This window comes from Gossypium arboreum, chromosome 1, assembly GCF_025698485.1.
Source record: "Gossypium arboreum isolate Shixiya-1 chromosome 1, ASM2569848v2, whole genome shotgun sequence".
NCBI classification, from domain to species: domain Eukaryota; kingdom Viridiplantae; phylum Streptophyta; class Magnoliopsida; order Malvales; family Malvaceae; genus Gossypium; species Gossypium arboreum.
In genome coordinates this window covers 116955349-117027437 of record NC_069070.1, presented here as the reverse complement: position 1 = coordinate 117027437, position 72089 = coordinate 116955349, and the positions used below count along the sequence as shown (strand labels likewise).

The 72089-nt window shown below is 33.2% G+C and overlaps 5 protein-coding genes and 1 pseudogene across 5 annotated transcripts in view; 3 read left to right on the top strand and 3 right to left on the bottom strand.

Annotated features, from left to right (window-relative positions):
* Positions 1–1634: 1634 nt before the first annotated feature.
* Positions 1635–5690, bottom strand: LOC108480870 (uncharacterized). Its single transcript, XM_017783999.2, has 5 exons — positions 5428–5690; positions 3559–4467; positions 3231–3431; positions 2781–2976; positions 1635–2162 (listed from the first exon to the last, which is right to left on the bottom strand). The coding sequence occupies exons 1-5, from the start codon at positions 5494–5496 to the stop codon at positions 1978–1980; spliced, it is 1560 nt and encodes a 519-aa protein (XP_017639488.1). The 5' UTR covers positions 5497–5690; the 3' UTR covers positions 1635–1977.
* A 13821-nt stretch (positions 5691–19511) lies between these two features.
* Positions 19512–20461, bottom strand: LOC108481245 (cytosolic sulfotransferase 5-like; annotated as a pseudogene).
* A 17001-nt stretch (positions 20462–37462) lies between these two features.
* Positions 37463–38576, bottom strand: LOC108481244 (cytosolic sulfotransferase 5-like). Its single transcript, XM_017784404.2, has one exon. The coding sequence runs from the start codon at positions 38535–38537 to the stop codon at positions 37584–37586; it is 954 nt and encodes a 317-aa protein (XP_017639893.1). The 5' UTR covers positions 38538–38576; the 3' UTR covers positions 37463–37583.
* A 6895-nt stretch (positions 38577–45471) lies between these two features.
* LOC128280829 (receptor-like protein 9DC1) lies at positions 45472–47012 on the top strand. Its single transcript, XM_053019373.1, has 2 exons — positions 45472–46904; positions 46946–47012. The coding sequence occupies exons 1-2, from the start codon at positions 45472–45474 to the stop codon at positions 47010–47012; spliced, it is 1500 nt and encodes a 499-aa protein (XP_052875333.1).
* A 7-nt stretch (positions 47013–47019) lies between these two features.
* Positions 47020–48597, top strand: LOC108481243 (receptor-like protein 43). The gene has a single exon (XM_017784403.2). It carries the CDS (start codon positions 47020–47022, stop codon positions 48595–48597), a length of 1578 nt encoding a protein of 525 aa, XP_017639892.2.
* Positions 48598–71986: 23389 nt separating this feature from the next.
* LOC128280827 (uncharacterized) overlaps positions 71987–72089 on the top strand; it is a 6791-nt gene continuing 6688 nt past the window's right edge. The window contains exon 1 of the mRNA XM_053019369.1: positions 71987–72014. Within this exon, the coding sequence (XP_052875329.1) occupies positions 71987–72014 (28 nt within the window). The remainder of the gene's footprint in view (positions 72015–72089) is intronic.

Sequence of the window (72089 nt, the reverse complement as noted above, 5' to 3'; positions counted from 1 at the left end):
TTACATTGTAGTCATTACCATTATCTTTTTCTATTATCAAAATAACTATACGGTCCAATTACAAATGAAAATATTCTTTTCTTCTGGCCAATGTTTCCTTCTTCCTTAATCCCTCATGTTGTGGATTGTCCATTCAACACCACATCCCACACCATACAAAGTAGACATAATTTGCCACCTCTCTTCCACTTAAAGTGAAAATCACTCCATTTGCTATTACCATATATACCAATACACACTTCCTTCCTATGCAATTAATGGGGAATCTATCAAGCCTAGTACTTGACATATAGCTACTTAATTCCCACTCATTTTTATGCATTCACATTTAGTTTTTTGTTATTTAACCTTCATTTTCTATACTTTCTACTTGTGGATAATTTCTATACTAATTTAAATAAAGTTAAGAAAAATCATTTTTAAGATAATTTACTTTATAATTTCAATACAAAATAATTGAATGGAAGTATAATTATTAGGGTTTTAATTATACTCTCTTGCAATTATAAAGAATTGTAATTCTTTAAATGTATTTGGTTGACAGAGTATAATTACATCATAATTTTTATGTCATATTTAGTAGTACAAATTTTAATTATATAATTACATAATTTATATTTTAAAAATTTTAGTATGATAAAACTAATTTCTAAACAAGTAATAACAGAACTATATGGTTCATATTCTTGAGATGCAGCATCTGCACAAAGTAACACATGCTTTAAATTTTATATATACTTAATTAACAACCATCATGTTGAAACCATTATCTGAAATATTAATTTAAACTTGGTTTAGGTTGTGTTTATTGTTAATAGAGGGGTATGTATATAAAGTCCAGTGTCTCATAGCTCGGTAAAAAAATATAAATGTGTCATGGTGCCGACCGACCCATCCAAAACTTTTAACTTCATATCCGACAATATCTCAAATTGCTGCATCTCTCTTCTCCTTTTACTTTAAATATTGATGGTGTGCCTCTTACTGGGCAACTTACATCTCATTCTCAAAGGAGCTTTGTATTTAATATATATATATTTCTCCTCAAAACAGGAAAAAGAATACCAAGGATTATTTTTATATAAATATATTTTCCTTTTCCTTAACATTGATAAATTTAATCAAGAAATTTAAGAATGCTTTCTTAAAAGAATATTTATGAAAGAAAATATTTTTAAAAAAATGCAATCCGGTGAGTTTAGTATTCATAACTCTCTCTAATCCTTAAATAAAAAGATTATACATTTCAACGCACTCGAATCCACACACTCTTGTATTGATAACAATACCGATGCCAACTGAACTAAAACTCAACCAGCATCATTAGTTGATATTTTTAACTCAATCAAATCCATCACTTGATTTTGCTTTTGTTGAATTTTATAACGATTTCTACGTTTGTCAACAAAGTCATCCAACCATTCCTATGACAGAAAGCTCTTTTGCTTTCATTACTGTTCTACATTTCATCCGAATGCTCAAATTCACTGCTTACGGTGACAATAGATCGCCCCATCACATGGATTAACACGGAAGAGAAAACAAGATGTTATGACACGGTGCACAATATGCTTTTTCGGCTAAAGGACTACGAATGACGTTTTCCAAAGACGATAATGGCTCTAGACTGACAATTTCCAAACAAGATTATCATGAACCAAGTATCAAACGTTAAACACACCATCTCTTTCTAATGTACACACCTCAGTGGCACGAGACGGCTAAATGCAAATAAATTTTAACTCAAATCCATCACTTCCGACAATCTCATCTAACTTGTATCCAAATGAAAGTTTTCCCCAATTCCCGGAACTATACAACTCTTAACAAATTGGCCCGAGACAAAAGAATGAATGTTGAAGTTGATCATAGAGGAGAGGAGGAGAGGAATTTACATGTTGATACGAGGCACCTTTTCACCTTCCAGTAAATTAACAGAACGAAACCACAATACTTTTAAATGGACTGCAGAACCAATCATCTCTCGAGCTTTGCAAATAGATTTGAGAGAGCTTGATAAAGAGTGGAAGCAGCAGGAGGCATAGGCAGTGAACCGAGAAGAATATCTGAAGCAGTGATAGATGGATTACCATAAAATCTAGAATTTTCTTGGTTTCTGGTTGTCACTACACTTCCTTCAAGTGAGCACCCCAAAAATGCACCTGCAGAGTTCACCAAGACATCACAACATCATAAGCCCAATATTTTGTATGCAACCGATGATCAAGGGGGAAATGGTGCATAAAAAAGCCAGATATATAATATTTAGTAACATTTAGAAATTTCTCATATAAAAAGCTTAAGTAAGCATGTCTTCATAGCTTCACATTTCCATGCATGCACTCAGATGCCAAATCTATCTCTACAGGTCCACAAGACTACGGAGTGTCCTCACTGTCGCAATACTATCCAAATCCCTTTTGTTTGAAGCTCGAGGCTTTTAAACTTACACCTTAACTTGATTCCCAGTCCATCAACCCCTCTAAGCTAATTCTGACATCATTGTATTCAAAATCTTTTGTTTAGTGTTCTTCCTTGGTTATTCAAGGAGGAAGGAGTACACATGGTCAGTAGGAAGGGGTTTTTCCAGTACAGTCAAAACTGGACCCCAGTGGGCAACCAGCGCAACATTAACTTAATCTAATAACATTAGCCCTTAATTTAATAACATTAGCCCCAACTTTTGGAAATAGTTCCGACTGGCTTTCTGAACTGCAAAGCAACAAAACTATGCAAACTAATAAATCCAATCAAAGATTTATTAGGAAAAGAAATCTGACCTTTACTACAGCTGTATGTATAACAAGCAGCATAACCTCCAGAGCCCCCACGTATGTCAGCTTCAGCAGCTCGCCCAACAATGCCAGCAGCTGCACTCAACCCTGCTCCAACCGATAAATGCATGTTTCCACTAAATGTTGCAACAGCACTTTCTTTTCTCAATACAATAATGAAATCCGTAAATTCACCACCAGCCTGTTAGATTCAAGAAATAGACGTAAAATAGTTATAAAAGTACGTTGAGTCAGATTGGCACTACACATTCAATCTTGTGAAGGATAGTGTTCAATGATATTCAAAACAGTTTCATCATAACAACTGGTAAAGGGAAATTTTATTTTTCTCTCTTTCTTTTAGCCTTAATACAAACAGCATATTGAACAACGACCAACATTTTAAAACACTGTATGAGCTAAGCAGTTAAAGAACCACGGAAAATATCAATTCACCTGAACTCCCCAGCCAACACCACAGGAAGCTATTGCAGATGGTGGAGACCATGATCCATCATCTCTACGAGCAACAACAAGCCCTGTTCCAATATTGTAAGTCACCATAACCCCGACCTTTGCAACAGTAAGAATTGCAAGCCCTTTTGCTTGTCTTAAAATAGCATCAGGTATGGACTTTTCAGGTTTCAAGGATCCAACCTGCTACAAATTAATACATCCAAACTTAAATGTTTAAGAACTTTCACTAGCTTTATGATATGGTCTATGAGATGAATGCTTTCATGGATTAATCCAGATGAGTTCGAATTAAAAAGTGAGACATTACCTTACTATAATTGCTAATGGTATTTGCAGCCTTATAAATCTCATATTCCATGGATTGGCCCCAAGGGAAATTCAGCCATGATCTTAACGTACTGAGGTCTGTCAGATCATGGGTAGGCAACTGAGCAGCACGACTAATGTGGTCCATCAAGTATGGTTGGACGGGCTCAAGCCTCACGCAACAAACATCACATACTCGTTGTGGGTTCCCCATGTGGAATTTCATTGGTAACAAGCTCCGCCCTTTAGAACATTCATTGCAGAATATCCCACCACAGAATCGGCAATGATGACGGGAGCGCATTATAGGATGGAACCGCACATTACATAACATGCAATTAGAAGCAGCACTGTCAGCCAACCACTTTGGTGGCTCTGCTTCAAGAATTTCATTGATGTTACCAAAATTAGCTTCTGCAAGCGTTTGAGCCATCTCTTTCCAAGTTTGTTCAAGAAGATGGCTGGAAAACCAAGTGATCCCATATCTTTGAACATCACCTGAAGCTATAGAACTCACTTTGCCTCGAGCGGCTATTAACATCTCACTGAGCACATCCCACATGGTCAGATCCTTACTTTCTTCAATAAACTGATTTGATCGCACACCATCATCAGGAAAGTATCCTCCATTCAGACATAGGCCTCTATCCCATTCTTCATGTTTATTTTCAGACACAGGAGGGACAGACACAGGTACCCAAATTCCAGTTTCTTCAGAAAATGGGGTATCATAGTAAAAAGCTTCTCCTTTTTTCTGATTTCCATCGCTGGAAAGAATTTCCATACTATTGCATCCACTAACTCTAGGATGCACTTGACTTTCAGATCTTTTAAGCTGCTTTCCATCTTGCATAACATCGGTATTTACAAGAGTACATTTTTCTCTACTTTCCTCCACTTTTTCCAGATCCTAACACCATCATTAAAAAAAAAAAGCATTATTGTTTTTCCTTGAACCAAAAAACAATAATAACAAAATAAATCAAAATAAAAATAGCTATCATTCACCAAGATTAACAAGCTATTCCACAAACTAAAAGAACAAAGATAAGCATATTATGCGAGCAAAAAGAAAAAAAAAAGAAAAAAGAAAAAAAAAAAAGAAAAGAAGAAGCAAAATATGCTATAGCCTATAGGTACATTTCGACATAAAACTTGCTGCTATACTAAAATCCATATCAGATTAAATAACCTACAATTTAAACAATGACTTTGCTCTAATACTGGGAAATCACATCAATGCATATCAAGATACACACTAAACATACAAGAAGAAAGACATCTGATATTGAAATACCATCAATATGCAAAGATGATCTCTTTACAATAAAGTCTTTGTAGCTATTCATACAAGAATATGTATAACAGCTCCGACTAAAAGCTACTCTTAACTCCTTAGCAGACTATAACGGATAGCAAATAGTTACAACTGAACCAATTGTATAACAGCTTCGACTAACAGCTACTCTTGACTAACAGCTACTGACTATCCTTAACAATGCAGCAATGCTAAAACAGTGCGATCAATCTCAGGCATTCAATAAGATGCTTCAAATTTTGTTATACAAAGCAATACTAAGAACAACCCTCTTCTTGGAGAAGCTAAAGAACAATTAATCCAAAACAGAAAGAAAACTAAAACTAACAGATGCTCCCTTTTCAAAGAAAAAAAGAATAAACAATAAAATGAAAAAATAAAATAAAATTGTATTCCATCTTAGTTAAGGTTATTCATTCAACCATCCGGGCTAAACCCAATTAGAAAAAGCACAGAAACAGAGTTTACAAACTTTCCAGTTCCTTTTCCTTGGTTTTCTATGCAACCAAACAGATATTTAACAAGAGAAAGAAAAATAATAAGAAGAATTACCTGGGAAGAGAAGAATTGAAACTGGTTGTCTTCTGGTTCTATTTGAGGGTATTTTATCAGCCCCTCCATTGATTCCTTTCGGATTTTTTTCGAATAAAAAGAAGATTTTATACGACCAAATAGAGAAAAAGAACGAACGGGAGGAAGAGAAACGAGAGCTAAAACAGTATGTCGTTTTGAGACTCTTGCCGTTTTGTTTTGGAGTTACGTACGTCGTTGAGCTAAAGTTGGAGGCTTAAAACTTGGGATCACGTGTTGGACAGAACGGTGTTTTTTTTTTTTTTTAAAAGCATAACAGACGGTAATTGTATATTTGCTTGAATTAAGTAACAAAACTGTTTTTTATCAAATCAAATACTTAAACTTTATTTTCTTAATCAATTTAGTCTCTATATTTATTTTACATCTATTATGGAAATAAAGTTCAAGTATCTGATTCGATCAAAAATAAATTAAATATCTAACTGAAACAAATGACATAATTAAAGGGTCTATTATTAAATTAAGCCTTTTACTTTTTATAAATATAGCTATCATTATTTGTTTTACCGTCTAATATTAATCATGATTGGTGTGAGATGAGATTAAGATAAAATCATGATAAATTATACTTCTTTTTAGCATAATGGTGTTTTTGTACTATTGTATCAAGTCACAGATGTAACACACTAACACTTCATTAATTTTTATTTTATTTTAATGCAGAAATTAGAAATTAGAACAGCAACTTTTCACTTTTCTAAAAATATTTTTTTCAAAAATCAGTTATGTTTTTTATAAAATAAAGAATGATCTTTTAAAAGGAAATAAGTTAGCTACACATTGAATTTTTATTTTTTATAAAATCAGTTTAAAAATAATTATATATTATCTGTTTATATTATCTTCAATAATATTATGTAGAAAATAAATATAAAATATTATATTATATATATATATATATAAAAGCTACACAAGTATGTTTTAAAAAATAATAATAATTTGTCGTTATAATATTGCAACAAGTGACAGCTTGTAACTACCGACACATTATAGGATTGAGGATTTTTTACTAAATAAGTATAAAAAAATTAAAAAATTCTAAAATAATACACCTAAAAATGTAATTACGAAAATGGTATGGTCAGGGTGGTCACGCCACTCTGACAGGCGGCACCACCCTGACGTGACGGTGAACAATGACCCGCAACAGTAAAAAAAAACACTGAAAACAAAAAAAAAATGGGTCATGTTGGTGCCAGAGGCGACACCAGTGTTGCCTCTGGCAGAGGCGACACCAGTTGTGTGGGTCCCATAGGCGGCACCTAAGCACTATAAAACCAAGCACAACCAGCAACTCCGAGAGTAAGAATCAGCAGCAAGGAGAAGAAAATAAAGGGAAAGAAAGAAGAAGAGAAGGAAGAAAATGAAAGAGAAGAAAAAAGAAGGTATAATTTTTTTGAATAATGAATTTTTATATTGTTAATATATTTTTGCTGTTATTATTATTGTTGATTTTTATTAAATCGTACCGCAAATCGAACTTCCGGGTCAATGCTGCCGACCCGAATCCAGCTAGCTCTAAGTAAGGCATCAGTCGTGCATCCAGGGAATATCCTACACCATTCATGTAACACCCCTAACCCGTATCCGCTGCCAGAATAGGGTTTCGGAGCATTACTACCATTTACAGATCACTAAAAAAAATTTAAATACTTACCGATTCAATGCATCATATAAATAAATATATTACCATTCAATCAACAGTTTGATGTTGTATAAGCATCAAACAAACAACATTGTTAGTATACTTGCACATATCTCATATAAATTCAACACCGATATATCTATTTTCTCGACATATCGCACTTGAGTTTAATAATAGTCTCAATTACATAATTTCCTTGTATCAACATATCAAAGATAATCATATATGTACATGTCATGAAACATATCATGCTCTTACCGCTTTCTTCATAAGCATATATCATTCATTTCATTATATCAATATTTCATGCTCCATCATTTCCATATATTTTATGTATATTTATTCGGTAATAGTTTATATCAAACTTAACATAAATTATATTTCATGTACTTATACTTATTTCGTTTATCTATCTTCATAATTATTTCATATAACCATTCGTCATCCGATACATATTACTTGAATATCAATTGTTCAACAGATGCTAGGCGTCTCCCATCCACCGCCTTATTTATCTTTGACATGATGCCATAGTGTCTTTCAACTATGGTCTTACTCATTTTCTGTCATGTTGCCATGGTATCTTTCAACCATGGTCTTGTTCATTTCATATCACGTTGCCATGGTATCTTTCAACCATGGTCTTACACATTTCATATCGAGTTGCCATGGTATCTTTCAACCATGGTCTTACACATTTTATATCAGTTGCCATGGTATCTTTCAACCATGGTCTTACACATTTTATATCGGGAGCACACTCCGCTGAACCTCATCCTTGCAAGCGGGATTACCGGTCAAGCTAAATCCTCGCAATATAAACTCATAGAGTATTGTCGGGATTACCGGTCAAAGCTAAATCCAGAACGACAATTACTCTAATGAGCTTGGATCCAATTACCAGTCGAGCTAAATTCAGACCCTAATTCGGATTACCCGTCCGGGCTAAATCCATTTTACACATATTCTTCGGAGGGCTATATCAGATAGGATCACCCGTCCGGCTAGATCCTTTTACCGTCAATTCCTTTTCGTGGATCCATCGAATTTTCCTTTCATTCAACCGGATTTCTTCCCATTTTATCAAATATATCAATGTTTTATAAATTTTCATACAATGAACATTCAAATCATATTCACATCAATAACATACAACCTCAAGCATTTCGAATATAATTCAAGTTACGAACTTACCTCATTGATTGCTCGTGTTTATTATTTCATTATTCGATATATTTTCTTTTCCATGATCAAGTCTCGTATTTGTGTCGTCCGGATCTTTATAAAGAAATTTGATCATCATTTTCATTCATTTCATATTCTAATACATTTAATTAATGCTCTAGGCAAAATTACCAATTTGCCCTAAACTTTTAATTAATGACGATTTCATCCTTAGGGACGGAAAGTAAAATTCTTGCAATTTAATCCTTATTTCCAACTATTATTCTCATATATATTGATAACAGTCCATGAATTCTATAAAATATCAAAATTTTCCATAATTTCAACACTTTTCAATTTAATCCCTAAAACATGTTTTCCCGATCTTGAACTAAATTGATAATTTCGTTAAATTTTTGTAATTTAAATAATAAAATAATCTATTTCATGCAATTTAGTCATTTCTGACATTTTTACAAAATTGCCCATAAAATTTTACTTTTATTCAATTTAGTCCCCGAGCCTAAAACATGCAAATTAGCCATGCTAGATGAATATTCATACATATTTTCCTCCTCCTCCTCTCCATTCCACATCCTTAATTTATATAACATACAACAAGTAACATTATCAATAATTTCACTATTTACTTATATGTACATTCAAAGCGTCCATTTGCGTCATAGTCATTAAATTATTTATATATTAAGCTACAGAACTCAAATTAAGATCCGTTAATTTTTCATGAAACTAGACTCAATTTATTCTTATCATAAAATTTTCAGAATTTTTGGTTTAGCCAATTAGTACAGTTTATTCATTAAAGTCACCCCTGTTCTCTGTCGACAATTCTGACCCTTCTTCACTAAAATTAGTTATGTCCTTTTACAGAATTCAAATGATGTTCTAGTTTGTTTCTAATAAAACTAGACTCATTCAGGATTCTATAAATATAAATTTAAGCCTCTAATTATTTTTCTTCATTTTTTATTATTTTTAAAGTCTGAACAGGGAACCCGAATTCATTCTGACCTTGTCTCACAAAATTCATTATATATCAAAATTTACAAATTCATTGCTTACACTGTTTCTTCTATGAGAAACTAGACTCATTAAGATTTAATTCCATATTTTTCATCTTCTAATTCAATTTATAAAATTTATGGTGATTTTTCAAAGTTAGACTACTGCTGCTGTTCATAACTGTTTTAGTGCAAGATATTAATTACCATGTTATAACACCCTTATTTTCTTTTTCTACACCATTTCTCATCACTTTCTCTTATTTTCTCTTCACTAACATATCAAGAACATAGGACCTTATGTAATAAAACTCTACTATAACATTATTTCCATGATTTATCAACAATAACAAACTTAAAACATATTGAAATCTTGATGTACTTACCTTATTCTCTTGATACCAATCTTTAACTTGATTTTCTCTCCTCCAGCTTCTATTTCTTGAATCCAACTTGATATTCTAACTCCCCATGTTCTCCTTAACATTTTCTCTCTTGGTAGCTATGGAAATTCATTTGATTTTTGGGTGAAAATGGTGAATTTTTGGTAAAGGACCAAATTGTAAAGAAAGTAAAACTTTCTTTCTTCCTCTCTTTCTCTCACGTTAGTTTGCATGGAAAGGAAAGATAATGAAAATTCTTCATCTTTCTTTCCTTATATACTAAATAAATAATAATAAAATAATATTAAATATCTCATAAAATATTAATAAAATAATATTTATCTAATTAATTAAGTTAAAATATCATTAACATAATCTTTACATTCTAGAATTCTCTCTCTTACTAATTGACCATTTTGCCCTTCATGATCTTTTAGAATTCCATCCTTGAGTCATCATTTAATTTGGTAAAATTGCAATTTAGTCCCTCATAGTTCTTCACTTATTCAATTTGGTCCTAATTCATCCATTTTCCTTAGTTTCTAGATCATTCTACCCTTAAAATATTTACACTATTGGTCCTTCAACTTTTTCATATTTACACTTTAACCCTTTAAGTCTTGAGTATTTACTCTTAGGCAACAAAACTTTTCTAACTTTTACAATTTAGTCCTTTCCTGAATCAAGATATCATAATTTACTTCCCAATGTTGCCATAACTCAAAACTTCCCTTTTTATCACTTTATTTCCTTATTTTATTATATCAAGGATAATATATTACTGTAAAGATTTTCAGGGTATTACAATTCACTCGGCCCCTTAATATGCGGTACGAGTCCTTACAATGTTAAATTACAGAAAATAGTTATAATAACATAATTTATTTTCTTAAATTACGTAGATCTTTTTTTAATGGAACCCTTGCTTAACAAATAACAATATATTACCTTATTATTAACTGTGTCACATATGTGAGAAAGTTCCTTATTGATCAATGAAGCCATTCATGATGCTCGCAATTTCAAAATAAATTTCGGTTATTAATTTTAATATTTGATAGATTTTAAATATTTATTAGAATAACTTATAAAAAAATAGCAAACAATTTTTTCGACAACATATTTTTTTGCTATACTACATTAAAAATTAAATATATCCAACTTAAATACAAATATTTTTATTATTATTTTAAAATGATAATAAGTAAAATATTTTCAGTATATTATTTTTATATTATTTTACCAAAAATATTTCAAATGTATTATGTAAGTATTTTTTATATTAATTTAATAAATAACCCCGATTTTGGCACTTTCTTCGTATTTTTTATTTTCGTATCTTCTTTTTAATATATATTATTTTTTATTTTATTTTTTATTTTATTTTAGTACATAATGTTTCAAATGTATTATTTAAGTGTTTTTATATTTTTTAATAAATAACCCGATTTCAAGACTTTATTCGTATTTTTTCAGTATCTTTTTTAAAATATATTATTTTCGTATTTTATTTCTTTATATTATTTTAGTACATAATGTTTCAAATAAATTATTTGAGTCTTTTTATATTTTTTAATAAATAATCCTGATTTTAGCACTTTATTCTTATTTTTTCCTATATTATTTTTAAAATATATTATTTTCATATTTTATTTTTTATATTATTTTAGCAAAAATGTTTCAAATGTATTATGTAAGTGTTTTTTTATATTAATTGAATAAATAACCCTGATTTTGACACTTTCTTCGTATTTTTTATTTTCGTATCTTATTTTTTAAAATATATTATTTTCGTATTTTATTTCTTCATATTATTTTAGTACATAATGTTTCAAATGTATTATTTAAGTGTTTTTTATATTTTTCAATAAATAACCTTGATTTTAGCACTTTATTCGTATTTTTTCAGTATATTATTTTTTAAAATATATTATTTTCATATTTTATTTTTTATATTATTTTAGCAAAAATATTTCAAATGTATTACTTAAGTGTTTCTTTATATTAATTTAATAAATAACCCTGATTTTGACACTTTCTTCTTAATTTTTTATTTTTGTATCTTATTTTTAAAATATCTTATTTTCGTATTTTATTTCTTTATATTATTTTAGTACATAATGTTTCAAATGTATTATTTAAGTGTTTTTATATTTTTTTAATAAATAACCCCGATTTTAGCACTTTATTCATATTTTTATTTTCAGATATTATTTTTTAAAATATATTATTTTCTTATTTTATTTTAGCATAAAACCTTTCAAATGTATTATTTAAGTTTTTTATATTAATTTACTAAATAACCTCGAATTTGGCACCTTGTTCGTATTTTTTATTTTCGGATTTTATTTTTAAAATATACTATTTTCATATTTTATTTTTATATTATTTTAACAAAAACTAGTCAGCACCACTTTCCCCAAAAAGTTTTTTCAGTATTTTATTTCTTCTCGTATTTTATTTTTTTCATTAATATAGTTTTAATATTTTATTTTTATACTATTTTTGTAAAAAGTTTAAAACCCCATCACATAAAAAATAAAAAAATTAAAATAATCAGAATATAATAAGTCAAATAAATTTAAAAATATTTTAAACAACCTAAAACACACTTAACAAATAAATTACATAAAATAATAACAATAAAACATTCTTTACACATAACATGCTTATTACTTCAATGAAAATATAAAATAAATACGAACATACCTTAATATTTCTTCTTAACCAAATAACACCTTCTTTTTCCTTCCCTCTTCTTCTTCTCCTTCTTTTTTCTTTTTCTTTTTTCTTCTTTCAACTGCCGGCCTCCTTCTCCTCCTCCCCTTCTTTTTCTTTCTTCTTCTTCTCTTCTTTCCTTCTTCTCCTTCTTTTCTTTTTCTTCTTCTTCTTTGTTCCCGAAACTCAAGCTTGGGGACCATATATTATGGTCCCCCAAACAAAAAAACAAAACCCCTCTACATGAGGGGTCAAATTGGCCTGAAAAGCACCTGGCATCGGTGCCGCCTCTGCCAGAGGCAACACTGGTGCCGCCTCTGGCACCAACATGACCCATTTTTTTATTTTTTTTATTTTCAGTTTTTTTTTCTTTTTCAGTGTTTTTTTTTATTGTTGCGAGTCACTGTTCACCGTCACGTCAGGGTGGTGCCACCTGTCAGTGTGGCGTGACTACCCTGACCATACCATTTTCCTAATTACTTTTTTAGGTGTATTATTTTAGAATTTTTTAATTTTTTTATACTTATTTAGTAAAAAACCCGCTTTTTAAAAAGTTAAACTAAATAGATAATAATTTTTAAAAATAAATTAGATAAGTATTTAAGTAAATAAATAATTAGATTAATATTTAATTATATATCTAATATATATCATATATATATTATAATATCTAAAATCTAAAGTTGACTTGAACAACTTATTTAACTGACACATGAATAATTATTAATTTTAAAATTTTAAATAAATAAAATTTAAAATCTTAACTAAGATTTAAAAGGTTAGATAAATTTTAAAAATTTTATCTAAATTTTGTATGTAAGAAAATAAAAATATATAAAATTATAATAGTATGAATATTATTTAATCATCATAAAGATAAATTAATGTTTAAATTAGTTATCATTAGGTTTTTAAAATTATCATTATAATTTAATTTAATTTTTAAAATTTTGATTTTAATTATTTTTGAAATTTAAAATTATCTACTATTTAATTTAAATTTAAGATAACTGAATTTTAAATTTTTATAAATGTTCTTATAAAATTATTTTAAAAATAATATTTTAGTTTCTTTATATTTAACATATCTTATTCTATTTTTTACTTTCAATTTTTTTCTACTGGGCATCAATTCTTTTAAAGTTCTTAGTATTAAATTATAAATAAATTATATTTTAATTAATATATACAGTCAACCCATGTATTACACGGAAAAAATAAAAGTACACAAGCAACTTAATAATAATATTACAAAAGTGACACATATAATGACACGTCATTAAATTTTCTATTTTATACAAAAATGGTAACAATTACTTGATACATAAATTCAAATTTTAAAATTAATGATACATGAAACAAAAATTAAAAGGAGAATTTTTTCTAAAAAAAGAGAATTTAAAAATATAAAAATTTTAAAGAAAATTAAAATAATTTAAATGTTCTTACTATATTTATTTAAAACTTTGATTAAAAATTAATATGTAATTACAACAGCTTTTAAAATAATTATTTAAACTCTCGTAATTATTTAAAAATTAATTGCTTAACTAAGAAATATAAGGGGAAGCAGGTCCAATTAAGGGTGAGTATTCGATTGAGTCGAGTCAAATTGAGTAAAAAAATTTCAAGTTATTCGAATTGACGAATCCTATTTTAACAACCGAACTCAATTTGAATTTTTTTCGAATAGGATCGAATCGAGTCAAAATTTTTCGAGTCAAGTCGAGTTAAGCTAACGAATCTTATTATTTATACTCAATGTTGCGTTTATATGAACCGATTATTTAACTAGTAAACAAAGTATAAAATTATTTAAATACATAAACAATATAATGGTTTTGCATTTTAACTTAATGAGTAAACATTTATCAAAACAATGTAGTTTTGCCTTTTAACTTAATGGTTTTGACTTTTAACTTTAGAAAAGGTAAACATCTATCAAAATAGCATAGTTTTACCTTTTCTTATTTGGATTTTCAGATAACTCGAATTGTGTAATTTATATTCGAGTTAAACCAAAAACTTAATTTTTTAGTCGAGTTGATCAAAATAACTTGATTATTTAATTCAAAATTTAAAATTTTTATCAAATTTTGCTCACCCCAAAATTCAACTCCATTTTAATGGTAATTATTATTTTAACCACCGCCTAAGATAAAAAAAAATTGAAAAAAAGATTTATTTAACCTTCAAGTCTCAAACCCGTGACCTTTGATTTATTAGCATTACGCTAATAACCCAGTTGCTTTAATTGTAGAAAGAATAATATATATAGCTTTTCTCCATCGGTTAAATGTTTTTAACTTTTGGATTTAAAAAAATATTTTTAATTTTAACTCTTTTAAAATATTAATGATTTAAATTTAAAATTTTTAACACCTTAATTAAATGAAAATATTATATTTTTAACATATTTTAAATATTAATGTATTGTGTTATCCACTTCCCAAATACTATTTGCTATGATATTTTTCCAACCAAATAATTTTGGTGACGAAATAAACAATTTTCATAGAAAATTTTGATTGAAAAAAAATCATTCTCTTGTAGGATTTATTCTATTTTTCTTTTAATTTTAATCATAGTCTATGTATATTACTATTTGGTACATTAATATTATATATTCTTTATTTCATTATTAATTTTAAAAATTGTCATATGTATTTTTTAAAAATATTTTACTATATTCTTATAAGACACTTGTTAATCCTCGATCTTATTTGTGCAATTCAAAACTCTCTTGACAGCATACCAAGTATTATTTTATCATTGAAGTTTTGAATTGATGTTATGACTCAACTTATCAATAACTCAATTTGAAAATATGTAAAATTTCTTTATTTTTACAAAGTAATAAATATTAATGCGAATATTTTTTGTCTTTTCAATATGTTTATAAAATATTATGATAATGAAATTTTGATTTAAGAGACCGTGATCTCTAAAGCTTTAATTTAACCATTTTAATTGGTTTTATATAAATTTTTATAAAATTATTTCATACATAATATTTTTGGTAATTTAATATTATAATTTTGGGGTAATGGACTAACCATATTTGTAGGGATTACGAATCACATCATCTACAACATCGTAAGGATCACCAAACTTGAAGCTAGCATTAGTAAGTTTAGGTTCAAAATTGACATCAACAATAACCCCCCAAAAAAAAGTCTTTTAAATTAAATAAATTAAATAATATTATTTTAAATCACTCATAATAATTATCATATACTTTTTAAAATAAATTATTGCAGTTTTTAAAAGAATTATCTTTTAAATTAAATAATTTATCGATTAATTCTATTTTAATATTAATTTCAAATCACTTCACAATAATTATATGTGCTTATATTATCTTAAATAGTATTAAAAATTAATATTAATTTATCTTAAAATAAATTATACATCAAAAAATCAAAAGGATAATCTATTTTAAAATAAAAGTAAAAAAAATTACAACGGGATATAAATTTTATAGAAATTTTAAATAAAATTAAATATTCGTACTATATTTATTTAAAATTTTGATTTGAAAATATTTATAATTTCTTTTAAAATAATTATATTTTAAATTAAATGATTTATCTATTAATTAAATTTTAATATTATTTGCAAATGACTTCACAATAATTATTAAATATTTTTAAAAATAAATTATGATAGCTTTTAAAATAATTATCTTTTAAATTAAATAATTTATCTATTAATTAAAATTTAATATTACCCAAAAAAATTAAATGTATTATAAACATCAGTACTAGTTTTTGAATAGTTATTACAAAAGTTTGTTATCCAATTATTAAATATTTAAAATCACACATTTAAATTATTAAAATTAAAATTTTAAAAATAAATTTCATTATCACATTTCTCAACATTTCCTACGCTAGCAATACATGATGGTTTAGATATTTACTGTCTCAAGTGTGGTTCGAATTCTAGTCGTGCTAGTTGCGTTGTTGTGAGGGCTATGTAACTATTTTACTAAACTGACTCAAAAAAATTGATATTTATAAAAATGACCCAGGTTAAAAAACAATCACTAAAATGACCTGAAATGAACAGTAGAATGGGGCTTGGCCTTCTAATGGTCGGCACCACCTCGTATTTTGGCCCGATGATTGCCTGACGATTGTGTTAGGCTTTAGAAAATTGATTTTTTTTTGGTTTTGGCCTTCCAATGACCGGCACTAGGGTATTTTTTTTTAAATCGTATTATACTGATATAAAAAATATGAGTATTTAAAAAAAAATTAGTGCTGGCCTGTCAATGGCCGGCACCAGTATGAAAAAAAAATCAATTTTTTTTGTGCTGGCCTGTCAATGGTTGGTACCAAGTACGGCAAAAAATCAATTTTTTTTGTGCTGGCCTGTCAATGGCCGTCACTAGATATGAGATTTTTTTTTTTTTTGCATTCTAATGGCCAGCAACAGTTCGAAAAAAAAAAATTCAAATTTTTTTGGTGCTGGCCTGTCAATGGCCGGCACCAGGTACGAAAAAAATTCAAATTTTTTTTATGCTGGCCTGTCAATGGCCGGCTCCAGGTACGAGATTTTAAATTTTTTTTGCCTTCTAATTGTCGGCACCAGTACGAAAAAAATTCAATTTTTTTTTGTGCTAGCCTATCAATGGCCGCACCAGGTACGAGTATTTAAAAAAAAAAATTCGTACTGGTGCCCAGCCATTAGAAGACAATTTTTTTTTAAAAATCTCGTACCTAGTGCCGGCTATTGACAAGCCAGCACAAAAAAATTTGAATTTTTTTTCGTACCTGGTGCCGGCCATTGACAGGCTAGCACCAAATTTTTTTTTAAATACTCGTATTTTTTATACCAATATGATACGATTTTAAAAAAAATACCCTGGTGCCGGCCATTAGAAGACCAAAACAAAAAAAAATTAATTTTTTAAAGCCTGACACAATCATTCGGCAATCATGGGGCCAAAATATGATGTGGTGCCGGCCATTAGAAGGTCAAAACCCCATTCTACTGTTCATTTCAGGTCATTTTGGTGATTGTTTTTTAACCTGAAATCATTTTCATAAATATCAATTTTTTGGGTCAGTTTGGTAAAATAGCTGGGCTATGTCCTCATCATGTAATTCACAAAAAAAAAAAATTGTGGCCATATTGGAAATTTTTAATGATGGGTTTTGGATGTGAATTGGTTTTAAATTTTCAATTGGGTACAACTAGCCCTGATTATGGTAATGTCGGGTCAGGTCAATCTAAAATTTTAGACTTGTTTTTTAGGTTTGGACTCAACTCGAAAAATAGATCTAAAATTATTTTAAAATCCGAATTTAGCTCATTTATATTAAATTTTTATATTAAATGTTTTTATGTTATAGACACATTTTCAATTATTTTAATTTATGGATATTAAGTTTATTTTCTGCAGAAATAAAGTTTATTTAGTTTATTCATGCTCTAATTTTGGTAAGATTTGATTTCACTAGGGCTTAAGGAGGATCAGTTAGAAATAAACATGTTAAGATCATATTGCATGTAATTTCTATGCTACACATCTGTAGTTGATTTATATAATTTGGTTGTGTTAATATACGTGATTAGGAATGGATTTAGTTGCGATATATGTAACAAAGTCACATTGGTTCAATGTTAACATAATTAATGGACGAAATTGTTAGGAATAACTTTTGGATATGATATAAAGTTTTAAGCTTATAAAGTTATATAATGACATGTAATTATAGAGTAATTAATATATATATATGTGGCCCAAGTGGAAGATTGTTGGAAAAATATGGACATCACATATATAATAAATGTAATTCCATGTCATTATGTACTATCATCATAGGTTAACCTAAATTAAGAGTGATCTAATTTGGTTAAAGCTTATTGGGCTTTAGTTGTTAAATAAAGTATGGGCTAAATATATGTAGATACTCTAGTAACTAATTTCTAATAATGGTGGACTGATTAAAAATTAGGTTAATGTGCAAAAGTTATATATGTTATGGTCTCCAAATTATATAGGCCTTATGATCTACCGATGTCGAGTGGAAGGGTTGTCGCTCAACGGATAAAAGCTACTCTAGGGATATCAAGCTAATCTTCCCAAGGAGCTCACATGGTGGAGAAGGTTGGCACTTCGATGTCGGCTCTTCACCACCTAGGGCTGTAGTATGTTCCAAGGGTTGGGTTGTTCGCCCATTAAAGTAGTACGTGAGCTAGGATCAAAACGTCGTGAGACAGTTCGGTCTATAACTGGTGTGGGCGTTAGAGTATTGAGAGGACCTTTCCTTAGTATGAGAGGATCGAGAAAGACGCACCACTGGTCTACCAGTTATCGTGCCCATGGTAAACGCTAGGTAGCCAAGTGCAGAGTAACTTTTCTAATATCACATATTTAGAAAAGAGAGTATTTAGAAAAGAGAGTCATATCCTCTGGATTTATTATGTGCTAATTTGAAATATCAAAACCCTACGATCCATAAATTTTAAGAAATCAATGAATTCAATTACACTTCTGCATCTAATTTTATTTTTAATGATTTAATATGATATATTATAGTTTATAATTTATTAAATTTTATATCAGATATTATTTTACGGTTCTAACATATTATTTATCATGGAGGTTTTTTGGTCATCTAATTTCATGCAGCAGTTTGAGGATGGATTCAGGGAGGCTTTTTATCTGGGTTCCACTGTCGTTTGGTGTCCAAGGGTTGGTCAGGGCTTTATTTTTGTGTTCTGCTTTAATTTATTACTACTTTAGTGTTTGCATTATTGCTGCTTTCTGTAATAATGTAACAGGTTTTGGCCTTTTGGTTTTTGTTCCCTTGGTTTAATGGAAGCCAGTTGTTTCAAAAGAAAAAAGAAAAAATTATACAAAATCTAAATAATAATAACAAAATGATACAAATTAACAATATAATACAATAAATAACGACAAAATAACAACAAATAATATAAAATAGTAACAGTAAAATAATACCAATTTTTTAAAACTAATAATAGTGAAAATATAGCAAACAACAGTAAAATTTCATGCAATCCTGAAATTCTAAGAGTATCATATTCAGAAACTAAAAACAGAGCCACCATTTTCAAAACCAGTTGCCTTAATCATTATCCAAAACCCAAACCAGAACCTTCAAAGTTCATGGCAGTAACATGGTCCAACTTTTCTTTCATCTTATCACTCATGTTGTTCTTCCAATCCCCAACAATGCCACGCCTGAAATAAAACTTGTTCTCAAATCCTAATCGAGGGTCGACTCCATGTTGGTTTACCTCCATGTTTTTAAGCCTTTCCAGGTTGCATCTCCACAACACTTTGTCTACCTCTTCTTCCTTCTCAAAAGGCCTTCCAAGGAAACAAGCCAACCTCCTCAATTGCGTCTTTGGGTCCTCCATCATGTCTTCATTTCTCAAGAAAAGTATCTTCTCAGGTCTCTTTATGCTCTCTTTCCAATAACTTAAAACATGATCATGGAATGGCCCAAAGGCATGAACCCCTTGTAAAAGCTCTCGAATGATTCATTTATCGATCATGGATCTTTTCCCTTAGCAGCAATCAAAGAGATCAAAAAGTGCCACAATGACACAAACGTGTCCTTAGGTTATCGGGTAATATACACAATCTTGCAAGCTGAGTTTTTAACAGATTGGGGTAGCATAGGATAAGGGACATGGGTTTGAAACAATCTTGGAGAAGGCATATATGAGAGATCATGATTGGGATTTTCCTTGAAAAGCTGAACTTCTAGAGATGGCTTCAGCTCATTAAGATTATGTTTGAGCAAAGGGTCATCGCTATCATCATTTGTTCGACCAATAAGATTCATTATTGTTGGGATGATAGCCTTGAGCCATGTGGTGCCTGTCTTCATAGAAGAAGTCAAAATTACATCAGAGTCGTCTGCTTAGAAGTTTGACCTGGCAGCCATTGCAACAATAATGTGAGAACTGGTATACCAGAAGCCTTCCCAGTTGGAAAGATCAGTACGACACCATTTTTCTTTCGGGAGCTTATTTAGCAAACTAGAAAATAAAGATGGAAAGCTAGAGTACTCCATGCTATAGTATCTAATACACGTGTGATTAATGTGTAATTAGCTAAGTGGTTAGGTAGTTAGAAAAGCTGGTATTTTGTTACTAGCAGTTTAGGATTCCTTCTCTTCTCTATATAAGCATGTATTTTGAACAGATTAAAATGAGTTAGAATCGTTACCTTGAGAGTATTACTTTATCTCTTTTATAACTTAAATCATTGTTCATCTAGTATTCTATCATAGTATCAGTCGTTCGGTGATTCTCGGGCATGGCTACCACGCACTCTGCTGATTCTGATTTTGTTGAGCCTCATGGCTCGGTATTTCTTGGTGATCGTCTGGTCACCTCCTTTCCTCGACATGAGGTTGTTAAACTGGATGAAGGTTCATTCGTGCAATGGCAGCAGCAGGTCTGGCTTATTCTTCGTAGCTAACGTCTGTTTGGATTTCTTAATAGCTCATTGACGGTTTCGGCACGTTTTATTCAATCCTCCGATGGAGGTCTTGTTGTTAATCCAGCTGTTTCGATCTTTGATCAGCAAGATAGTTTACTTACCTCTTGGCTATTATCTACGATCAGCTCTTCATTCTTGTCCTCTTTCACGGATGTTCGCACTGCTCATGACGTTTAGATCATGGCGAATAACTTGTTTGCGGCCGATTCGAGCACGAAGTAGTCTCACTTGCGTCATGAGCTTCACTCTATTCGAAAAGGTAGCCTCTCTATTCGAGCCTATATAAATAAAATTACCAGTCTGTGTGCTCTGCTTACAGCATCTGGAACTCAAATCTCAGAGGCCGAACAGACGATGGTTCTTCTTGCTGGTCTCTCTTCAGATTTTAATACTATTGTTTTGTCCGCGTCTCTCTTCTCAGGACCATTACTGTTTCAACGCATCGTTGATGCTTTGCTTGAGTACGAAGCTCAACATGGTCGGACTGCACAAGAAGTGTTGATTGCTGCCAATATGGCGGAGGGACCGCAACTTCAGTCGACGGATAGCCCATTTTGTAGAGGAGGGCGTTCCTCTGTTCGTGGTCGTAGTCATTCTTTCCGTCCAAGGATCCAGTGTCAGATTTGCAGCCGATATGGCCATCTTGTTCAAAGGTGCTACTACAGGTACGATCGTGACGATCAATCACTGACTGATGCTCTGTTGGTTCGACGGGGTGGTTTTGCGTCTGGCTTGTTTGGGAGAGATGATGGCTGAATAAGAGAGAATGGCTTTGGTCAAAATTTAGGGAATTATGGTCAAAATTGGAGGCCCTCTGTTTGGAAAAATTATGGAATGACAAATAGTGTCCCACGTAGGCCATATGCAGGGACTAGGAATAATGGATCCAATCCATTTGTTAAACATAAAAATGGGCAGCGTATTCATGATGACCCAAATCCATATGATAATAGGCGCGACTTTGGTGATATGAGCTATAAATTTTGTAATGACTCCTTGGGCAATGCGTATGGTGAGATGGTTACTACGTCACGTGGGCCTAGTGGGTCGATTTGATCCCGTACACTTGATGGTCAATTTATGCCTGAGCCCTCTGTTAATTGTGTTGATGTTGATAGATCTTGGAAGACTGTTCATAAGGCCCTATGGCGAACAAAACCACGTGCTCGTGTGTTTAGTGTTGTCACGTCTCCTTATGACTCATCCCAGTTTGTTGGGCTTCCCCTCCGACTTCCTGAATTGCACGCATCAGATTATTTTGATGCTTCCGCATATGACTCAAATTTTAATTCTACTGACTCCTATGTTCCTTTACCGGTAGGAAGCACGTCCTGGTGTCCAGACTCGGGGGCTACTCATCATGTCTGCAAGAATGCTTCAGATTTACATGGCTCCACTCCTTATACATGTACTTTTTCTCTCTTAATGGGTAATGGGGTCTCTACCACAATATCATCCACTAGGAGTATAGAATTTCCTACAAAGATGAAATTGCTCCATCTCTCGAATGTGCTATGTGTGCCGAGTATTCGAAAAAATTTATTATCTGTGTCTAAGTTTACTTCTGACAACAATGTGTTTTTTGAGTTTCACCCTTCGTATTGTGTGATTAAGGACATCCAGACACAGGGAATCTTAATAGAGGGCCAAGTTATTAATGGGCACTATCAGTTCTCAGTAGGTTCGAGTGTTTTGTCTTTATCTGTTAATAATACGGTTGTTCAATGTTCTTCTATAGCTGATAATGTTTTTGGTTTGTGGCATAAAAGGCTGGGACATCCTGCTTCTAATACTGTAGAAGCTGTTCTAGACAAATGTCGTATTACTATAAATAAAAGTCATCTTGATAATGTTTGTGTTGCCTGTCAAAAAGGAAAGTCTCATAAGTTGCCTTTTTCTCGTTCTAATAGTGAGTATGTTGATTTGTTTGAATTGGTTATTTTTGATTTGTGGGGCCCAGATACTGTTCCTTGTAAAGGAAATTTGTATTATGTTTCTTTCATTGACATGACTAGTCGATTTACTTAGGTATATTTGATAAGTCGCAAATCTCAAGCAATGGAGTGTTTTGGTTAATTTCAAAAAATGGTTCTCACTCAGTTCGGGAAGTGTATTAAGAAATTTCAAAGTGATTGAGATGGTGAGTTTTGGGCTTTCTCGTCTGTTCTTGCTAGTCAGGGGATACTTCATCGAGTTTCCTGCCCTCACACTTCTGAACAAAATAGTGTAGCTGAACGTAAGCACAGACATATTGTGGAGACTGGTCTTACTCTTTTGGCTCAGGCTAATTTACCAATGCTATGCTTTTTGTAGTGCCGTTTATTTTATTAATTGGTTGCCCACTCCTGACTTGAATGGACGGTCCCGTATCAAAGTTTGTTTGGCCGTGAACCAACTTATGATCATTTTAGAGTGTTTGGTTGATGTTGTTTTCCATATTTACGTCTGTTTGTTAAATACAAGCTTGAATTTCTGTCCCAACCATCTACGTTTCTAGGGTATAGTGCGCATCTTAAAGGTTATTTTTGTCTAACACCTGATGGTAAGGTTCTTGTTTCTAGGCATGTTGTGTTTGATGAAAATCGGTGCCAGTGATCAGAAGTCTTCGAGTAATACTATGTATGTTCCTGTAGTTCGTTCATTTTCCACTAAGGACACTGGTTTGCCTTCTGCTCCTACAACTGGGGTTTCTCTAGGAAGTCCTAATAGTGAGCCTGATCTGCGTGGTTCTTCTGTTACATGTGGTGCTTCTCGTCGTAGTTCTGTCAATTTGCTAGATGACTCAGGCACTATTGTCCGAGAGGAGGTTGTCTCTACTTCAGTAATTCCTGCTGAGCCTGTTCCTATTCCTCTTGGTTCTACTACTAATACTCATGGCATGGTTATTCAATCTAAGGCTGGTATCTTTAAACCCAAAGCTTTGTGTGCAGACAATGTTGCGGTTGAGCCAAGTTCTATTGAAGAGGCTCTTGCTCATCCAAACTGGCGATTAGCTGTTCAAGCTGAATATGATGCATTAATAGCTAACTCTACATGGGAGCTCTGTTCCTCCTGGTCAAAAGGCGATTGGTTGCAATTGGTTGTTTAAAATAAAGAAGAATCTTAATGGAACAATAAATCACCGAAAGGCACAATTAGTAGCCAAGGGCTGTTCACAGGTGCCTGGCTGTGATTTTAAAGAGACATCCAGTCCAGTAGTCAAAACTGCTACTATTTGAGTCATTCTTTCTGTTGCCGTGACCAAGGGTTGGCCACTTCGGCAAGTTGATGTAAATAATGCCTCTCTGAATGGTGATCTAACTGATGACGTGTTTATGCAGCAGCCTCTAGGTTTTGTGCAACATGGTTCAAGTGGTGAAAAGCTTGTGTGTCATCTGATTAAAGCTTTATATGGATTACGGCAAGCTCCTCGTGCTTGGTTTGACAAATAAAAACAGTTTCTTGTTTTTATTGGTTTTGCGGTGTCAAAATCGGATGCCTCATTGTTTGCTCGGTCTTCCTCTGATTTCACTCTATATGTGCTTGTCTATGTGGATGATATTGTTATTACTGGAAGTTCATCTGATGAAATAAATTGTTTTGTCCAGCAGCTACACAGCAAGTTTGCTTTAAAGGATATGGGTGAGCTTTATTATTTTTTGGGGAGCTTCTTGCACGAAGTTCTGTGTCTACTGTCAAAAGTGTTCATACATCAATGGTCAGCTCTTCCATGTTATCAAAGGATGAGGGTGAGTGTCTTACTGATCCCACTGAATATTGTAGCCTTTCCGATGCTCTTCAGTATATTGTGCTAACCCGGCCTGATATTGCCTATGCGGTTAATAGGGTGTGTCAGTTTATGCACGCTCTCACTAATATACACATGGTAGCGTTAAAAAGCATTCTTCGGTACTTACGCGGTACTCTTTCCTATGGATTACTTTTTCGACAATCTGAACGACTTTCATTGGTCAGTTATGCCGATGCAAATTGGGGGCTTAATTTTGATGATCGTCGGTCTACTACGGGATACTGTGTGTACTTTGGTCATATACTATATTTTGGTGTTCCAAGAAACAACAAGTTGTTTCTCGCTCTACGGCGGAGGCTGAATACCGTAGCTTAGCAGCTGCCACTAGTGATGTTGCTTGGCTGGTCTCTCTCTTGACAGAGTTAAAACTAGGTTCAGTTGATCCTCCGACAGTGTGGTGTGATAATTCTAGTGTAGTCGTTGTTGTAGCTAATCCAGTTATACACTCCAAGTTTAAACATGTTGAACTTGATTTGTTTTTTGTCCGGAAAAGGTGACCAGTGGCGAGTTGATTGTTGGCGAAGTTCCTGCCTGTGACCAAGTGGCCGATATTCTCACTAAACCATTGGCTGTGTTAATCTTTACTCAGTTTTGTAATTTTCTTCGGGTCGTCCCACTTGAGGAAGTTGGATGAATGTTATAGTATCTAATACACATGTGATTAATGTGTAATTAGCTAAGTGGTTAGGTAGTTACAAAAGCTGGTATTTTGTTACTAGTAGTTTAGGCTTCCTTCTCTTCTCTATATAAGCATGTATTTTGAACAAATTAAAATGAGTTAGAATCGTTACCTTGAGAGTATTACTTCATCTCTTTTATAGCTTAAATCATTGTTCATCTAATATTCTATGACTCAATGAATGGAGAGATATTCCCAAAATATAAAACCTGGTATATATAAGAAAACTAAACTAAATACAAAAAGTGTTAAAATAGGTAACCTAAATGTTAACCAAATATTCAAACCGTAAAAATTATTTAGTAACGAGAAATAAAATTTTAATTTTAATAGTTTATATATTTATAATTTTTAAAAATTAAATTAAAATTTATCATTTTAAGAGGATTAAAATATAATGTTATATTAATTTAAAATTTTAAAATTTTTAAAAATTTAAATGGAATTTTTTCATTTTAGGACCTTACCACCCCTAGATATACCAATAATTGCTGGTATATTTTTAAAATATAATTTAAAACATAAAAACAAAGGAACAATAAACTAAAATATCAATAAATTTTGAAACGGAAAAGAAAGCCCATTGATCTGTATACATCTATATATAAGGTGCAAGTAGTGTTATACGACGATAGTAAAAGAATTCGATATTAAACTAACACAAAAAAACAAAGAATAACAGAGAGATTATGAATAAAAAAACTGATCATTGAATTCATCTTAAGATATACAACACTTGCTATTTTATTTATACACAATAACAAGAACTGTTAACAACAGTTAACAACCTAATTGTTAATTAACTGATAACTAATAGTTAACAGCTTAACAGACTTGATCAATTACTCTAACATTCCCTTGGTTTTCTAAATTCTTAATATCAAGAGCGTCATCAGTTGACAGAACTCGAAGACCATTGTGAAAAGAGGCAAACTATTTGGGTGTAATGGGCTTTGTGAGAACATTAGCCACTTGTTCTGTTGAGGGAACAAAGTTGACTTGTAGTGCATCATCAAAAACTTTCTCCTGTACAAAATAATGATCAATTTCTACGTGTTTGACTCTGGCATGATGCGTAGGGTTTGCAGCCATTGATACTGTGAAAGTGTTATCGCACCACACCACAGGTGACTGACTGATTGACATACCAATCTCAATTAGAAACTATCTTACCCACAGCAACTCAGAGACACAGTTAGCTAAGCTATAATACTCTACTCCTGAGGATGACCGAGACACTATTGCTTGCTTCTTGGAGCACCATGCAACAAGATTAAGTCCTAAATAGACAACATACCTTGTGGTGGAACGTCTATCTTCAATAGATGAAGCCAAGTCAGCATCAGAATAACAGACCAACTCCAGCTGGCCTATTGTGAAGTATAAACCATGATCCTTGGTGCCAATGAGATATCTCAACACTTATTTGATTACCTTCTAATGAGTGTCACTCGAAGAATTCATGTATTGACTAAGCATATTAACACAAAATGCCAAATCGAGATGTGTAAGACAAATATTGTAAAGAACTCCAACCACACTACGATACATATGAACATTAACAAATGGTAGACTATCATTTAGAGTAGATAGTTTGGGAGTGCTCACTATGGGTGTAGATGTAGATGTTGCGTTCATCATCCTGATTTTTTGAAGTAGCTTAGAAATGTACTTCTTCTAGGTAAGTAAGATCCCATGAGATGTGTGCTGAACTTCAATATCTGAGAAGTAACTAAGTCTTCCAATATCTTTAAGAGCAAACTTACTGTGGAGTTGTTGTATCACTTTGTCTATATCACCATTAGAACTTCCAGTGATGACAATATTATCTACATAAGCCATGAGTAGCAAGAAAGTCCCTAAGAATGCTCAAATAAACAATGAATGATCAACTTTCAAAGCATGAAACCCAAGCTGATCAATTAGGTACTGTCCTAGAGTGTGAAACCATGCTTGAGGAGCTTGGCGAAGACCATACAATGCCTTGTTCAACCTGTAAAAAAATTTTTACCTATTGTTACTTGACAATTCAAATTCTGGTGGTTAATCCATATATATCTCCTAAGTTAGACTCCCATTGAGGAAGGTATTGTTGACATCAACTTGCCTTAGCAACCATCCATTCATGACTGTAATAGTAAGAATAGTTTGAATGATTGTTACTCAAACTACTGGACTGAATGTGTCTCAAAAATCTAACCTAGCTTGCTAAGAGAATCCTTTAGCCACCAATTGAGCTTTATACCTTTCCACAGCCCCATCAGCTTTCTTTTTCACCTTAAACAACCACTTGCAGCCTATAGCTCGACGATTAGCAGGAAGGGGACATAGATTCCATGTGTAGTTGTTGAAGAGAGCCTGTAACTCACTGTGCACAATAGCTTTCCACTGATCATTACTCATTACTTCATAGATGTCAACAGGAGTGACATCAAATAAGCATGTTGCCTTGGTGTAGTAGACATTAGGTTTAAAGATAGCAACTTTGCTACGTGTAAGCATAGTGTGAGAGTTAAGAGTAACAGGATGTTGAGGTTGCGGCTGGTTTGGTACATCGGGACTGGTTGAGCTAGATGTATGGGTAGCATGGAGAGAAATCACAAGACTAGGTGGTATAGGTGATTGGTCAAAGAGTTGTCATGAGAAGCTAATGAGGAAGTGACTGACACAGTAGGTGGCAGATTAGTGTTAGACAAATGAATTGAGGATAATACTAGCAATTTAGAGCTATTTTTGTGAAACAGGTATAAATGAATAGGTTTCAAGGTGTTGGCTTTAAAAATGAACATAGACTTATGAAATGTTACATGACGAGAGATATAGATTCTACCTTCACTATCTTAACAACGATACCCTTTGTATAATAAAGAATACCCTAAAAATGTATACGGGGTTGATCTAAACTGAAGTTTGTTTGTATTGTATGGTCTAAGATTGGGAAAACATAAGCATCCAAAGACTCTAAGAAACGAATAATTTTAGGGGAACATGGAATAGCTTTTCATAAAGGGAGATATTTCCTAAGGGAATAGAAGGTAACCTGTTTATCGAATGTACTGCACTGCTGAAAGCATCATTCCAATATGTTAAGGGCATGGTAGCATGATCAAGCATAGAGATACCAGTTTGAATTGTCTGTCTGTGTTTGCGTTTAACCAATGCATTTTGTTCAGAAGTATGCAGACATGTAAAGCGGTGTATGATTCCTTGTTGTAAGAGGCACTGCTTCAATGCTTGAAATTCTCCTTCCCCATCTATTTGCAATGCTTTGAGTTTGTAGTAAGGAACCCTTTTAACTTGCATATGAAATTGAGGAAAAATCGTGAGAACTTCAGACTTTTTTTTGTAGGAAGTAAACCCAAGTGTATCTGGTACATGCATTTGTGAATATAACATAATACCGAAAACCATTAGAAGGAACTGGAGCAGTTCCCCAAACATCAGTAGCTACAAGTTGGAGAGGTGTAGTGTACTCAAACAATGACTATGAAATGGCAGTTTATGTTTTGTCCTTAAATGACAAGCAACACAAGCAAGGGATTCTTTATTTGAACCAACTGGTATATTACAATGATGAAGTTCCTTTTTAAGTGTGACATTACATAGATACCTTAGCCTAACATGACATATTTGTAAAGGAACAACTATATTAGTAGTAAAACACTAAGTTGAGCCAGAAGATAGAGTATTCTTAGAGGAGCTATTTAAGTGCAACCTGTAGAGTCCATTATGCACTGATCCTTAAAGAAGTATCTACCTGGTTTTCAGATCACGAACCTAACACTGTGTAGGAAGAAACTTAATCATCACTTGATTATCCTTGGTAAACTTGGACACAGATAAGAGATTTTTGGTTATGCTAGGTACAAACAGCAAAGATTGTATGTATAACAATCGTGAACGAGTAAGTAAAGAAGACTAACCAGTAGACATAACAGAAAGGGCATTTCCATTACCAACATATACATTACCTAGACCATTATAGGAGGTACTTTCACATAGTGAAGCAGCTAAGTGCGTGAGATGTTGTGTTGCTCCAAAGTCAGGATACTAGGTATTATCACCAATAATTTTAGGTGTTGTAAGATAAGCCTGAGGAGAATGACTTAAGTTATAAGCTACTAAGGTCGTGGCACTTATGTCACGGGTCGTGGTTCAAAACCCGTGACCATCGCACCAAATGCATCTAATGGAGGTATATTATTTAGATGGGGATCATTTGGCCCACAAGAACTGGCTCGATTCAGTAAGCTATTGGAAAAGCCTGTCAGATTGAAGCCTGGGTGGCTCAATATGGGAACCAATATTAGAAGATTGATAGGAATTATACCTTGTAAAGATTAGATTTGATTTGATATTGTATATCTTATAAATCCTATTATTTAAGGGATAAGCCAATCTCATCCGTCGATGTAACTTAATCTAGACCATCGATTTTGAAGGAGCTCAACTATAAATAGAGAGCCTCCCCCTCACTTGTAACACGCTTCATTCATCCATTGTTTTATTATTCTTTGTGAATAAGAGCATATTGAGAGCATTTACTCAAACACCTTTAGTGCAATCTTTTCTGTGGCTTTCTGTTGTTCTTTTGTGGCTGCTTTTGGCATAATTACTTTCACTATACAAATTGGTGCCTTGGAGGAATTCTAAAGAAATCCCCAATTGTGGTAGTTAGGCTGACTTAGGTGAGTTTGGCACGAACGGATTGTCAAAGGCCGCACGAATCGCAAGACGAAAGATCTAGCCCTATGACATTTATAGATTGTGGAAAACTGCCAGTGAATGGATTGGTCTATATATGTACTAAAGCAAGTGAAAGGAACTAATCTGATTGTGAACTAGGAACAGTAGGAGGCATCATGGGTAGGGATGATGGTATTCATGGTGCTATAGGGGGACCATTACCAAATGTACACATATTTGCTTGTGGAGGAGGTTTGTAGCCTGCACTCTTATAGGAGGAATCAAAATGATAGTAACATCGATCGACAAGGTGACTTGTTTTCCCACATAATTTGTATCACCCCTACCCGTATCCATTACCGGAATAGAGTACGAGGCATTACCAAGAAGCACGAAACACTTACAGATAATTTAAATACATTTTCATAACAACTTATCTCGATTTCATACTATTTCATATTTAAGCTTTATTCACCAAAGTATTTGAAATATCATCTTTATGCAAATAGCACACATGAGGTACATAATTCCATAATTATGAATGAACACATTTATCAAACATATTCCATGTTTTTATATATATCATAGTTTCTTATTTCCATGTATCAATTACGATCACTTCCTCGTATTTCAGACAAATACTTGTAACAATTCATAAATATGCAAATCACTAGCTCTTCCTGCCAATCACGATTTAAATTGCCAAATCACTTATTGAGCCCAATTTCAATGTTCACTAAAATCTATCATATAAATTTGGATGTACGTATTCATCAATAAATTCCATGTACATATATCATCATCTCATATTTCCATATACATTTACTTTTCACATTTATGAATTCAAATAGCATATACAAGACATACCAATGTATTTCAAGTACGTTTTCATGATATTTCATTTCGAACTCAGATTATTTCATACTAGAAGTTTTCTCATTAACTCATTTGGAATACTAATTCATACGGATAATACACTCAAGGCGTAGAAATATATAATCACAAATGAACTCATTCATCAACCAAGTTTTATGCTCATGTCTCATCAACTCGTATTTCTTTATGTCACATAATTCCATGTAATACTTATCAAACTTCTTCAAATTAGTGAACATCTTACGAAATTGGTCTGCACCGGTATGCACTGAATTTCACTGATAATCACTGATGCCATAGCATAGCTATGGTCTTTTCACTAGAATGTCATAGCTCAGCTATGGTCTTATATCTTATACACATATCACACCGATTCCATATATCCCAGATATGGTCTTACACAGAAATCACTTGTCATTTGTAGCTGAAGCTACCACTATTCACTGATCAGGTAGCTGGAGCTACCATTTTTCACTGATCAAATTACTTATTATTAAATTAGGAAACGTCTTATGAAATTGAGTACGTCGTTGCTCAGTGCCACGATTCACAACTCAGTATGGTTTTCCTCATTAAAATACCATACCTACGTTTCACAACTCGGTATGGAAAACACCATACCTACTTTTCATGCTCGGTATGGACAATACCATTCCTATATTTCATAACTCAGTATGGGCGATGCCATACCTACGTATCATAGCTCAGTATGGACGACGCCATACCTACGTTTCATAGCTCGATATGGAAATACCATACCTACGTTTCACAGCTCAGTATGGTTAATACCATACCTATGTTTCACAACTCAGTATGGCTAATACCATACCTACGTTTCACAACTCGGTATGGTTAATACCATACCTACATTTCACAACTCAGTATGGACCAACCACGGTCTTTTCCGTCAATTCATCTTGTCATTGAACTGAAGTGCTCAATTTGATCATTTATTCAATTTTCATGCTTTTACATTATTCACAATTTTATCATCAATACATATGAAATAACACATCATGAAATTCATAAAATTAACAAATGATCATTAAAATTTAGCCATATAAACTCAGAAGTTCGATTTTTGTATTATAACGATAATCATAGTTTCATAATAAATATTCCAAATAAAACATTATATCATTTCTAATTCAACACTTATCGATTATAATCGGGCATGTAATCAATTTATACACGAGTCATTTATATATATATATATATTTTTCCTCCTCCTCCTCTCCATCCACATCCTTAGTATAAATAACACACTTGTAAGTTGTAAGTAACATTATCCATAATTTTCACTATTTACTTATGTGAATATCCAAGCTATTCATCCATGTCATAGTCACTAAATTATTTTCATCTTGAGCTACAGAACTCCAAATTAAGATCCATAAATTTTCCCAAAAACTAGACTCATATATCTTCTTACCATAAAAATTTCATAATTTTTGGTTGGGCCAATTAATACAGTTTATTCATTGAAGTCTCCCCTGTTCTGCTGTCTGACAATTCCGACCCTTCTTCACTAAAAATTAATTATCTCCTCGTACAGGATTCAAATGATGTTTCCGTTTTTTCTATCGAAAATAGACTCATTCAGGATTCTAAACATATAAATTTTAGCCCCTAATTATTTGTATCCAATTTTTTATGATTTTACAAAGTCAGAACAGGGGAACCCAAAATCATTCTAACCTTGTCTCACAAAATTTATCATATCTCATAGAATTCCATTTCTTACATCATTTCTTCTATAAGAAACTAGGCTCAATAAGCTTTAATTTCATATTTTATTCATCCTCCAATTCCATTTCTACAATTTTTGGTGATTTTTCAAAGTTAGACTACTGCTGCTGTCCAAAACAGTTTTAGTGCAAAATGTTGATTTCCATTTTGCCCCAAATTTCACAATTCATACAATTCAGTCCTTGCTCAATTAACCCCTCAATTAAGATAATTTTGTCAATTAATAATTTTCCTAGACATTATAAGTTATTTCATAACTATTGAAATTCAGAATTTCCACATAAAACTCTAACTTCAAACTCTTTTACAATTAGGTCCCAAACATTCACTTTCTATTCAATTCTTTCAATAAAATCAACATATAAACAATTCAAAGCTCTAATTCCATTCCCAATCATCATATACTTCCAGAAAATATTCATAGAAACTTTCAATTTCTTTCATAGAATCAAAAATTAATGAATTCAACAAGTGGACCTAGTTGTAAAAGTCACAAAAAGACAAAAATTTCAAGAAATAATCAAGAATTGAACTTAATTGAAGTAAAAATATGAAAAACCAGTTTAAGAGATCTCTTCCATGGTGTTTTTGCTGATGAGAATGCAGAAAAATAAAGAGAAATCTAGATAATTCTACTTTAGTCCTAGCTTTATTAAGTAAATTTTGTAATTTTTCAATTTTACCCTTAATTCTCCTTATTTTCTTGCTGATTTCATGCCCTTTCCGGCCCAAATAGACCTTGGGTCTATTTGCCTTTTAAACCCTCTTTCTTTTATCATTTAAGCTATTTAATCATTTCCCACAATTTTGCATATGATACAATTTAGTCCTTTTTGTTCAATTAACTATCAGAACTTTAAAATTTCTTGACGAAACTTTAATACTAACTTATTAACACTCCATAAATATTTATAAAAATATTTATGGCTCGATTTAAAGTTCTCGAGGTCTCGATACCTCGTTTTCGATTCTAATTATCTTAATATTTATTTTTAGTACACTATTCACTATTTCAAAATTTTTCCTAACTTCACATTTAACTTATACTCACTAAATTAATAATATTTTCTACTTATTTGTCGGATTTAGTGATCTTGAATCACTGTTCTGACACTACTGAAAATTAGGCTGTTACATAGTTGGTACTGAATGCGTGACCCAGATAAGCGACCATGCCCACAACCTCGAGAAGAGAAGGAAGAATGATAAGTTAGAGTGGGCAAACTATTAACAGTAGATTCAACTCGTTAATGAATGGCCATATTTGCTAAACTAGGAGCTTCAACCATTGTCACTAGCTGTCGTGCTTCAACATCAAGCAACATGGTGGAAACACCTAAAACATTGTAAAGTATCTGACTTGCTATTATAACTGTAATAACAGACTCATACTCAGATGACAACCCATTCAAAATTGCAATGACATGTTCATGCTCACTAATAACTTCTCCACAACTGGCAAGATTATCACAATAATCTTTGATCTTTATTAAAAATTCCTTCATTGAGAGATCACCCTTGTGTTGAGAGTGTAAGGCCCTTCTGTAAAACATCAACCGAGGCGTAGTCTTATTACCATACAAGTTTTCAAGAACAGTCCATATCTGAGCACTGGTATCCATACCAATAAAATGTGGAAGAACTCTTTGACTTACTGATGAAAGGAGCCATGAGGCAATGGCACTATCTTATTGCTCAAATCAATCAAAATCAAGATTTTCGTGAGGCATGCCATTTTCATCTGGAACTAATTAAGGAGGAGGAACAGTATGAAAATCAAGAAAATGTTGAAGCTTATAAGTCTTGAGGGACAAAAGAACTTGTTGACACCACGTAGGTAGTTATTGTCATCAAGGAAAATGCTGATTTTCTTGGTGAACAAGAACCAATTGTCAAACACCCCATCACCAAGATTGGAAGCCATAACTAGTGTAGTAGACTGAATAACAGACGGACTAGATGGAAGAGCCATGAAAACACAGGTACTTTAACGAATGAACTCCAAGAAGAAATTTACTTCTGATACCATATTAAACTAACACAAAAAACAAAGAATAATAGAGAGATTATGAATCAAAAACTGATCATTGAATTCATCTTAAGAGATACAATAATTGTTATTTTATTTATACACAATAACAAGAATTGTTAACAACAGTTAACAACCTAACCGTTAACTAACTGATAACTAATAACTAACAGCTTAACGAACTTGATCAGTTACTCTAACATTCGATCCAAAATTCGACTCGGAAAATCGATCTAAAAAACCTCTTTAAAATACAATTTTAAATACCCTGTTTAGGGACTCCATTTGGAAGGATTTTTCCTGCTTTTTCTTCTCTGCTTCTTGTCTAGGAGACCATTCCCCCTTCTTATTCACCTCAATATCAACAAGTAGGTTAAACAAGCTGTGTTCTTTGCTTAGTTTTGCTCTCAAGCAATTTAAGGTTACCTTTGTTTTTCCCCTTGTAAAGTGGTGGCACACTTTGTCTATGCATGAAACCACCTGGCTTGACCAGCTGGCAAGGAAGCTAAAATATGTTTTCCATGCAACTTTTCTATGTTGTGAGATTCACACCTATCTTTGTCTTTATTTCTTGACGTTGTGGTTAGAGGATGGTAATGGTCTACATTTACGAGATGGGTTCTTTAAATCTTTAGGGTTACTTTATTGCTAGAAAAAGATTGACAAATGGTGAACCCAACTTTAAAAATAAAGTAGAGATTATTGAAGTGTTGCAAAATAACTAGGACAGAAGTCAAAGCATATCTATACCTTCATTTAAAAATTGTCTCTCAAAAATTTCTCTAACTAGAATTTGAGCGGCTAATTTTATGAAAACACAACAATGTCTTTTAAGAATTTATTTAAGTTATTTTAGATATTTGGTTAACTATAGATTAGATGGTGGTGACACTTGTGGACTATTAAGGAAACTTGGCTTGGAATCATGATTTGTCTTTCGGTTAATTTAAGTAACCATCCTAGATTATTAGTTAGACTTTAAATTGATCTCTAAATTTCAAAATATTTTATTTGAATATTCAAAATATTATTATTATATCAATCATGCCATTATGTTAATTTAGCCATTAATTTAGACGTTGAATGTCAATTTGAATCTGACATGAAACAGATTTAAAAATGCGTGTACTTATCACATTAGCATGTTGGAAATTTAAAACAAACGGTATCAATAAAATTTAGGAAGATTTGTTTTATTTTTAAAACATCAAATTCAAGTTATTCACACATAAGTGACTCAATTAAAAATAATGTTATATAAATTTTAATACATATTATAGTTTTGTTGTGTATATTTTACTTTTAGTGTTATCAAATATTTTGATTATTTTTATTTTTTTCTGATATGTCTTAATACATCTCATATTTTACATCTTTTATTATAATTGTCTATTTTAAATTTAAATTTATTTATTCAAAAATTATATTAATACATGTTACTAAAAATATTATATTATTTTCATAAGAAACCGTATTATTTGATTTTATGAAGTGAAGCGAGTACATATTCTATTTATATATATATATATATATATATATATATATATATGGGGCAAATTCAGGAGTTGATAGGGTCTTCGACTTCTTAAAATGGAAAATTTTTATTTAAGTTTTTAAAATTTTTAAAATTTTAAATTAGTAAAGATAAAATTGTACTTTATCCCTCTTAAAATAATAAAATTTTGATTTAATCATTTAAAATTTATATTTTTATTGTCGTAAAAATTACAATTTAATTTTAATCCCTTAAAAAAATTCTAGCTTTGGTCATATATATATATATATATATATATATATAATGCCCTAGTCTAATTTGCATATTTCTAGAATGATTCAAAGTTAAACTTTAGGGTCACTTTTCATTTGAAGTTAAAAAAGTAGCTGGTTAGACATATGAAACAAGAACAATGTTCTTCAAGAGCCTATGAAGTTGAATAAACATGTCAGTGGATTGATGCACTCTGCTTCAGCATTCATCAAATAAACAATAAAAAGAGGCGGGAAAGTAAAAGGAAAGCAGCAAGCAGAGGCGGATAAAAGGACCTACAAGTATAAAAGGCTACTGATATGCTATCGGTTATGCTAGCATGGATCCTGCCATGGATGGAAGACCCAATTCAAAGAAAGAGTGAAATTATTAACAATTTGATAAATTTTACACAGTTTGTAAAAACTAAAATAAATTATCCATTTCAGAAATGAAATATACATGAACTATCATATTAGTGTCATTAAAACTTTAATAGTTCAATTAATTTTTTGTTTAAAAAATAATTTGACTAAATTTAGGAAGGTTGAGATTTAAAGTAATAAAATGGACAAAGCATTAGGGATAAATTTATCATTATGTCTTATACTTTTTAAAATAAGAATAAAATAGTTTTAATAAAGAGTGGATAGAAATTTTATAAATTATACAAATTATTTTATGATATTCTTTTACCAGAAAATCATTTTTGTTCTTAGATATTTCTAATATTAATTATATTATATTTAATTATTTAGAATATTTTTCACGTGAGATAAAACTAAAGAAAATAAAAATATAACTTATGACTAAAAATATCTTAATCATATCAAACTAACATCTAGATTAAATTTACAGCTAATTATATCCTACTTAGCAAATATATATGTGTTCCTCACCGTAACATGTTGTTACACATTATCAATCAACGTAAAGAAAGAGAAGGAAGGATCGAGAAAAGTCGATTCATCTATTTTAGGGATGAAAATCAAATAAATAGAGGAACTTAGGATTAATATTCCACATATTAAGGTTTTTGAGTGGAAAGGAATTCAACTGTATTTGTGACATTTGATATCTTATGAGATATCAGGTTGGGAAACTGAAAATACATTTTCAAAACTAGTAAACTTAATCAATGTCCAAAACCCAGATCAGAACCCTCATATTTCATAGCAGTAATGTGGTCCAACTTTTCTTTCATCTCATTACTCATGTTGTTCTTCCAATCCCCAACACTGCCACGCCTGAAATAAAACTTGTACTCAAAGCCTAACCAAGGATCAGCTCCATGTTGGTTCACTTCCAGGTTTTTAAGCCTTTCCAGGCTGCATCTCCACAACACTTTGTCTACCTCTTTTTCCTTCTCAAAAGGCCTTCCAAGGAAACAAGCCAACCGCCTCAGTTGCCCCTTTGGGTCCTTCCTCATGTCTTCATATCTCAAGAAAAGTATCTTCTCAGGCCTCTTTATACTTTCTTTCCAATAACTTAAAACATGGTCATGGAATGGTCCAAAGACATGAACCCCTCTGCAAAAGCTGTCAAAAGCTTCATTCATTGGCCATGGATCAATTCCATGGGTAGTAACCAAAGAGTTAAAAAAGTGCCACAACGACCCAAACGTGTCCTTAGGGTCTCGAGTGATATACACGATCTTGCAAGCTGAGTTTTTAACAGATTCGGGTAACATAGGGTAAGGGATATGGGTTCGGAATAGTCTTGGAGAAGACATATATGAGAGATCAGGATTGGGATTTTCCTTGAAAAGCTGAACTTCCAGAGATGGCATTAGCTCATTAGGATGACGTTTCAGCAAAGGGTCATTGTTATCATCATCCATGCGACCAATGGGATTCATTATTGTTGGGATGATAGCCTTGAGCCATGTGGTGCCTGTCTTCATAGAAGAAGTCAAAAATACATCAGAGTCATTTGCTTGGAAGTTCAACCTCGCAGCCATGGCAGCAGGAAGGTGAGAACTGGTATACCAGAAGCCTTCCCATTTGTAAAGATCTGAGCAACACCATGTTTCTTTCGGGAGTTCGCCGAACAAAGTAGAAAATGCAGATGGAAAACTAGAGTGCTCCATGGAAAGATCTTCCCAAAATATAACACCTGTTAGATATAGGAAAACTAAACCAAGTACAAGAAATATAAACAGCACTTTGCTTGAAAAAGCAAAATTTATAATGAGAAAAAAGGGATAAAGGTAGGCAGCCCTAAGATCAGAGAAAGTCAATAGAAAAGTAGTATTGATATGAAAAGCATTGGGACATTTACCTCCCTTGGCTCATACAATAATTATATTTAAGTATAGCCTTTTATAATAAAACATAATTGCAAATAAAACTAACAGAACAGCACTTTGCTTGCAGCTAAATAACAGCTGAAGCCAAAACAAGTTAGCATTATATTTGCTTGAATAAATTATGAATATAGCAATGGAAGTCCCCAGCTACACAAAGAAAAGGCACTTTAATAATAGATTCGTCCATTCCTATATCTCAGTTGCAAAACTATGGCCAAACCTCAGAATCTCTAAAGATAAATATGTCAGGACATGTATTGTCAAACTTTTTTAAGTTTTAGATAATTTTGAAGGTGAATTCTCATATCTGTATACGAATATGCACCAAACATATGCTTTAGACTCATAAGTCTGAGAAACATAACTTATACATCAATGTAGAAGCAACAAAAATTATTGTCTATCAGCAAAATTCGATTCAAAAAAAAAAATTGTCTAGTTAATTAAATCGAGTTATTTGAGTCAACTTAGTAAATAATTCGAGTTTTATCTTCGAGTCACGTTAAATTTTACAATTCCAATAATTCAAATAACAGATTGGTGTAAATACCCCTGTGATCCTTATCAATTTTGAAAATGAGCAAATTAATTTCCTTCCAACAAAAATTCCAAAAAAAAATCAAAATAACTTTTAAAAATTCTAAAATATTCATAAAAATTATAAAATTTATATTTTTAAAAATTTTAATTTTTAAAAAATTAAAGAATATACAAATAAAGAAAGTTAAAAATTAAATTTTTTCCTAAAATAATAATTTTAGGCCTAAATAAGTTAATTAATTATTTAAGTTTATCATACTAAAGTATTTTATTATTTTATTATTTTTTGCTATGCAAAAGTTTTCAAACATATATGATTTCAAATTTACTTGCTCTAATATGAAATTAGTTATACCATAACCATATTTTAATTTGAGATGTTTAATATTTTTTAAATTTAACTCAAATAATTTCACTCAATTCAACTCGACTCGATTCAAAAAAATTTCTAGTCGAGTTAGGATGATAAAATATGACTCATCAACTCAATTAACTTAAATTTTTTTAACTCAATTAATTTAAAAAAAAAATTTACTCGAATCGATCAAACGCTCACCGCTATTTATCTCTGTTCAACTTGTACATGCCAGCCTGCATATTTACAAAATAAATAGAACATATTGAAAGCCAAATACAGTAGTATTAATATTCACTTGAGTAAATTAATATCATTGAAAATATACGAGGCTCAAACTACGAACATTAGGTTAAAGTACAGAAGTTACTGAAGCCAAATACAAACAGTTGCAGAAGTTTGGTTGAAAATTTTACCACATCTTTAGGGTAACTTTTCATTTGAAGTTTACAAAAGTAGGTGGAAAAGTTGGACAAATGTTGAACCCTAAGCGTTGCTAATAAGTAGGAAAAAACATATATAAAGCATGCTCTAAAGTTTGATTCCTAATCTACTTTCAAGCACTTTTCTAGAATGATTCAAAGTTAATTTTTAGGGGTTACTTTTCATTTGAAGTTCAAAAAAATAGCTGAAAAAGTTTGACAAATGGTTAACCCAACTTTAGAAGTAGAGTAGAATGATTCAATTTCGGTCTCGCTATAAAATTTTTAGCTTCACCTTATCTCTCTCATTGGAGAATTTGGTAGGACTTACGTCACTAGGTCTTTCTTGCAACAAGTTTTTTGGAATTGACTGATATAAATTTTTTCGAAATGTTAAAGTGTTTCTGAGAATCAACTTGTTGAAGTCATTCATCAAGAAAAACAATTTAACACCTTTTTCAACTAATTCTATGTTAGCAATATAGGATTATGTGGATTTCTGGCTTCAAAAATTATCAAATTCTTATAAACAATAAAGTAAATCTACATTTGAATTGGATTAAAAAATTGTAATGATGGGTTATGCATATGGATTGGCGTCTGGAATTTTTTTTTATAAGATATATGATGATGAAAAGTCGAAAACCAAAATGGTCCGTTGCTAAATGGCTCATTGGTAGCTTGATTAACTTCGCTTTGAATTTTGGCTTTGGTCTAAATAGAGAGTATATTTGAAGTTTTTGTTGTGTTTAGGTGGTACACATGTATATAAGTTTTTGAAGTTAGGCTCGAAACTTTAATAGACAACTTCTAATTTTATCATATGTAAATGTAAGGTGTAGGTTTTCGTTCAAATTATTTTAGTTTAATTCTCATTATATATAATTTTTAAAAAATTATTTTAGTATAAGTTCAAATATATTTTAACTTTTAGTTCGTTGAGTTTTATATTGAGTTGGTTTTAATTATAATTGATTGAACATGTATTATTTAAAATTTATACTTATTACTATACATGAAAATACCTTAAAAATAAAAAAGTAAAAAGTAAAAGAAATTATAATTATGAAATGTAAAATCAACTTCTTCATTGAAATTGTCAAAGCAAAATCCATATTACAAATATGTAATGAATGGGAAAGAATCCAACAAAACCTATATATGATAAACATACATGATGTAATTGGAGACTCTCGCACATTGCAATTTTAATTTCCTTGGTTTTTTTTTTCATTCAATTTGATTTATTGTAAATACAACAAGAATAACATTCAAAAGTTTAAATTTACAGCGTTTCATAATGTAACATTTTCTACAATTGAAAACCAGCATTTGACATCAAATCTAATGCTAACCACCAAACTTTAAACATGTCTCCACGATTTATACCTACTATCACCAAGGTTAAGGTCATTTCATTTCCTTTCTTATCTGCTATCGAAAATACAACACTACCTACCTTCTCAATTTTTCTCTCAATATTGATTATAGTGACCATGGTCTCATCAACTTGTTTGCACACTAGTTGAACACCATTTTAGAACCAATTTCTACAAACAGTAAGTCATTTATCTTCCATTACAAAAATATAAATACTTCCAATATTGCTAAAAACACCGCTCCTGCCTCTGCCAAATCAGCATCATTTGCTGCAGTAGGACTTGAAAATAGAACTCTTACAACACCCTCCATATCGCTCAAAACATCTCCACAACTTACACTATCCTCATTTGCTGTCCCACATACAATGAACTTTAAACACCTCCATATCATCAGTTTAATATACATCCCTAATTATTTTGGTATGTTTTGATGAATTTGAAGATAATATTCGTCCTTAAAATTTTGGGATGAAATTCATCCTTAATTATGAGATGATTTTCAATAATTGTCCCTAAAATTTTTTAGAGACATAATTTTAAAAAACGCATATTGAGGACGATTTAAGTCATTTCTAAAATTATTGAAAACATTTTTCAACCTTTTAAAATCAACTATGATATCTTTATTTTCTATTAAGTTAATGATTTGTTGTTTTTGTTTAGTTTTATTAGAGTAAAATTATTTAATTGTTGATATTTGTTTTATTTAAAGATATATAAATAAACTGTAATACAATGAAATAAAATAAATTTATAACTTTGCTAATAAAAATTTATTTTTCAAACTTCAACAATGATTTTTGCCAATATATTATGGATTAATTTTAATTAAATATTTTAGAGAAATATAGTACCATTGGAATTAATTGTTTTAAAAACAAAGTCAATGGCGATTGAGATGAAAATTTCAACCCCTTTCACAACCATTGATTCGGCTCTCAATTAGTTTCTATCATTTTCCTAATCCAATTCTATCAAAGGGGAACCATATTTTTCTTTTAATTTGGACTACTTTGATTTGTAACAATGAAACACTTTAGCAAGTATTCTAATGTTGGTACCCAAAGGAAGCTTAGCACGATTAATTTCAACCTAAGCACAATAAGATCTCATTAGTACTTTATTTAGGCTATATTACGAAACAAAAAGAATAAGGGTCTTTAGGGGTCTTTTATAATAAAAACAAATAATAATAGGAATTCTAAAAAGAAAATTAATCGGATCTGATTATGATTATGGATGATTAGCTCGTTTTGGTAATCCGTATAAACTGTCGCATTGGGCTTCTTATCAATTAACTGGTCGATATCCTATTAGGATCTTTCAATACATCCACTAGAATAACACGTCAACAAAGACTATTTATCTTCCGACCACAAAATCCAGATTGGCTCAGGGTTAAGGTGATCATGGATGAGTCATACCAAATTTGGGTTAATTCCACCTTAATAACTTCCTAAGGTTGTCGTGCCTAAGATTTATTCTACGTTCTTCCTTTCTCGAAAGGTTGATCCATTGAGTAGCCCTACAAAATAGTCAATTCATCATACCTTCACTCGCTAATCCTCATAGAGGGATTAATTCCTCATGGTTTTCATAAACAATATAGAATCGGTACAAATGGTAAACATAATTAGCGAATCAAAAATATAAAATATAAAATTTAGGAAAAATAACCTTATTTGTATTAAGAATGAGAGTAAATTCACAGCGTTTGATTACATTCACAGACCAGATCTTCCGAAATAAAACAAGACAAAACAGAAATAAACTAAAACTAAGGAAGATAAAGACTAAATTAAAGAGAGAATTTTAAGCTAAGAAATTGGTGTCTAAAACATGTGCCAAAGGAACTTATTTATAGATTTTAGGTAGACATCGTCCTTAACCCTAGATTAATTGATATTCTCGAGTTTTAAGTTGGATTGTGCAGACTAAAACGTTTTTATTTTATTGGTAGAAGGAAGGGTTTACTGAAAGCACAGTAGTGACAATCAATAGATTTCCCCTTGTACGTGAGAATATAGTGAAAATACACTATTGACGATGCATTTAAACATAAATTTGTTATAGGAAAATATTATGGGTGGGAGATGACTAAGGACAGAGACACTCATGTATAAATTAATGAATACTACAAACAGTTAGAGGACCTCAAATTCGAGAATACAACTTTGAAAGAAGTGTCGACTGCTTATTGAAAAGCCGTCTCAATCATGGGGTGACTGCAAGCAACAATGTAAAAACAAGCACAAGTAGCTCTCACCTGTAAACTTAATCACTCACATCAATGTTGAGGACACCAACATGAAAAGATTCAAAGCTGTCAAAGGAAAGGAGATCACTAACTTGATGGAAGACAAGACAAAAAGAGGTATAAAAAATATGATGTGCCCAATGCTTAAAATTTTATCTTCAAGAGAAAATTGAATTTGATTCGTGTAGGGTATACTATATGTCATTATACATCTCAGTGCAGAAGAGGATAAATGATAATCTTACTAAGCCAAATACCAATTTGATTAAAGTAGTTTTAGGGTTTATTTTCGAGTCCTATTGCAGTTAATAATGCGGGTTCAGCAGAGGCAGGGGCGAAGTTTATAGCATTGGATTTGTTCTTATCCATGGGATGGAAGATTAACAGCTATCTTATTGTAGAAGATGGTTCAAAGATGGTGTATAATTGGTGTCTAAATAAGGATATGAGACCGTGATCGTTGCAAACGAAATTTTTAGATATTGAGAGAAAAATTGAGCAGGTGGGTAGAGTAGTACTCTTGATGGCAGATCAGAAAGATAATGAAATAGCTTTTATATTGACAGTAGTAGGTATTAATCGTGGTGACATGTTTAAAATTTAGGGGTGAATATTACCTTTGATATCGAGTATTTATTTTTCAATTATAGGAAACATTTCAGTGTGGTATTTTTAAATTGTTCTTTTGAATGTTGTTTTTGTTATATTTATAACAAATCTTTTTGAATGAAACAAAAAGAAAAAGAAAATCTGAATAAACTAGTTGACATAATTTGTTGTAATCATTTCTCAAGTTAATGCTGTGATGAATATGATAAAGTGAATGACAGATTTTGATACCGCTAGACATATATACCACAATTAAAATGCTTTTCGTGTCCTACTCCCAACTAAAGGAAGGTGAAGATATTGCCTATCTTGGAAAGTTAGGAGCTACACGTGTTTAGAAAAAATAAGGTATGCTCAAACTTACATATAAAAAGATATATATCAATAAAAATGTATAATTGATGATTAATTATCTTATTTATTTTTTAAATTAACAGAAATTAAATTACTTTAATTTATTAAAATGTACTCACTATCAAAATTTTAAAAATAAAATCATTTACAAAAATTTCAACAATGCCACAGTCCTTTAAATCAACAGTTAATAAAAATGACCTGTTGGATCAACTCCAAACTAAAATTTAAACCATGCTAGTCCCCATAAAACAAGTCCTTATCAAAATTTCAACATTGCTTGACCCTTAAATAAATACCTTATAAAAATTTCTACAATGTTAGGTTACTTGTCATGTGGGACTAAGATTTTCTTTTCCCTAATTCTAAGCCCCGGCCCGTCCCCACATTTTTAGACCTAAAAAAATTTTCTACAAAGCCAAACCCCAGAGACCAAGTCCGAACAAAATTTCACAATGCTAGGCCCCATATAACATGATCTAATAAAAATTTCCACATAACTACTTATTATATATCTATGTAAAATTCTTTAATCGATAATTTCATGTTCAATTCACATATACTAACAATATTTTATGATCCAAATGTTGTATTAATAAAAATTTCAATTTTTTATAATTTAGAAAACGTGTATTAGTGCATTATGTTGGCATATAATTTTTTTTTAATATATAAATGCAATGGTTTGAAATGTGAACATGATTGCGCTGTTTGCTTGAAATCTTATATAAACATATGCCATCCACTCCACTCTTGTTCCATATCAACCTTCCCATTATCATCTCTAAGAGAAACCATGAAAAGGTGGTTAATACCATCGTATTTTGTGATCTTTTCCCTCTTCTTTACCTATAATTCTTCTGCTCTAACAATACCGTTTTGCCCTCATGACCAAAGTGCTGCCTTAATCCAATTCAACAGCTCCTTTTCCATTGATTGTTCCGTTTTTAGCCAACCATCTATACTCAGGGCTAAGACAATCTCCTGGGAGGAAGGAACAAACTGTTGCTTGTGGGATGGAGTTAAGTGTGATACTGAAACAGGAAATGTGATTGCCCTTGATCTTAGTTTCAGCTGCCTTTTTGGCCCTTTCCCCTCTAACAACACCCTCTTCCTCCTCCGCCATCTCCGTCAGCTTAACCTTGCCGGGAATGATTTCAGACGCTCCCCTATGGCATCCCAATTTGGTCAATTGACTAGTTTGACCCATCTAAACATCTCCTGGTCGAGCTTTATTGGTAAAGTTCCACCTGAAACCTCACGCCTTTCTAAACTATTATCCCTTGATTTATCCATCTATGGTTTGATGTTTGAAGGGCATGTCTTTGAAAATATGGTCGCAAACTTGACACAACTAAGACACCTTCTCCTCTCAGATGTCAATATGTCTCAAATTGTTCCTACTTCTTTCCTTAACATGTCTTCTTACATACAAACTCTTGTCCTCGAGAATAATTACGAACTGCACGGAAAGTTCCCTGAAGATGTTTTCCGCTTTCCTTACTTACAAAAGTTCCGTGTTTCTAGTAATTATCTTGAACTCAAGTTCCCAAAGACAAATTGGAGTGCTCCCCTCAAGTCACTGCAAGTAACATTGTCATATTTGCAGGAACTGCCTGATTCAATTGGTGACCTTACATCTCTGGAGATATTGGATCTTCCTGTTAATCATTTAGGAGGGCCAATTCCAGCATCTGTTGGCAACCTCACACGACTAAAATATTTAGATCTTTCCGATAATAACCTTAGTGGTGTTTTGCCAGTTTCTGCTTTTAACCTTAGACAAGTTCAATTTGTAGATTTTTCAGGAAACAAGTTGGCTGGTTCCTTTCCATCTCAAGTAAGTGAACTTTCACAACTTAGTATTCTAGACCTTGATCGCAACTTTCTCAGTGGCAGGGTACCGTCCCGGTTGTTTTCTCTTCCATCTTTAGTTTTGTTGAGGCTCAGTAATAACAAGCTTACTGGTCCAATTGACCAATTTGACAAGGTTGCTCCGTTGGAGGAGGCTTATTTGCAGAACAATGAGATAGAGGGTCCACTTCCTGGTTCTATTGCCCTACTTGTGAACCTTATTTATCTTGATCTTTCCTCCAATAAGTTGAGTGGAAATTTTGAGTTGGACAAACTATCAAAGTTCAAAAAACTTGAGTCTCTTACTCTCTCAAATAACGCTTTGCTATCATTTACCAGTGAAAGCAAGGCCAGTTACTCCTTGCCTAATCTTTTGTCACTAAACCTCTCTTCTTGTGACATCATTGATTTTCCAGATTTTGTACGGAATCTAGAAGGTTTGAGAGAGTTAGACCTTTCGAACAATCGAATCCATGTCATTGAAGCAAATATGTTTGTGAAGCTTAAAGAACTTCAACGACTGGATCTGTCACACAACAGTTTGCTATCCCTGAGCAACAATGGCAACCTTAGTCTTTTCTTGCCAAATCTTGATTACTTGTCATTGTCATCATGTAATCTAACTGAATTTGCAAATTTCTTGACAATACAAGAGAGTTTGCGAGAGTTATACCTTTCGAACAACAGCATTCAAGGCCAAATTACCAAACAAGAAAGAACTTGGGGAAGCAACCTAGGGACTCTTGATCTTTCTAACAATTTGTTGACGGTTGTAGAATATTATCCATGGAGGAATATAAATGTTCTTAGGCTTGACTCCAACCTGCTAGAAGGGCCACTTCTAGTACCACCGCCTTCCACATCTATTTTCTCAATCTCAAACAACAAATTGACGGGAGAAGTTCCATATTCGATTTGCGAATTCGGCGATTCAGAAATTGATGCAACTCTCGACTTGTCTCATAACAACTTGAGTGGAGTAATTCCAAAATGTCCAGGCTTGGCAAATATTGCTTACCTGGATTTGCATGCGAATAATTTTCATGGAAACATCCCTGATTTTTGTGTTAATGAAAACAATATGTTAAGTACACTTAATCTCAACGACAATGATTTTGATGGGCCATTACCTACATCCTTGGCCAACTGTCTTCTTTTGGAAGTGTTGATTCTTGGAAACAACAAGATAAATGACACCTTTCCCTATTCGTTGGGAAATCTTCCCTCGCTACAAGTGCTTGTCTTGCGCTCCAACAATTTCCATGGTCAAGTAATCAATCCAGACAACCAATCTTATTTCTCAAGTCTGCGAATCTTAGACCTCTCCCATAATAATTTCTCTGGTTATCTGCCAACAACTTTCTTCAAGAGTCTTGAAGGTATGATGGGTTTGGCCGATGTTGATATGGCTTATATGGGAGATCGTTTTCAATATTACACCGATTCCATGGTTCTCACAATGAAAGGTGAGGACATTGTGCTAGAGAGAATTCTAACTATTTTTGCAGCCATCGATATGTCAAGCAACAAATTCGAAGGAACAATTCCAGAAACAGTTGGAAACCTTATTTCTCTCCAGGTGCTCAACTTTTCTCACAACCACTTAACCGGTCATATTCCTTCCTCATTGGGGAATTTGGTAGCACTTGAGTCGCTAGATCTTTCTTGCAACAAGCTTGTTGGGGAGATTCCTTCGGAGTTGGCTGGTTTGAATTTTCTTGAAGTGTTAAACCTGTCAGAGAACCAGCTCGTTGGGCTCATACCTCAGGGAAAACAATTCAACACCTTTCTCAACGATTCCTACGCAGGCAATATAGGACTGTGTGGGTTTCCCGTTTCAAAAAGCTGCAGCCGTAGTGAACCACCACCAGAAATTTTTGAGGAAGAGGAAGTTGATTCTGCATTTGGATTGGATTGGAAATTTGTAATGATGGGTTATGGATGTGGAATGGTTTTTGGATTTTCAGCTGGATACATCATGATGACAATTCGGAAACCAAAATGGCTTGTTGGGATGATTCAACGAGCAGGCAACAGAGTTCTTAGGAGATTCAAGAAATATCGTTGAGGAAGACAGAATTTGTGAAGACAGATGTTTGCTCATCGGTGGCCGATTGAACACCTTTTCTGTGGAATCTCTGTCGCCATGATTTTCTTTTTTAATTATAGAGTCATTTGTAGTTTTGTCCATGTATTATGTACTTTTGAGTTTTAATAAATTAGATGAAATAATTCTTTATCTAACAGCATTGAATTTTGCTGAATACTTACTTGAATTTTGAATAAATAAAAATTAAATTAAATTTTGAGTTAATCGAATTAAATTATTCGAGTCAATTTGAATAAGTAATTTAAATTTTGAGTTGAATTTTACAATTGAATAACTTGAATGATTCGAATAATGATTAGTGTAAATATCATTTTGGTCCCTATCAAATTTAAAATGAACAAATTGATCTCTCTCAACAAAATTTACAAAAAATTCAAAATGTTTTTAAAATTCAAAATTTTATATTTTTAAAAATTTTAAAAAATTTATATAAAGAAAGTTAAAAAAATTAAAAAATTAGAATAATAATTATTGGGACTTAAATAAGTTAATTACTTATTCAAGTTTATCTATTTTTTATTATTTTGCTTTGAAAAAGTTTTCAAATATATACGGTTTTAAATTTATATGCTCTAACATGGAATTAGTTATAATGTAACAATATTTTACTTTGACATGTTTAATTTTTAATTTAACTCTAACAATTTCACTCAACTCAATTCGACTCAACTTGAATTTCTTTTCACTCGACTCGATTTAAAAAATTTAAAATTAAGTCAGGATTAAAAAATATAACTCGTCAACTCGATTAACTCAAAAATTTTTTAATCAATTCGATCGAACACTCACTGCTACTTACCCATTTCCTTGCATGCATGCCACACAAAATCATTGGGAAAATATTTTTCCTTCAAAACCCTCACCCACAAAGCTTGTTGATGATTGATCATCCTCCACCTTTGCTTTGCTAAAAGTGCAGCATTAAACATGTTTAAATCTCTAAATCCCAAACCCCCTGCACTCTTTCTATATCATTTTAAACCAACTTATCCAATGAACCTCTATCCTCTAACTTTCTCCACCAAAAAGTTGTCATTTCAGTATTAACCTTATCACAAATCTTCTTGGGAAATTTAAAACACGACATTGTGTAAGTCATAATAGTGCAAGCAATAACTTTTAGCATAATTTCCTTACCCCTTGGCTTAACATCTTCACTTTCCATCCTTTATTTTATTTTATTTTATTTTATTTTGCAAAATTCCTTTTTTGACAAAGCCCATAGCTTGCCTCTTTGTTTTGCCCCCAAAAGAAAGAATTCCTAGGTATGATCCTACATTATCAGCTACTGCAATCTGTAGCTCTTGCCTCATATTCACTCTTTGTTGTTGTGGCACATTTGCACTAAAAAAGATACTCACCTTGCTGAATTTAATAAGCTGACCTGATGTTGCACGATGGCCATCTATGCAGTAGCTAAAGCTTTGATGCATGATTTTGACCAGTTGATAGCTGGTTTCTTACTTGGTTCCTTCGTAACTTATTTTTTGTTACGCTTCGAATGTATTGATGTTTAGGTGTTGATTGAGCTGATTAGTCAGCTTATCCAAGTGTGCAACTTATGTTTTACAAGTTTCAAGTTTAGTTAGTGGTAGTAGTTAGTGTTCGGTAAGTTGATTGACTTAAAAACTTGTAATGCTTTGTTGATTGTAATGAAAAATTTGTTTTTCATTTCTTAATTTGCTACTCATTTTGGTTCCTTAGTTCTCTGCTTTCTTCTTTGCAAAAACACCAATAATTGGTATGAAGAGTTTGTTGTCTTTAAGGGCCATTTTTTTGTTTTTTGTTTCTTGTTGTTGTAAAACATGTCTTCAACAAAATTCTGACCACCTCCAACCTATTTTTGCTTGAGAGAACTACTACATTTGGGTAGTGAAGATGAAGATCTATCTCCAGATTCATGATTTGTGGGATGTAGTCGATTAACTTGAAATTTTTTAATCTGATTAATTTAAAATTTTTTCACTCGATTCGATCAAACGCTCACCCCTATTTATCTCTGTTCAACTTGTACATGCCAGCCTGCATATTTACAAAATAAATAGAACATATTGGAAACCAAATACAGTAGTACTAATATTCACTTGAGTGAACATATCATTGAAAATATACGAGGCTCAAACTACAAACATTAGGTTAAAGTACAGAAGTTACTTAAGCCAAATACAAATAGTTGCAGAAGTTTAGGTGAAAATATTACCACATCTTTAGGGTAACTTTTCATTTGAAGTTCAAAAAAGTAGCTGGAAAAGTTGGACAAATGGTGAATCCTAAGTGTTGCTAATAAGTAGGGAAAAAACATATATAAAGCATGCTCTAAAGTTTGATTCCTAATCTACTTTCAAGCACATTTCTAGAATGATTCAAAGTTAATTTTTAGGGGTTACTTTTCATTTGAAGTTCAAAAAAGTAGCTGAAAAGTTTGATAAATGGTGAACCCAGCTTTAGAACTAGAGTAGAAAGAAATTAAATTGTTGCAAGAGATGTCAAAACAAAATTGGCTTTAAAATTGCTCTGTTATCCAATTTTTCAATTCGTACAAAAGAGTAACAGGCAAATGAATATCAAAGATATAATTAAGTCCAATGATTGTCTACGTTTTGTACTAACAAAAACAGTCCATTGAATATTAACCAGAACATAACAAGGATATCAATTTCTTTATAAAACAATTTAGAAATATAAAAGATAAAAGATGGTGGGAGAATAGAAAAATAATTTCTTTCTATATTTTTGGGTGTTTCAAATAAATAAAAATTCACTCCTATCTATAGAACATCTCATGTTTCTTCATAGGATCTAACTACCCAAATAATAGTGATATTTTTAGTAATAAATATAATTATTCAATAAATATCTACTTTAATAATTTTGACTATTTATTAATAATTAAATGACATAAATTTTGAATTTAAGAGACATAATTCATTATTATAAAGAGTGACTTTTGATTAATAACCAAATGAAATATTTTTGATTATTTATAATTTTTCATTTGTAACTATTGAAACACTATATATTTTAAAAATATTTCACCATATATTACACAATGGTAGCATTGTTACATGCTTTCATCATAATTGTTTACATGACAAAATTTATACTTAAATATTAATTGGGAAATTCTTATGGATCCATGGTACTGGATGAAACAAGATCATTGTTCTTCAAGAGACTGCAAAGTTCAATAAACATGTCAGCGGATGGATACACTCTGCTTCATCATAAAACAGTAAAAAAAAAACATAAATATTATCTTATTTTGCTCAGCTTAATTAGGAAAATTATAAATTGTAATCGGGGAAAAGAAAAGTGTCTTACAAAAAAATCATTTATTACTAAGCAGTCTTCCATGCCCATCAGTAAACTGGGTTTCTACCTCTAGCGGATGCCTTTAGCAGGTGTCCATCTCCGAGCATGAGCCTCCATTAGGTGCTGTACTAGGCCAATTTCAGCCCAATCCCATTTACAATTTAAAACCCCATTTATAAAACACTAAACCCCTTAAAACCCCTAACCCAATAAGCCCACTAAGCCTAAATAACTAAACCCGAAGCCCAACTACCCCAGCCCAATAATCCCACTCAGCACTCAGAAACCCTAATCCCACTTGCCAAGACGCCTCGACATTAGCCCATGCCAGCAGGCCAGCCTCCCATGCCACCATGTCGGCCACCACGCACTCCACCATCTGCCATACCCTACAAGAAACGCACGAAAAGACAAGAATAATAGATTAATAGTTGCAAATGGTTATAAAAACCGGAGAAAAATACTTTGTAAAGGGGTTGTTGGATTCTCATCAATACAAGAACAGATTCTAATATATACAAACAGATTGAAATATAAAGAAAAATACGAAAATTGTAACAATCCAAAGTGACGAATCTGTGCATCAAGTGTTATAAGGTGATTTTCCTTTCTATTTTTTATTTCATTTTAAACCTTTTTTTCATCTATATATATTATAAACAAAAACACATAAGCATAATATATAAAACAATAAAAGAAAAAGAGAAATTTTTACCTTTTCCCATGATCACGGGTGGTGGCCCGGCCGCCGGCTGAAGCTTTGGCCGTCCCGTGACCGCCCCTTGGCCGAGCTCCCCTCCCTCTCTTCTTTCCCCGCTCTTTCTTTTCTCTCCTCCTCTTCCTTTTTTTTTTTCTTTCTTCTGCTCCAAATGAAAAAACAAAATTTTTAACTTATATAGGGACCAAAGCGGTGCGTTTGGTCCCCCATTTAGCTTGAAACAGGCGTCGTTTAAGCCTGGATCGGTCGACCCGACCCTACCCACTCAGATCCGCGTGTTTTTAAGTGAAGGGCTAATTGCGCTTTCAGCCCTCCGCTTTCTTATGATTTTATAATCGTGTTTTAATATTTTAATTTGGCCCCGAGTTTTGCCCGTTCATCAATTTAGTCCCTCGGTGCTGCGCTGCGTTTTGGGTAATAGAGAATATTGCACTTTTGGTCCCCCTTGTTTTCACGCGTGTTCATTTTGGTCCTTTATGTCTTTATTTCTTTTAAATTACCAAATTCGTTCTTATTCGATTTAATCCTTTTTCGTTTATTTTCCTTTTTACATATTACTAATATTGTTACTATTATTTTGTTAATATATTAATTATTTTTAGTATTATTATTACTAATGATTGTCATTTCTAGTTTTTAGCATTATTATCAATATTAATATATGGATATTATATATGTATATATTCATACATTTATATGGTACTATTTTAATTACTTTATTTTAATATTATTGTTATATCATATTTGTTTTATATATTTCATTATTATTTTAATATTATTATTAATATTATTAGATGTTATCTATTCCTAATATGTACATTATGTAAATGTCTTAATATTATATTACATGTATTTTCTTTGTTATGTATATAAGTTTTTATATTATATTTTATACATTTTAATATTATTAGTTATATTTTTATATACTATTACATGTATACTTCTAATATTATATTGCATATTTCTAATATCATCATTTATATATATATATGTGTACTTGGTATACGTATAGTGTACAAAATAGCTTTCCTATTATTATTATCATTTCTAAGGGTACATACGCATATATATGTTCTTTATAAGTTATATATCTATTTTTCAATAATATTACTTGTTATGTATATTTTCATACATTTTCATATACATATTTTCAATACTATCGTGTAAATACTCTTATTCCTATTATTATGTATATACTTTAACATTAATAGATATACATTTTGTCACTTCATGTATAGTTCAAATAATATACATGATATCTTTCTAACGTTATCATTGCTTATATATATGTGTTTTGACGTACATGTTCTTAATGTTTTTATGTATGTATATTCATTATTTTCTCGTGCTTGATGCTATAATTACATTTAATCTTGTATGCATTGTTAGTATTGTCCTTTAATATCATTGTAATATTTGTTATTTGTTTTAAATATGTTTATAGTTCTTCCATTTATTTTGTTTATTTCATATCAGCTTGCTTCACATTATCTCGAAAAATTATCCATGTTTTTCTCATTTACTTCAATAATTAAGGTAATATATCGAATTAACACTAAGTCATCGACTTCATCGCTATGTTGGGTGAACGTCAATCGACTCGTGTTAAAACAGTATACCCTTCTCAAAAAAATCAAAATGGAAAACTTCTCATTTTTTATCGAGTCACGATTAAATATTACTTTGAACTCATATTTTTGAAAATCAAGACAACACTTGTTTATGAGATGCCAATTTTTGGGCATCGCGAGGGTGCTAATACCTTCCTCGCGCTTAACCGACTCCCGAACCCTAATTTTTTTTTCTCTGGCTTTTAACGTAGACCTTAACTCGGCCTTTTTCTCGTTTTAAAAAAAGGAAATATAATAGGTGTCCGATCACACCTAGAAAAAGGATCGGTGGCGACTCCCGGTTTATTTTAAATCAAATTTTAATTTCCAAGTTTTTAATCGCCACAATTAGCGACCGAAGCTAAAGCTAATTATTACGTCGCTACAACTGGCGACTCCACTGGGGAACCTTTTTGAGAGTCGTGTCTGGAATTAAACACGTTTTGTCAAAATTTCCTTGTTCAAAGTAAATATTTGGTCGTGATCCGAAAATCTCGTTTTCAAAATTCATGCATTTGCATCGTGTTGTAAATAGTTCTTCTAACTTACTTATTTGGTTGTTTTTTAGTTTTCAATTTTTATAGTTTTAATTTTGGTTTAGTTTTTTTTTTAGTAAAACGTAAAGGTTTATGAAGTTTCTCCCCACATACCGTGCACTTGCATTTTCGCATAACATGAGCTCTCTACCCGGGCTCCGTCCGTTTAAGTGAAAGTAAACGCTACGCCTTCGTGAGTTAACTCGTCCCTCCGCATGAGCTAGTGAATACTTTCGGTTACATATGGCTTATGCTTTCGTGAGTTAACTTGTCCTCCGCATAGGCATAAGTAAATGTAATCCTCGAATTGAACTCGTGAGCTGTGATGGGTTATGACCGAGGCTTCGTGCTAATCTTAGCAGATGATAGTACGAGCAATTCGAAGTATTGTCTAGAACCGAGAATACATATAATGAACCATACGAGCTATCCAATTAGAGCCATGCCGAACCTCTCGTCCGCTAATAGTCACCAAAATAAGTACACGGGAAAATGCCTTTCATTTACACTATTTATGCAAAATAATTGGATCGGGTAGTTTAGTTTATTTTTCAAATTATGTTTGTTGTGTTTACTAACCAAGTTTGCTTGTTTTTATTTTTATCATGCATCATAGGCATCATATTAGGAAGGTGTTGATTAAAGGTTGGTTGCCAAAAAACGGGTTTCTGATGGAGGAGTCAATTATACAAATGACCGAGAAGAATGCCGTAAAGTGGATCGGTCTCTAAAAACTCAGAGAGACAAGGGGGATAGTCTTGTGGGAAGGTGTGCTGCCAATTTGCCCGAACAAATAACTGCGAATGTTCGCCAAAATAACCTCGAAGATTTGGTTCAAATTTGGAATCAGTGGGGTTCAGACACTAGAGACATTTTCACTGAGAGGTATGGAGATATAGCTCACCTGATCACCATCTGTGTAGACGAACAGTTGATTCAAGCCATGGTTCGGTTCTGGGACCCAGCTTATCAGTGTTTCACCTTCAATCAAGAAGATATGTCTCCAACCATAGAAGAGTATGCTGCTTTACTCCGCATCGACAATGTACAATTCGGCAAAATATATGTGAAGGAGCCTAAGCCGATGACCTTCAAGAAAACGTTAGTGAGACTGACAGACATGACCGATGCATGGGCTGAAAAACAGATGAAGAAGAAGAACGAAACCATTTGCATTCCATGGTCCTCCCTACGAGATTTGACTCTGAACCATCTCGACATGCTGAAAAGGGTAAATCTATTCGCTTTGGCCATTTATGGTTTGGTTATTTTCTCAAAGGTTCTCGGACATCTCGAAGTGGCAGTAGTTGATTTCTTGAAAGGTTAAAACAAGGAATCAACCGTCCCAACCATCCTAGCCGAGACCTTCGTGTCCCCGAGTAGTTGTCGAAGAAAAGGGAGGGACGATTTATCGGATGCGCGCAGTTGCTCAATATTTGGATTTTGAATCACTTCTGGAAGGTAGAGCGCACTCCATTCCATATGTTTTCTAAAACATTCTCCCCGCTAAAAGCTTTCCTCAAGAAAGAATGGCCGAAGGAAGTCACTGTGCAACATTGGGTATCGATCTTCGTAACCTTCAAGCAGAGGATATAACATGGAGAGCACCCTGGATCCGTCCTTTAGTTCTGCTATACAAATGTGGAAGCCAAGATTGGGTATCTTTACTTGGGTTATGGGGAGGAGTTGGATATGCTCCGCTATTGGTCCAAAGGCAATTTTCTTCGCGACAATTCCTCCCATAAGCGGAGGATTAGCACAGTTCGAGTTTGCTTTCACGGGTGAAGGATATATGAAGAGAGTCCGAGACACTGCAAAGTCTTGGAAGGAAATTCATTTCATGGAATTAGCCTTGTATGCTGATACCCTTACCCAAGATTACAACGTATGGAGGAAGCAATGAGTAAATAGTCAGCAAATCTCGACAACAAACCACCCCATCCGAATCTTTTCTCAAGGAAATGCCGCTCGAGCTAGAAATGGCAAGACAAGAATTGAGCGAGAAAAGGCCAAGATGTCTCGAGACCTTAGTGCCCTTCAAGAAGAAAACTATCAATCAAGATTGAAGTTCAAAGTTGAAAGATCCGAACGAAAAAGTACAAAGAGAAGCCGAGATTGTGAGAAACGACTTAAGGGACCTTCATTTGGAAAACAAGAAATTAAAAACACTATAAAGAATAGTGGGTTAGGCAAGTCGACAATGAGAATGGAAGGAAGAAATTAGCAATATCAAGGGAGGAATGGAGTTTTGGAATGAAAAGCAAAGAAAGAGGAGGAAAAGGTGCTGCTGCTACTGTGATAGAGTTAAGAAGGAAGAACGCCGAGTATGAAATAGCGACTGCAGAATTGGCGAATAGTCAGTCTGAACATCAAGAATTAAAAAGGAAAACACGAGATCTAGAAAATATGCTGCAATCTCATCAACAACAATTAGATAACCTCCTGAAGGCTCTAGAAGAGAAGAGTGAGCAGTACGATAGGGACATTCACGCGTATGAAGGAACTCTCAAAGGAAAAGAAATGCAACTCGACTTCTTGATCAATGAAATTCGCAAAGCGGCTATGCAAGTTGTCCAATTATCAGATGAAGCCGAAGTCCTCAGCTGCCAATTCCCTCCGAGCTAAAGATCGAGTATATCAGAGTTTTTAGAACAAGTGAATAAACAAGGCAATGTGGCTAGGAAATTTGTGTAACCATTGGAAAAATGGAAACTTTGTGTAATAGGCTATGTTGATAAATGAAATGCCTAAATATGGGGCTACCTTGAAATTAACACCAATTTTTTGCATTCCTTGCATAATTAACATATTAACATTTTGACATTCGTGCATTCATTCATGCATTCATCCATACATTGCATATCCCATACTCGGTCGCTGAAGACAAAATATATAATTCGCAGTTGTAATACCACAAGACTGGAACCACGTCATCAGTATAAAACGCGCCGACAAGCTAGAGTGATGGAAGCTGAATTCAATGAGAGAATTGAAAGGATGGAAAAGGCTCAAAAAGAATTACAAGAGCAACTGGCCAAATCGCAACAAGAGACGAGAGACCTAATGGTGAGATCTCGAGAGGAATCACTCGAGCAAAGAGATCAAATGGCCAAGATGATGGAGATGATGTCAGCTCTAGTTAAAGGAAAAGGACCCATGCGGAGCCCTGACATTGAGGAATCTCGATCAAGAATTCACCACGATCAGGATCCACTCTATCCCCCAGGATTCACTCCACCGCCGCATATACAACACGAGAGGGTATACTCAAGGGAACCCACTAGCTTGGAACATCGACCTATGTCACCTGCTCCACCCACTAATTTGGGGCAAGGAATATTCGCGTCAAACCCAGGGGCTAGTCCTGCTGATCCACTAGTTCCAGATCTGGATGACCCAGCAGAGGTAGCCAAGTTGAAATTGGATAACCATGACGCAAAATATAGGAGTCTAGAGGAAAGACTCAAAGCGATAGAAGGCACTGAAGTCTTCTCCGCACTAGGTGCCAAAGAGCTCAGTTTGGTACCCGATCTGATTTTGCCCCCAAAGTTTAAAGTGCCTGATTTTGAGAAGTATGATGGGACAAGATGTCCAAAGGCGCATTTGGTCATGTTTTGTCGAAAAATGACTGGTTATGTGAACGAGGATAAACTACTCATACATTGCTTTCAAGATAGTCTAACAGGTCGACTCTCGGTGGTACAATCAACTTAGTAGAGAAAAGATTCGATCCTGGAAGGACTTGGCGTCAGCATTTTGCGATCAGTACAAACATGTATCGGAGATGGTGCCAGACCGTATGACCTTGCAAATGATGGAGAAGAAACTAGCAGAATCCTTTAGACAATATGCGCAAAGATGGAGAGATATCTCGGCCCAAGTGGAGCCTCCATCGACTAAGACCGAGATAACAAATCCTTTTCATCAATACTCGAAAGCACCGTTCTATGACAAGTGGTGGGAAGTGCTACGAAGGATTTTTCGGATATCGTAATATCTGGTGAACTCATAGAGAATGCCGTCAAGAGCGGCGAGAATGGAAGAATCGAAGGCTCAAGAAAAGCGGCACCAGAAGGAAGAAAGAGCGAAGCCCACATGGTGGGAATCGAGTCATTACATTCCCAATACATATCCTAACCAACCCTGACCTCGAAATTATCCACCCCCGAATTTCTATTATCCTCCTCAAACCCCTTACTACCAAGCATCACCTCCTTCCTACCCTGTATACGTCATGAATGACCAAAGGCCCGTCACCACATTCCCACAAAACACTCTACCCACTCAAAGCCAACCCAGAAATGAACCAAGACCAACAAGGCCCAATCTCGAGAGACAGTAATTCACCCCTATTCCTGTATCATATGGGGAACTGTACCCAAAACTTCTGGAGAAGCAATTAATATCTCCCATTACATGGCACCCCTTAAACCTCCATACCCGAAATGGTACGATCCAAACGCTAGTTGCGCATACCATGCAGGAAACCAGGGGCACTCTACTGAGAACTGTCTTGCTTTCAAAAGAAGAGTTCAAGGACTTATTGACGCGGGTATCCTACGATTCGATAGTGCCAGTAATGCCACGGGGAACCCATTCCCCAACCATACCGGAGGGAATGTGAGCACAGTGGGGAAAGAGGATGAATGGAAGGACAGAAGATGTGTTTCAGAAATAAGGACGCCTCTGCAGAAAATCTGGGAGGTATTGGTTAAGAAAGGATTACTCAGTCACTCTGATAGAATTTTTGGAGAAGAAGGTCAAAGTTTTTGCAATTTTCATGGGAGTGTTAGACATGACATTCAGTCATGTGAGGACTTTAAAAGGTTACTTCAAGACCGGATGGATAATAAGGAGATCAAGGTCCTTAATAAGAGGGAAGATGCCAACGAAAGAGAAGTATGCGTCTCTGATAGCCAATCACCAGGGCCTCCTTATAGTGCTGATCGACCGTTGATAATCTATTACGACGCGATGAGAGAGCCGTTGAAACCACAGATGGTAATTGAAGTACCGTCTCCTTTCCCGTATAAGGACAATAAAGTAGTACCATGGAGATATGATGTTAATATCGTTACACCGGAAGTTGAAAAGTCCAAAGCCATAACTGAAGATGTTGGGGAGGTAGGTCATTTTACCCGCAGAGGGGCGTTGTTATTCGAAAGAAGTCGAACCGGTAAAGAAAAGTAGCGACTCGAAACAAAAAGGAAAAGCAGTGATGCACGAAGTCGAGGTCGAGCAAGAAATTCCACCCGTGCAAGAAACTAAAAAGCCTGTGAATGAGGAAGAAGCTCAAGAATTCTTGAAATTTATTAAGCACAGCGAGTATAGTGTGGTGGAACAATTGAGCAAGCAGCCAGCACGAATCTCAGTTCTATCTCTACTGTTAAATTCAGAGCCACATCGGAATGCTTTATTGAAGGTGTTAAATCAAGCTTATGTGGCCAACAACATATCTGTCGAAAAGCTTGATAGATGGGTAAACAATCGAATGCGCATAATTTCATCTCTTTTAGTGATGATGAGATACCGCTAAATGGTAGAGGCTCGGTGAAAGCGCTGCATATCACGACTCGCTGCAAGGGCTACATAATACCGAACGTACTCATCGATAATGGGTCAGCATTAAACGTCATGTCATTGGCCACACTTTCCGAATTACCGATGGATTTGTCCTACTTAAGGCCCTGTCATTCCATGGTAAGGGCATTCGACGGGACGAGGCGCGAAGTCATGGGAAAGATCGAAATCCCTTTGGAAGTGGGCCCTTACATCTATGAGGTCGAGTTCCAAGTCATGGACATTACACCTCTTATAACGCCTTTTGGGAAGACCTTGGATCCATTCATTGGAGTAGTCCCATCATCCTCCATCAAAAGGTGAAATTTATCATGGATGGCTGTTTGGTCACGATCGAGGCGAAGAAGACATCGTCGCATCCATCTCTACTTGATGCGCCATACCGGAAGTAAGCAAGGACGCATGGAATGTTCCTTCGATCCTCGAATTAAATCAATGCCACTTTCATCATTGAAGGAAATGAATTCGATGCCAAACCGTCGAAAAATACCGAATGGGTGTCAAGTTGACCGTAGGAAGGGAGCTCGTGCGAGAAGAGGTTTAGGGAGACATCTACAAGGAATAGTTAGGGCTTTAAAGCCGATTGCACCACAAGGCCCGACACGGTTTGGGGTTCCACTGACATGCGTCAAAGAAGAAGACAGTGGAAGAAGGATCAATAGAGAAGAATTGCAAGAACTTTAGGCCGAGAACCGAATGGGAACCGATAGAGTACCCTTATTTGTCAAAACATTTACATCTGCATGGAATGTTGTACCCGGACAAGATGATCCACGAAACATGTCAAGTTAATTGAAAGGGGTTTTCGAATGTCGTTATAAGTGTCATTGACAAAGAAGCTGGTGCAAGTAAAGATGTCTCAAGGATACGCCTTTGCCCTCCTGGTTTTATGTTGAACAATTGGACTGCTGAGGAGCTTCTTGTAGTTTATAAGTCTTCAGAGTAATGCTAAATATTAACCTTCTATTGTGTCCTTAGATATAATAGAATTCTTTTGTAAGAGCTTGCATTCGCTCTTTATCATTTAAATGAATATCGATGAAGATGCATTTTGTCACGATTTCATAATCATTTTCTCATTTCATAGCCTATCCTTACATTTGCCTCATTGCCATAACATAACATTTTGTTTGTTATTTCCAATACTTGGATGTCCCCCTATAGCTTCCTTTTCCATTCAACTTTCAGGTGCTTAGATATTGATGACATGAATAAGTCCGTTACGAATCTTGAAATCGATTTTGAGAAGGCTGTTTGCTTAGGAGAATTTGAAGCCGAAGAAAATGCTGAAGATTATGTCTCGTCTCTTGAATTGTTAAGAATGGTGGAACAAGAGGATAAACAGATTCTCGCCTCATGAAGAATCATGGAAACAATAAATTTGGGCAATCAAGAGAGGAAACAAGAAGTGAAGATTGGGACTTCTATTTCAGAGAGTACTGCATAGTTTGATCACTTTACTCGCGAATACGTAGATGTTTTCGCATGGTCATACCAGGACATGCCAGGGCTAGATGAAGATTTAGTGGTCCATAAAATCCCATTAATGCCAGAATGCAAGCCCATCCAGCAAAAATTAAGACGGATGAGACCCGAAATGCTGTTGAAAATAAAAGAGGAAGTCAAGAAGCAGTTTGACGCTGGCTTCTTACAGGCCTCCAAATATCCAGAATGGGTGGCTAACATAGTCCCGGTACCAAAGAAAGATGGAAAAGTACGAATGTGCGTGATTACCGCGACCTGAATCGAGCAAGCCTAAAAGATAATTTTCCCTTGCCACATATTGACACGTTGGTGGACAACACAGCAAAACATTCATTGTTTTCTTTCATGGACGGATTCTCGGGGTATAATCAGATCAAGATGGCCCCTGAGGATATGGAGAAAACTACCTTCATAACAATGTGGGGAACGTTCTGCTACAAGGTGATGCCATTCGGGTTAAAGAATGCTGGGGCAACATATCAGAGGGCTATGGTAACGTTATTCCATGACATGATACACAAAGAAATAGAGGTCTACGTCGACGACATGATTGCTAAATCCCGAGGGGAAGAAGAGCATGTGGTGAACCTCAAGAAGTTGTTCGAGAGGTGAGAAAGTTTCACTAAAGCTTAATCCAGCCAAATGTACATCCGGGGCTACCTCGGGAAAGTTGCTAGGCTTCATTGTCAGTAAAAGAGGTATTGAGGTTGATCCAGATAAAATAAAAGCCATCCAAGAATTACCACCTCCGCGCACGTAAAAGGAAGTTAGAGGATTTTTAGGGAGATTAAACTACATCGCCCGATTTATCGCTCAACTTACCAACCAATGCGACCCAATCTTTCGGCTTCTTCGAAAACATAACCCGGGAGAATGGAACGAGGAATGCCAGGTGGCCTTTGATAAGATAAAACAATATTTGTCTAGTCCTCCAGTGCTAGTACCGCCAACTCCTGGAAGACATTTGATATTGTATTTGACTGTGTTCGAAAGTTCAATGGGTTGCATACTGAGGCAACACGACGAGTCAGGAAAGAAAGAAAAAGCGATCTACTACCTCAGCAAAAAGTTCACTGATTATGAGGTAAAGTATTCGTCCATTGAGAAATATTGTTGCGCCCTGGTTTGGGTAGCTCGGAGACTTAGACAATACATGTTGTACCATACGATATGGTTGATTTCAAAGTTGGACCCGATAAAATACATGATGGAATCGCCGCCACTATTAGGAAGAATGGCGCGATGGCAGATTCTCCTCTCAGAATATGACATTGCTTATGTAAGTCAGAAGTCGATAAAAGGGAGCGCAATAGCTGATTTTCTAGCAACTCGAACAATAGAAGAATATGAGCCTTTAAGATTCGATTTCCCAGACGAAGACTTAATGTGCATCTCAGAAATAGAATCCGAGTCATCAAAAGAGAGATCATGGAAGATGTGCTTTGATGGTGCGTCGAATGCGTTAGGGCATGGAATTGGAGTAATCCTGGTATCACCAGACAGGAATCATTATCCGTTCACCGCAAGACTGAACTTCTTCTACCAATAATATCGCAGAATATGAGGCTCAGATCATGGGGCTTCGTGCACTATCGAAGCGAAACATCGAGATCTTGGAGGTGTATGGAGACTCATTTCAGTGATTTACCAAATCCGTGGAGAGTGGGAAGTGAGGGACTCAAAATTGATTAAATACAGCGATTTAGTGGCTGGATTAATCAAGGAATTCAAAGAAATAACTTTTCATTACTTCCCATGAGAAGAGAACCAACTGGCGGATGCCTTGGCCACTTTGGCTTCAATGTTCAAAGCAAGTAAAGAAGCAGAAATAATGCCCCTCAAAATGAGCATATACGAGGTCCCTGCACACTGTTGTAGCATTGAGAAAGAGGCAGACGGACGACCATGGTTCTATGATATCTTAGAATATATCAAGAATCAAAGCTATCCCGAACAAGCGAATGAGAATGACAAAAGAACAATCAGAAGAATGGCGGCAGGATTTGTTCTTGATGGGGATATCCTATATAAAGGGAAAAGATCAAGTACTTTTGAGATGCATGGATGATGTCGAAGGTTTAAAGATACTTGAAGATGTCCATGAAGGAATCATGGGACACATGCCAATGGTTTCAAGATGGCCGTAAAGATTATGAGACTCGGTTACTCTTGGTTGACAATAGAAAGCGATTGTATTAGTTTTGCCAGAAAATGCCACAAATGTCAAATCTATGGCGATAAAATTCATGTAGCCCTTCGCCCTTCACGCCATGACTTCTCCGTGGCCTTTTTCTATGTGGGGCATGGATGTTATAGGGCCAATTTCTCCAAAAGCATCAAATGGACATCGATTCATTTTGTGGTTATCGATTACTTCACAAAATGGATAGAAGCCGCCGTTTGCTAATGTGACGAAGACTGCAGCTTTACAAGTTTTTGAAAAAGGAAATCATTTGCGGTATGGTTTGCTGAAAGAATCATTTCAGATAATGCCACGAATCGAACAATAAGATGATGAAAGAAATGTGCGAGCAATTCAAAATAAAGCATCATAATTCCTCGCCCTATCGCCCAAAGATGAACGGAAATGTTGAGGCGACTAACAAGAACATCAAGAGGATCATTGGGAAAATGACTGAGACATATAAAGATTGGCACGAGAAACTTCCGTTTGCTTTGCTTGCATATCACACATCATGCGAACATCTACGGAGCAACTCCTTTCTCTCTAGTCTATGGAATGGAAGTGTGCTACCTATCGAGGTTGAGATCCCTCTCTGCAGTATTGATGGAATCGAGTTAGAAGAAGCGAATGGATTTGAGCTCGATATGATCAGTTGAACCTCATTGAAGAAAAACACCTAAGGGCAATTTGTCACGGGCAAATGTACCAAAAGAGAATGATCGCAGCCCATGACAAGAAGGTACGACCAAGAGAATTCCACGAAGGAGAACTCGTGCTGAGAAAAATTCTCCCAATACAAAAAGATCTGCGAGGGAAATGGGCACCAAACTGGGAAGGACCGTACGTCGTAAAGAAGGCATTCTCAGGAGGAGCTTTGATCCTTACCGAGATGGATGGGAAAGAGTTGTCGAATCCAGTGAACTCAGATGCAGTGAAGAAATATTACGCTTGAGATGAAAACCCGAAAAGGGCATCTAAAAAAAAATAATTATAATAATAATAATAATAATAAAAAAGAGGAAGGGATCAGAGCGAAAACCCGAAAAGGGCGCTTTGGTTAAACATAAAAGATTAGAATGAAAACCCAAGAGGGCGTTCTAATGGAACAAATATTCGGTTTACAAGGCAAGGTGTTCTAAATCAGACGACAAACAAGTGAGATCTGCGAGATTTGAAGCATCTCCAAAGCTCAAATCTTCTACGCAAGGAGCCGACTCTAAAAGATTCTTGATTGAGGAACGTGAAGAGTTCATGTGTCGAATATCTAAAGCATTTGTATCCATTGAATACGATCTCTTCTTTGCACATTTGTACTATCATTAGTTAACTTTCTTTGTTTGCCACATTTGAAATAAAGGAATATGAGATATCCTTTTTGTCCCTACCTGACCATTTTCATGCATATCATTATGTGTTTATTTACATGATAAATGGTGAAATGACATGCCCTAAACAAAAGAAATGTTAAGCATTACCTGGATGAAAATTTAATAAGCGTAAGAGTCTCAAAGTAGGAACAAAGTTCAATTGGGGACAAAAGAGTGACATCTAAGGAACGTCGATTACTCGTGAAGCTTGAAGACATGTACATGGCGTAAAGAGAAAGTAAAGAGCCGAAGTAACGAATGCGGACCATCACAAGAATCGAGACGAAAAAAGACATACGACGAATATACTTAAGGAGCACTACATGATCATGTAGGCATAAAGGCATTTAAGACAAACATGTGCATAACATGATAACATCATGCATGGTATATACAGGTACTCCAGCAGAGCAAGAAATCTGGAATGAGAGTCGCATTGAATCAAATGAAAAGACACTTGAATTCTACCAAATGACAGGTTTTGATATTTTTGATGTTCAATTTCTGTCCTCCAATTTTGTTTTTTCCAAAAATCAACTCATATCGCGAGAAGTGAGTTGAGCCTCAGGGCACGCTAAGGTATTTTCAATTTCTACTTTTTAATTCATGTTTTCCAAGAAAATCAGCTCATATTGCGAGAGGTGAGTTGAGCCTCAAGACACGTTGGGGTAATTTCAATTTATGTTTCAAAAATCAACTCATATTGCGAGAAGTGAGTTGAGCCTCAGGGCACGCTGAGGTATTTTCAATTTCTGCTTTTTAATTCATGTTTTCCAAGAAAATCAGCTCATATTGCGAGAGGTGAGTTGAGCCTCAAGACACGTTGGGGTAATTTCAATTTATGTTTCAAAAATCAACTCATATTGCGAGAAGTGAGTTGAACCTCGGGGCACGCTGAGGTAATTTCAATTCCTATTAAATCTAAAATCGACTCATATTGCGAGAGGTGAGTTGAGCCTTGCGGCACGCTAAGGTATTTTCAAATTCTATCTTCAAAAGTCAATTCATATTACGAGAGGTGAATTGAGTCTTTTAATTTCTATTTTCAATTTCTGTTTTTTTTTATTTTTCAAAGATCAACTCATATTGCGAGAGGTGAGTTGAGCCTTTAATTTTCATTTTTCGAAATCTACTTTTCAAATTATTAACTCATGTTGCGAGAGGTGAGTTGAGCCTTTAATTTTCGTTTTTCGAAATCTACTTTTCAAATTATTAACTCATGTTGCGAGAGGTGAGTTGAGCCTTTTAATTTCTACTTTTAATTTCTATGTTTCAAAAATCAACTCATATTGCGAGAAATGAGTTGAGCCTCAGTTCACCTGATGAGGTATTTTCAATTTTTGTTTTTTGATGTCCGTTTTTAAAGAGTCAATTCATATTGCGAGAAATGAGTTGAACACAAGATCACACGCCAAGCAAAGACTAAAGATTGAAGCTGATGGAAAACACCAGATTTGGATACCTTGAAGTGCGGTGAAGTAGGTCAAAGTTGCAAGCTCGGTCTCCTTGAAGTTGCAGTAGAGCTGATCGAGGATATCAGATCTTGCCTCGCTAGAGTTACAGAAGAGAAGATCACGAATCTCATCTAACTGAAGTGATAAAAGAGCAGATCGAAGACACAAATCTCATATCCTGGAAGTTACATTGGAGTAGATTGAAGCTACAAGGCATATGTCAGAAGATACAGTGGATTGAACCAAAGCTACAAGATACAGCGGACTGGAGGGAGATTATCACCAATGAAATCAAGACCCAGCAAGACCAGGCAAAATTGGCCTTTCACTTAGTCTTTGCTCTATTCCCATTACAAGACAATGAGCAAAGAGGGGCAGCTGTACTAGGCCAATTTCAGCCCAATCCCATTTACAATTTAAAACCCCATTTATAAAACACTAAACCCCTTAAAACCCCTAACCCAATAAGCCCACTAAGCCTAAACAACTAAACCGAAGCCCAACTACCCCAGCCCAATAATCCCACTCAGCACTCAGAAACCCTAATCCCACTTGCCAAGACGCCCTCGACATTAGCCCATGCCTCAGCGCCAGCCTCCCCATGCCACCATGTCGGCCACCACGCACTCCACCATCTGCCATACCCTGCAAGAAACGCACGAAAAGACAAGAATAATAGATTAATAGTTGCAAATGGTTATAAAAACCAGAGAAAAAAACTTTGTAAAGGGGTTGTTGGATTCTCATTAATACAAGAACAGATTCTAATATATACAAACAGATTGAAATATAAAGAAAAATACGAAAATTGTAACAATCCAGCAGCCAGAATACAGGCATCAAGTGTTATAAGGTGATTTTCCTTTCTATTTTTTTATTTCATTTTTAAACTTTTTTTTCATCTATATATATTATAAACAAAAAACACATAAGCATAATATATAAAACAATAAAAGAAAAAAGAGCAGAAATTTTTACCTTTTCCGCCATCATGACGCTGGTATTAACGCCGGCGCCGCTGAAGCTCGTGGCCGTCCGATGACCAAACCCGTGGCGGAGCTCCCCCCCTCTCTTCTTTCCCCGCTCTTTCTTTTCTCTCCTCCTTTTTTTTTTTTTCTTTCTTCTGCTCCAAATGAAAAAACAAAATTTTTAACCTATATAGGGACCAAAGCGGTGCGTTTGGTCCCCCATTTAGCTTGAAAGGCGCCGTTTAAGCCCTGGATCGGTCGACCGACCCTACCCACTCAGATCCGCGTGTTTTTAAGTGAAGGGCTAATTGCGCTTTCACCCCTCCGCTTTCTTATGATTTTATAATCGGGTTTTAATATTTTAATTTGGCCCCGAGTTTTGCCCGCTCATCAATTTAGTCCCTCGGTCGCTACTGCGTTTTGGGTAATAGAGAATATTGCGCTTTTGGTCCCCTTGTTTTCACGCGTGTTCATTTTGGTCCTTTATGTCTTTATTTCTTTTAAATTACCCAAATTCGTTCTTATTCGATTTAATCCTTTTTCGTTTATTTTCCTTTTTACATATTACTAATATTGTTACTATTATTTTTGTTAATATATTAATTATTTTTAGTATTATTATTACTAATGATTGTCATTTCTAGTTTTTAGCATTATTATCAATATTAATATATGGATATTATATATGTATATATTCATACATTTATATGGTACTATTTTAATTACTTTATTTTAATATTATTGTTATATCATATTTGTTTTATATATTTCATTATTATTTTAATATTATTATTAATATTATTAGATGTTATTTATTCCTAATATGTACATTATGTAAATGTCTTAATATTATATTACATGTATTTTCTTTGTTATGTATATAAGTTTTTATATTATATTTTATACATTTTAATATTATTAGTTATATTTTTATATACTATTACATGTATACTTCTAATATTATATTGCATATTTCTAATATCATCATTTATATATATATATGTGTCTTGGTATACGATAGTGTACAAAATAGCTTTCCTATTATTATTATCATTTCTAAGGGTACATACGCAGATATATATGTTCTTTATAAGTTATATATCTATTTTTCAATAATATTACTTGTTATGTATATTTTCATACATTTTCATATACATATTTTCAATACTATCGTGTAAATACTCTTATTCCTATTATTATGTATATACTTTAACATTAATAGATATACATTTTGTCACTTCATGTATAGTTCAAATAATATACATGATATCTTTCTAACGTTATCATTGCTTATATATATGTGTTTTGACGTACATGTTCTTAATGTTTTTATGTATGTATATTCATTATTTTCTCGTGCTTGATGCTATAATTACATTTAATCTTGTATGCATTGTTAGTATTGTCCTTTAATATCATTGTAATATTTGTTATTTGTTTTAAATATGTTTATAGTTCTTCCATTTATTTTGTTTATTTCATATCAGCTTGCTTCACATTATCTCGAAAAATTATCCATGTTTTTCTCATTTACTTCAATAATTAAGGTAATATATCGAATTAACACTAAGTCATCGACTTCATCGCTATGTTGGGTGAACGTCAATCGACTCGTGTTAAAACGGTATACCCTTCTCAAAAAAATCAAAATGGAAAACTTCTCGTTTTTTATCGAGTCACGATTAAATATTACTTTGAACTCATATTTTTGAAAATCAAGACAACACTTGTTTATGAGATGCCAATTTTTGGGCGTCGCGAGGGTGCTAATACCTTCCTCGCGCGTAACCGACTCCCGAACCCTAATTTTTTTTTTCTCTGGCTTTTAACGTAGACCTTAACTCGGCCTTTTTCTCGTTTTAAAAAAAGGAAATATAATAGGTGTCCGATCACACCTAGAAAAAGGATCGGTGGCGACTCCCGGTTTATTTTAAATCAAATTTTAATTTCCAAGTTTTTAATCGCCACAATTAGCGACCGAAGCTAAAGCTAATTATTACGTCGCTACAGGTGCATTATTTGGAGGTCCATATGGCATGATCCACTTAACTGGTCATATTTCCCCCTTCAGGGGCTGCACGAAGGGAGTGGCAGGGGCCTTGGACCCTAATTTGATATAATTATCACTTTAGATCTTTAAACTTTAGTGAAATCTTTGTTTTGATACCTCAATATTTTTTAACTCAATTTTGATCTCACAATAAAATTTTTAGCTTCACCTTACCTCTCTCATTGGGGAATTTGGTAGGACTTGCATCAGTAGATCTCTCTTGCAACAAGCTTGTTGGGGAAATTTCTTTTAGAATTGATTTATCTGAATTTTCTCGAAATGTTAAATATTTTTTAAAATCTAACTTGTTGAGGTTATTCCTTAAGAAAAGCAATTCAGCACATTTTTCAACTATTCCTATATTAGCAATATAAGATTATGTGAATTTTTCGTTTTACAAATCATCAAATTTCAATCAACAATAAGACGAATTTAAATTTAAATTGAATTAAAAAATTGTATGAGTTATGCATGTGGATTGGCATTTGAAATTTTTTTTATAGGATATATGATGATTGTAGCGACGTAAAAATTTCGCTTTCGGTCGCTAATTGAGGCGATTATTTGAAAATTTGAAAATGGAATTTCGGTTTAAAAAAAAGGGAGTCGCCACCGATCTTTTTTCTAGGTGTGATCGGACACCTAATAAATCATCTTTTTTAGAAAAGAAAGTTTATTCTTGAACAAAAACGAAGGCCAAACTTGGGTCTACGCGAAAATCCTGAGAAAAATAGGGTTCGGGAGTCGGTTACGCACGAGGAAGGTATTAGCACCCTCATGACGCCCAAAATTGGTATCTTTATTAAACACATGTTGTCTTGATTTTCAAAAATACGAATTCAATTTGCCATTTAACCATGATCCGATTGAAAAACGAAAATTTTTTAAAACACGAAAATTTTGAAAACACGAAAATTTTTGGGATCCGAATTTTTTTTTAAACCACGAAAAATTTTGGAAACTCAAAAAGTTTACAGCATTAGAATTTTGACAAATTACATATCCTCATCTACATTTTAAAAATAAAGTTTGATCACTTACCAATAATCACAAAAATAAATATCCTATTTCAAAACACGAGAATTTTTAAATTTTTCGATTTTTTTTTAAAAAGGACGTCCCATTTTTAACACTAGCCGATGATATTCACCCAACATAGCGATGAAATGAATGGCTTAATATTAAATTGGCACGTTGCCTTATTTATAAATAAAAAGAAGAAGAAAAAAAAGAATAAACTATTTTTTAAAATAAAATTCATAAATAAATAAACGTGCAAATATGATATAATGAAGTGATTAATAAAAACATAATAACATAATATTAAGATATTAGAGTAATAACAAATAATATTTACAATAAAAGAAAAAAAGTAAAAATGTATTAATACCATAATAAAATAATATATGTATAATAACAATATGTACGAGAAAGATGTATGTATACCAAATAATACATAATAATACTAAAATAAAATAATAAGTAACAATAGTGAAAATAATAAGCATAATAATAAATATAATGATATATAAAATAATACTATATATAAAAGTATATATATACGTACAATAAAATATGTGAAGGTTGAGAAAAATAATAATATAATAATAACCAAAGTTTTAAAATCATAAAGGGATATAAATAAATGGTAAAACAAAGTAAAATAAATGTATGTAAAAAAAGGAATAGATAAATAAATATAAAAGAAATATAATAGTAATAGTAATAATAATGCAAAGCTAATTAATTTAATAATATGATAATAATAATAGTAAAGTAAAAGGAAAATAATGAAAGAGAAATACGGGAAAATATATAAAAGGAAATAAATAATAGATGGATAGACAAATAAATAAATATTAGCAGCGTGAAAATGATAAAATAATAAATATTTAAATAAAGAAAATAAGAACAGCAAATATTTAGAACAACAATCAAAGGAAATCAAAACTAAAAAAATCCTCCCCTCTTTTTTACAATATTTTGCTTGGCTTTTTATAGCCATTTTACAAGTTCTTTTATTACTACTTTTGCTATTTTTTTTTTTTTTGTCTTACTTGTTTGCTTTACTTTTTGCAAGGTATGGAAGTGACTGGTGGGGTTGTCAGAGGCAAGTGGCACCGAAAGTTGAGGCTAGGGTTAGGTTTTTCCTTCTTTTTTTTTTTTTCTAATTTGGGCTATATTA

Coding starts and splice junctions, on each gene's coding strand:
- LOC108480870 (XM_017783999.2), bottom strand. CDS start 5,496: ATGGAGGGGCTGATAAAATACCCTCAAATAGAACCAGAAGACAACCAG. Junction 3,432..3,558: donor CCATTAGCAATTATAGTAAG/GTAATGTCTCAC, acceptor AATTTGTAGCAG/GTTGGATCCTTGAAACCTGA. Junction 2,977..3,230: donor GTGTTGGCTGGGGAGTTCAG/GTGAATTGATAT, acceptor TGAATCTAACAG/GCTGGTGGTGAATTTACGGA.
- LOC108481244 (XM_017784404.2), bottom strand. CDS start 38,537: ATGGAGCACTCTAGTTTTCCATCTGCATTTTCTACTTTGTTCGGCGAA.
- LOC128280829 (XM_053019373.1), top strand. CDS start 45,472: ATGAAAAGGTGGTTAATACCATCGTATTTTGTGATCTTTTCCCTCTTC. Junction 46,905..46,945: donor TACTCCTTGCCTAATCTTTT/GTCACTAAACCT, acceptor TTGATTTTCCAG/ATTTTGTACGGAATCTAGAA.
- LOC108481243 (XM_017784403.2), top strand. CDS start 47,020: ATGTTTGTGAAGCTTAAAGAACTTCAACGACTGGATCTGTCACACAAC.